Below are 72,089 nucleotides of genomic sequence, written 5' to 3'. Positions count from 1 at the left end.
ACTTGTAATGAGCTCAAAAATTTTTCTGTTCAATCTACATAAACAACATATTTCCACATTTTTTTATTTTCAAATCCCTTTGAAATATAAAATATGTTTAACACAGCAACATTCAGAATTCTGAATGCAATTTCAAGAACGGTACTTATTTAATATTTTTCTTTATTTTTTTCTAAATGGCAATACATGATCAGTCTATTATTATGAGAATAGCATTAAGATATTGTTAAAAGTTTTAGGTAATGAATCAGCCAATGAAAATCATGCACCATCTACAATTTCCTTTTTAGAAAAAAGTCCTTATTAGAACATCTAATTACAGAAATTTTTTAAAAAATGATAAGGATAACTATTATTCAAAAATTTTCCAATTTGACCAACTTTTTCAAAAGTTTATCAATCTCTTTTGTAATGTGAAACACTAATTTTTATCTAATATGAAAAACGAAAAACAGAAATTCATGTATACGAGATTTTATTCCTAAAATTTTTCATAATATAAAGCAAAATTCTGAAAACAAAATATTTTGATCATTAGAACTCATATAATGAAAGTTTACGAAAGTTGTTTTCTTTGTTGAAAATAACAGACCATGCCTAGTCTTTTGTTATGTAAAAATACTTTTAAATATTGCTGAAACTTTTAGATTATTACACGATATTATTATAATAAATTTAAAGGTGAGCCTAGGAAATTCCATAAATATCTGTAGTTCTAATATTGTCTCTTTTCCTTGCAATCACGAATATTTCAGAACGAAATGGTATCATCAAATCAAAAGTTGGCTTATTTCATTGAGTTTAATATCACCATCATTGATAAACGTTGATTCAAAAACTCTTAACTGTCTTCAAAAAACTTCATCAACAAATCTAGGAACTGTACTAAAATTTTCGAAAGACGAAAGCGATTAAGAATAAAGAAAAATCAAAAGAAAATGGGAAAAACAACTGTAGTAGTTGTTGATTTGCCATACCATGTGTCCGTCAACATTTCTGAATATGGAACAGTGGATGTGGGAGAATTTGGCGGAACTTTCCTTAAGGTGGTTTTAGAAGCTTTAAAAATCGAATACGAAATAATACCTGAGAAAAATAACGACTTTGGTAAATTGCTGCCCAATGGATCTTGGACTGGTATGATAGGTATGATACAAAGAGGCGAGGCAGATTTGGCCTTCACACACATCATTGTAACAGAAGAACGGTATAAAGTGGTAGATTTCAGCACCCCTTACAACATGGACGCCTGCATCTTTGTTTCAGTTATGCCAGGAAAAATCAAATCAACATTCGGGTTTCTCCATCCTTTTGATCTTAACTCTTGGATTGCTATACTTTTGACCTTCTGTATAATGGCAATCTTGTTTGCCCTTTTTCAAAACAGATATTCATTATTTGAGATATACTTCAGACTACTCACAAACTTCTTACAACAAAATTCAATGCCACTGGTTGGTTCACTCAAATATAAAATTGTATATCTAGCTTGGTTGTTATTTGTCACTGTTATAACTTTCAGTTGGTCAGCTACCTTGCTGTCATTCTTAATTGAACCAAAAAGAGACAATATGGTGAGGACTTTTAAAGAACTTTCCAAAGCTGTTCAAAGAGATACACGCAAAGCGACTTTTATTGATGTGAGTATGCCAATTCTGCTCAATTCAGAGGACAAGGATCTTAAAATTCTCGGAGAGACAGCTGTACGTAACGATTGGATTGTACATGCATCCAAACATGGCAAAGGTGCATACATTAAATATCGAGCTGACGAAATAATGTTCAGAGTTAACGCAAAAGTGATGTTTGAGAATCGCCATGATTTATATATTGCCGAAGATGCTCTCTACGTTATACCTACGGCGTTTGCATACGGGAGAAATTTCTGCTGTCCTTCAAAACTGAATTCGATTATTCTAAGATTATCAGGCGCAGGAGTATATGAAAAGCTTATAAGAGACAACTCTTTGAAATATTTTTTAAGATCTTCTAAGAAATTGGAAGATGGAAGTACTGGTTTTTCTCTTTCTCTCACTGATTTATTTGGAATTTTCATTCTATTAGGTACTGGAATGATGCTTTCGTTTATAGTTTTCCTTGGAGAAATAATTTACGCAATAGCGTATGCGTTACAATAAGTTTACTGAAAGAAAAGAGGCTTTCAAAGTGATTTTTCTGGTCTTCTTACACGGAAAAAAATTATTCAGTGAAATTATTTGGATCGATGTCTCCTTCCCTAAACCCCAGATTTGTTGCACTTTTTTGAATGATTAAAACATCTATACATTAAAACCCCTATCATAAAGAACTCTGCTGTTAAACTAACGGCTCTCTACTGAATTATTTAAAAACGATAAGGGATATTATTAAAAATAATATGCTTGTATTTCATTAAATCACTTCTAACTTCTCTAGGAATACAGATCAAATTGTGTTGTTGTTGTTGTTATTTCTTATGGCGCTTCCCATGGACAAGCCCGCTGCTACGAAGACAGCGATTTAAGCCTGCGGGGGAGCGTCTCTTGTTTTTTTAGTAACGCCAACTAGGGCCAAGAGTACGACTTAGCTACTCAAGCATCACATTCGCTTGCACAACCCCTTTTTCCAGGGAGGCACATTCGCACATCTCACAGATAGAACACAGAAGGAGGAGAACAACCAGCCCCGAACCGGGACTCAAACCCAGGACGCCCAGATCACGGGGAAGACACGCTACCCCTATGCCAGGAAGCCGGCAGAACAAACTGTTCCTTTATGCACCTTTTAAACGTTATTGGAGTGGGAAAATAGAGTATTATTTCTAGGATTAAACCTAGGAAAATCTAAGATCTATGAAAAAGATTTATTAAACCAAAAGGAAAATAACAAACAAAAGTATAATAGACTGTAAGTAATTTTGCAGATAGCAAAGCAGACAGCTGTAGGATTAACGAAAGCATTGAATTAGAAGGATTTCATTAAAAACGAATGTATTTTGTTAGTAGAACCAATGTTTATTACTCTGTTGCTTGATGTTAATGGAGATAAAATGATTTCTCTATTACAGCTTTTAGATGTGACGTGGGAAAATATTATTGTTTAAATTAATTCTAATAAAAAAATTACTAAATCAAAAGACTGTCAATAATTTAGCTGGTAGCGAACTATTCTATTTCAGAACTAATGCCCAAGGAAAACAATTTTTTTATCTTAATTTAACCCTTTAAAGGGCCATTTTTTTCTATTCATATTATGTTAAAATATTTTAGGCTTGAAATTAGAATAAGAAAAGGGATTCATTTAGCTTATTAGATAAATTTAATTTGATTAATTAATTAATTTGGTTAATTAATAATTAAGTAACAAACCAAAACACATCATTTTGTCTGAGATAAAGAACTGAAGCATCTAAGTTTCTGTCTTTCTAAAAAAATTTGTCAGAAATTATGACAACCTACATCATTTCATACAAAGATTGATAAATTTGGTGAGAAGCACACTTCCTACGGCCTTAGAAAGGGTTAAAATAAGGAAACACACGCGATTACATGGCATAAGCCAATAAAATCTACTAATCAATTCATCATAGTTACAGATTTTGATGCATTTAAAAGTTTTATTAAATATAAATTATGTATTACACAGAGAGGAAATTAATATCGTTAAAAAGGTAATTTTTTCAGTTTAAAGCCCATATTAGTATGATGCAAAGCCCATATTTGTGAAATAATAACTTTTGACGATATGGCCATCTATTTCCTTGGGTAAGTCTTAGGATTGCCTGATGACGGTTAAACTTATTTTTGTGCTGGATTAAACTTTTTGTTTGACGCTTATTTATTTTACTCCATTCATTAGAAACATGGTCAGATGGATAATCCTATGACTAGATGCAAAAATTTTCAATGAAGCAATCTGAAATGCTCGGATGTCATTCGACAATCTGTATCTCTACTAATAATAAAGATGTGCGTGCGTGCGTGCGTGCATGTGCGTTTTGGTCCGTTCTCTTTAGCGATTTTGTAATGTCCTCATGAAAACTGTACAAATAATAGTAAAATCGTCTTTTTCAGCTTTTAATAATGGAAGTATATTACGTTATTAAATATTTGAAGAACTAGGGAAAATGTATTATATATATCTCTAATTTTCTGAAGGATTCCCTAAAATTTGAACTTTATATTGAAGCAGAAGTGATTAATCTTCAGTTGGAAAAAAAAACATTTTTTTACTGAAACCAAACTTTTTTTTAAAAGAAAATATTAGTACAGAAAACGAACTTACTCGGCATTGACGTCTTGTGTGCAATGAAAATATTTTTTTATATATAATTTATGCAATATCTCAAAGAATTATTCAATAAAAATTTCTCTGATTCGCCATAATGCTCAGTTTTAATTTTACTTTCAAAAGAACTAAATGATGTGAGTAATGATAGTTTATTTTGTTTCAGTTAGTAATTGTATTCCTGAAAAAAATATATATAAAGTCTAATTTTACTTTAATTTACCTTTGATCATAAAGAATTATATTCAGTGAAATATTCTTAACACTCATCTATTAAATTAAAAGAAAATGTTTCTAACTTCTGTGACCAAATATGAGTGAGTTGTTAATTTTTGAATATCACTGTTTTAGGACCATCAACAATTTCATAATTTTGATCTAATAAGCCTTGAAGTCATATCACTAGCTCTCCGACCCGCCCGAAGGCACACGGATAAAGAAAATTGAATGACCCGACCGCCGCAATAGTAACACTGGCGGGAACTGTGGTTGAGTCCTAAGGACCATCACCGGCCATGGTACAACCCTTCCCGAAGGAAGTACGTCCCGTTATCGATGGGAGGAACCAGATCACCCAACTTTTTTGTGTACCCTCCAGGGTGGCAAGATCCAACCACCATACGGAAACATCTTATCTTCTTTTCAAGATGCCCCCCCCCGGGTGCCTAATAAGCCTTCGAGAAAAGTCGAGCTCTTATTGGCGTATTTTCTTTGAAACAGTTATTATGGGATAATAATAATCAAATACACTCGTTGAGTTTTAGTCGCAATAAAGCGGACCTTTCCTTATTTAAAATTTTAATGTTTCAAAAGTGTTTTGGCAAATATGACTCTTAGGACCGAGGGTCGGTATAAAATTATAAAATTCGTAATTCTTCAGAATATTCATTGACTGAAACTGCATAAACTGGAATACTTTTATTTTTATTTTCAGAGTCCCGAACTTGTGAATTTCGTGATAAATTAGAGAAAAAGCAAATTTGCGTTTTGGGAAGGAACCTTTATTCCGGTGATTGAAACCAAATTTCGTTTGCAGAACTACAGAACAGAACTACAATTTTAATAACAAAATAACATACCAAATTTCGTCTGTTTAAGTCATCGTATCATCAGGCTCTAGTGCAAGCGAAAGTAAAGACCAACTGACCACCACCCGTCGGGAAGGTTTGACTAAATTTCAAGAGAATCTACATTTTAAGTATTAAATTGTGTACCAAATTTTGTTTTTCTCAATCATTGCGTGTTTGGTTGCCGGCACACAGAGCAACAGACGACCCATTCTTTATTTACATTCTAGATACAGATGTAATTTAGATGCTAAGTTTGTGAAACAAATTTTTTTCCATCCAGTTTTTTAGATTTTGAAACTAACAAATTTTCTAACATTTAGTTATCCATATAAACAGATTTTCCCTAAATGTATTCTCTTAAAATTTGATAGATATCTACAAATTTGATATAAAGGTTATATTCAAAATTTCATCTGTCTAGATGTCAGTTTTGAGTTACCGTTTTCACATAAAGATATAATTTCAAAAATGTGTTTAACAATTTCAGGAAGGTGTGAAAAATGAAGTTTCGTCAAAATCTCGAAGCCTTTATGTCCTAATGCTTTTGGCTTTAACAATACTTTCTTTTTGTAAACTTCGTATGGGAGAAAGCGAAAGGGGATAGAAGTAGGCATATTCTAATAACTGTTGATTCTAATAAGTTTATTGAATGCTGTTGAAGACCCTATTTTCCTAACATAAAAAAAAAACAGATCGAAAAAATTTATTTTTTGAAATTTTTTAAAAATTATTTTAATTAATTGTGATCTTTTGATAATTTATATTTTATTGTTATATAATTCTTTAAAAAAATTAACATGCATGTTTTATAATTTAAAAATAACCTATCTAGTAATTATGGATTATTTAGGTGCCACCGTCACTCAACAGGTTAGACCGAGTGACCTTGGGATATTTAATTTTGCACAAATGTACTTTGAAAGATGAAATTTCATCTTAACACTTAAGTGTCCAACTTGGAAAATTTTTTTAATTCGAATTAAAATCTTTATTATTAAAAATAAGCGGTATTTTGGAGTTTTCCCACTATAATTTCTGGAGATAGCATTGCGAAAATATCAGTTTGGCACTATTTAAAAAAAATTAATAAAATGTCTCTTTTAATTGTATTAATTTAATGTAGTGCAATTTTCTTGTATTTTGAAAATTCTTTGAATTTTTAGAAATTTTTTTGCATAATTTCCAACAATACCATTTATATTTTCAATGAAATTTAAACCATTATTAAGATGGCTTTACACTCAGCCAGCTATAATTCATCCAGTATGCGCAAAAATTGTTCAGCTGCTTGTCCGTCGAGACAAAAACTTGGCGATTGTCCGTTCTTTCAGCGCATGCGCAATCTTTCATATGCGCATGTGTGACTTACTGGAATCTTATAACTGGCTAAATGTAAACCCACCTTTATTCTTTCTGATATATTTAATAGCATGACTTACATGGTCTTACAGGCTCTGTTTATTTCTAAGTAATATGCATAAGGAACAAGGAAAATTTTACAAAAAAAACTAGTGTGAAGACAGCGTGCAAATAGAAAAATAGATTATCCGGACATTTACATTTTAATGAGACTCTAATCTCAGTGAACGCTACTCCATTAGGAAAGGTCATGCACTTAACAGACAAAACAATTATAAATCTATTAAAACAACACGACTCTAACATCTTCTACAATTTGAAGCGTAAAGACACGTACTTCGAGGTACCATAAACAAATTACGCATAAGAAATGTAATTGAAACTAAGCACTATCTATATTCCCAAACACTAACAATATTAAGCACTATCTATATTCTCAAACACTCACTATATTAAGCACTATCTATATTCTCAAACACTAACTATATTAAGCACTATCTATATTCCCAAACACTAACTATATTAAGCACTATTTATATTCCCAAACACTAACTATATTAAGCACTATCTATATTCCCAAACACTAACTATATTAAGCACTATCTATATTCTCAAACACTAACTATATTAAGCACTATCTATATTCTCAAACACTAACTATATTAAGCACTATCTATATTCTCAAACACTAACTATATTAAGCACTATCTATATTCCCAAACACTAACTATATTAAGCACTATCTATATTCCCAAACACTAACTATATTAAGCACTATCTATATTCCCAAACACTAACTATATTAAGCACTATCTATATTCTCAAACACTCACTATATTAAGCACTATCTATATTCCCAAACACTAACTATATTAAGCACTATTTATATTCTCAAACACTAACTATATTAAGCACTATCTATATTCCCAAACACTAACAATATTAAGCACTATCTATATTCTCAAACACTCACTATATTAAGCACTATCTATATTCTCAAACACTAACTATATTAAGCACTATCTATATTCCCAAACACTAACTATATTAAGCACTATTTATATTCTCAAACACTAACTATATTAAGCACTATCTATATTCCCAAACACTAACTATATTAAGCACTATCTATATTCTCAAACACTCACTATATTAAGCACTATCTATATTCTCAAACACTAACTATATTAAGCACTATCTATATTGTATATAGAGTTACCAAATTTGGCACAAATATACTTTGGAGGGTGTGAATGTTCATCTTACAGCAATTATTTGGCATTCTAATTAGAATTTTAATTAATTAAAATTAAAGCTAGATTTTGATGTTTAATACGCGGTAACATTTTAAAATATTCCCGCGCAATAGATGATTGCTACACCGTTTTAAAGCCCCAAAACTTTAAATTCATTTATTGGAAATTCATTATTGGAAAACTGTCACTTTGGTTGTCCGAGTTTAAATAAGCACGCTAGGTGCAAAACTTAAAGACTTAGAAGAATAAAAGTTTATGTACAGATTTAGTATCTAAAATATAGACTAATGTCAAATTTAGAATCAAATTGTCAAGGATTGGCTATCCGTCTTCCTGTACTTTTACATGCATGTAAACGCTATAATTAAAAAAAAAAAGAACGAATTTAGATAAATAAAATTTGGTATACAGATTTATCATCTAAAGCGTAGTGAGTTACTAAATTTTCTACGGAATCTGCCTCGAAGTTAATTATCTATTGCTCTGTGTTTTTACATGCTTGTAAACGCGCTATCTCAGAAACGTAGCGACTTAAACAAATGAAATTAGGTGCATGATCATATTATTAAATTTTTGCTCAATCGGTTGAAGAAAAAGTTCAAAATGCATAATCCGTTTTCTTCACTATACTATTCTAATGTACTGGACTCTATACATAAAAATTTGAGTACTCGCTACATTCACGGCTTTGTCCATAAAGTAGGATTTTACATGTGGAGTGAGAAGATATGGGAGAAATGTTCTTGCAGACCACTTGCATTGTTTTTTTATTACATTCTTGCTTTTTTTCAAAGACAGGATTTTTTTGGCATCAAATATTTTTATTAAGTACCTAGTCCAAAGTAACGATTCCACTATCTAAAAATTGTGTTGAGTTTTGACATTAAGCATCAAAATCACTGGAAATATTCCTGGATTTCATCCAAATAAATGCCAAATGTATTTGTACCAATATATATATCAAAAACATTCTGATAAGCATATACATATTTGTTTTCGCAGTTTCGAGTTCAATGAAGAATTCTATAAAAAAAATTATCGTCAGTTTTTATAACATTAAAATATGCTGGAAAAGTTCGTTAAGAACATCCATCTCGAATTCATTTTTATGAAAAGCTAAAATGCTTTGTTCCGAGAGCGTTAAATGACTTAGACAATGTCTGACCTTGGGTTAAAAACGACGAAAAAGCATCATTTTAAGCCTTGTTGAATTGGCAACATCCCAAACTGCAAACGATAAGAAAAAAGATGGAGAATAAAGGAGAGAGTGAGGGGAAAAAACTTTTCTTATCATCAAATACCAACTTGAGCTGAAAGGAAAGTTCCACTTTTGTTCTTGATGTGCCCAGAGTGCACTTTTTCTTCCTTTCTTTCTTTTTTTTTTTTTTTTTTTTTGATATCGTTTGAGTTATTTCCGCGTAATTCACGTGACGCGAGAGATTAGATCGTTACATCGTGTTTTGATTTAGATTTCCATGCCTCTTTTCTTTATTTTCTTTTTTGCTTTTTTTTTTTTTCATCTTTTTGACATTCACTTTCTCCGTCATTGTACTTCTTTTCTTTACTGACTGAGACTTTTTTTTTAAGTTCTGCAATGATTAGTAAATTATTTTACTTTTTTCTTTTTACTTTTTTGGTTTACTTGTAGATAAAATAAATAGTTGCGTCACAAGGGTTGAATGCCGGAGAAAAAAATCTATCGCAATATTTTGTATGAATACAAATTTGAAATCTAGACTGTTTAGACATAATATTCAAATTTCCAAAATTCTTCCTTGTAATTACGAAAGTCAATCATAATATGTTGAATACCAGCAATGACAGATTATCCTTACATCAGCATATTACTTATTTAATTCGGATCTCTCTTTCATATCTCTCATTAATTTTTTGATATTCATTGTTCCTATCTTTATACTTCTTCTTCTATACTGACAAAAGCTTTTCTAAAAAACTTTGCAGTGACTAGCAAATTATTTTTCTTCTTTTGTATTCACTTTATTGGTTGACTTGAAAATACAACAACCAGTTCCCTTAAAATGTTGAATGCTGTAAGGAAAAAAAAATCCATCAGAATATTCTTGCATCAATACAAATTTCAAATCTATATTGATTAGATCTAAGATTCAAAACTTCAATTTTCTATCCGGTAATTGTGTAAAACAATCACAATATGTTAAATACCAGCGATGATGTATTATCCTTACGTCAGCAATTATTTGCCTTTGATTTGTAAATACAATAACCAGTTGCGATATAAGTCTTGAATGCTCTAAGGGGAAAAATCCAATAGCATATTTCTGCATGAATTAGAATTTAAAATCTAGATTGATTAGACGCAAGTTTCATAACTTAAATTTTCTTCCTTGTAATTGTGTAAAACAGTCACAAAATGTTGAATACCAGCAATGACGTATTATCCTTACATCTGCATTTATATGCCTTTGATTTGTAAATACAATAACCAGTTGCAACATAAGTGTTGAATGCTTTAAAGGGGGAAAAATCCATTAGAATATTTTTGCTTGAATGCAAACTTGAAATCTAGATTGATTCGACACAAGGTTCATAGCAAATTTTCTTCCCGGTAACTGTTGAAGACAATCACAATATACTGAATACCAGCAATGACGTATTATCCTTACGTCATCATTTTATTCACTTAGCTTGCATTGAATAGTGAGTGATATTACATGGTAAATCATCGCTGTAAACAAAATAAATTTCCACTATTCATCTGTATATTTTTGGTAAGATTGTGCTGAATGCTGCACAAATTTTCTTATTTTGCTCCACATTTACTGATGTTGCTAAACAAATTTTATTACTTTCTAGTCAATGGCGGATATAGAGTAATTCTATAGGGAAGTCAAACTCAAAAATATTGAAATTTGTACATAAATTTTCTGGAGGCGTTTGAGTGTGAATGAAAAACTACAAATCGGCAGGGAATAAGGCATTTGATACTAAGCTGTATTGTTGTACGCCGTATGACTTTATTTTAAATCAAAAATTAGACTGATATTTTTAAACTTTAACTAATTTCGTAGAAAATAAAATTAAATACCAGTGCAAATCGTTACTTCAAGCTCCCAATATTGCCAAACGTCTACATCAAAAATTTTACCCCAAACTTCGTCCATATAATACTCGATATGCCACATATAGAGTACATGTACGTATGTATATGATATATAGAATATATTACAATTTCTTTGATAATACAGAAGAATATTATATACCATATAGTATTCTTCTATAGACACGCCATTTTGATTCTACTAGACATTTGACTAGAATATATTATACAGGGTGTTTATAAAGTCCCGGACCCATTTTGATGTTTAATAACTCATAAAATAATGAAGATATAAACAAACTTATGACATTTATTGATGGAATAACTCATATATTTTCCTTTTCAGGTTTGAATATTTTTACTTTTGTAAATATCGTCTGCGCGTGTGGTTAATTTCAGATAATTTCCTTTTCCAGTCTAAATATCGTCTGCTTATTAATTGCATTTTTCTCTCTTTTGTTTTTGGCAACTATTGCAATGTTATGTTTACTTTTGATGTGTTTGTTCTATGTAGTACTTTTGTATGTGATGTTTTATTCGAGCGGATATTAAGGAGAATGCATACACCACAAGAGAAAGCACAGATTTTATGGTGGTTCATAGAAACGAAATCGATAGTGCAAGCACAGAGAAATTTCAGAAGAATTTACCAAAAAGATCCTCCATCCAAAAACTGCATCTTGCGGTGGAAAAATAATTTTCTAGAAATTGGAAGTATCGCAGATAAGAAACGTTCCGGACGTCCTTGCACAAGTGATTTTGATGTTGAGCGTGTCAGAGAGACATTTTTACACAATCCTAGAATATCTGTGAGATCAGCGGCAACAGAATTGGATATGCCAATTTCGACGGTGTACAAGGTTATTAAGAAAAAATTAAGACTGCATGCATACAAAGTTCAAATTGTTCAAGTTTTGGAACCGAACGATAGGCCTAGGAGGATGGCCTTTGCAACAGATATGCTAAGGAGGATAGAAGATGATGCTGATTTTCTGAAGCACATAATGCTCTCCGTTTAAATATCCTTTCATGTTTCTGGTATTGTTAATCGCCATAATGTGCGCATATGGGGATCTGAAACCCCCCATGAATACCGTGAGGCACAAAGGGATTCCCCAAAGGTTAATGTGTGGTGCGGACTAATGCACGACCGAGTCACTGGGCCTTTCTTTTTTACAGAAAAGACGGTCTCATCAGTCGTATACTTAGACATGTTGGAAAACTTCGTATTTCCACAACTAGAAGAGCTTCAGCCACATGTCTTTTTGCAACAAGATGGTGCGCCACCTCATTGGGGTACCATCGTTCGTACTTTTTTGAATGACCATTTTCCAGGAAGATGGATTGGGCGAGGAGGTCCAATTCCTTGACCACCCAGGTCACTTGACATAACGCCGCTGGACTTTTTCCTTTGGGGGTTTGTAAAAGACAACGTTTTCAGGAGGAGAGTGTCGAACATTGATGACCTAAAAGCCAGAATTACAACCGCAATAAGCTCTGTGGATGACGACATGCTTGCCGCTACCTGGCGTGAAATTGACTATCGACTTGATATTCTCCGTGCGACGAAGGGGACACACGTGGAAGTTCATTGACACAGGTCATGAAACTTTTTGAGTCTATTTAACCATTTATGTTATTAATTTTAATTTTATCTTTATTATTTTATGAGTTATTAAACATCAAAATGGGTCTGGGACTAAATAAACACCCTGTATATTCTTACTAGTATTCATGTCAATGAGTTCCTGAAGGCGAATTGACTGTTCATCAATGAAAAAAAAAGAATGGATATTTAAAAAGATCGTATATTTAAAAGCGCGAAAAGAAGGATTATTAAAATAAATCAATTTATTTAATTCTTTTATCTAACTGATAGAATTCTTTTCGATCAAAGGTTTTTTTTTCTTAAACAAACAATTAATGTAATTTAATTTCATGTTCTGTTATCTATTTTCTACCAATTTTGATAATTTGCACAAACATTATGTTTAATATGAATATATATATATATATATATATATATATATATATATATATATATATATATATATATATATATATATATATATATATATATATATATATATATATATATATATATATATAACTTAAAGTAAAACATCTTTTAGAAGTTGCGTGCCAGAATAGAAGAAATTTTAGAAATTTTAAAACCTAGATTTCTTTCACTATGGGAGGCATAATTTGCACCCAAAATATATGTGGTATGAAATATGTTATTCTCTGTCGCGACTCAAGAGCAAAAGAGCAAAAAGAGACCGAAATTTTCCCGTCAGTGGTTTTTCACCAAGAGATTTTGATAGGGATCCCTTTGACACGTGCCGATTTAGACAAGGGAATTTCAAGTATCTTTAAAAGAATGTGGTAAGCATTAGGGAATTTTATCTCTTCGCTCAGAGCATGAGAACTTGCTAAATTGTATCAGGAATAAAGTTAATATTGGCTTAATATATATATATATATGCATGTAACATAATTTTTTAAGCAGAGACCGAAGAGAGTGAAAGCGCTATGAATTTTTAAATTTCGCTTTATGCCATCCCTGGAGGCATAATTTATGTACAAGAAGCGATGACGGACCGACGTCCGTTCACCAGCGATACAAGAGAAGAAGAGCGTAAAAGAGACAGAAAATATTTTTCTCGAGTTATTTATACTGAGATTTTGATAGGGATTTCTCTACACGTGTCGATTTAAGTAAGAGAATTATAGGAGTGTATGTGTTAGAGCAACAAATTTTTATCCCTTCACTCGGAGTGTGGAACCTGTCGATGTCAAAAATTTTACTAAGCTTCTGTTGCATTAATTAAATAAAAAAAAAAGGTAGAATTGGATCAGGAAATAAGACAATATTTTAGAATGAAGTTAATATGGGCTGAATTAAAATAAAACTTTGGAAATTAATTAGGAATAAATTAAATTTTTATAATAACATTACACACACACACACATATATATATATAACATAATGCTTAAGCAAATGTCATTGGAATAACAAATTTTTGCAGTTAAAATGGTGCAGAAAGGAATTTTGTGGAATAATGGCCGAAAATGCCATTATTCCACTGGATCAGGTGCTAAAACTGGCAAGTTAATAATTAATTTGCCTTTTATCATCCGGAACATAAGGAGAAAAATTTGAAAACCAGCTGTCGACTGTTCGATTTCATTATGGTTTCAATCAATTCGCGAAAAAAAAAAAATGCATTGTCTTGAAGACTGTTTTACCTTTTCTTGTGGTTCAATCTGATTCATGTCTGAAATCTGTGTGACTCAATGTGTTTAAAAGTCTCCCTGCTGAACCGTTGATGGCAAACCTTAATAAAGGTCAATGCCGGAATCTTTACCGTTCAAGGTCAATAATTAACTTATCTGCAAAACAAAAGGTTATCACTTTGACTGCAGCGACGGATCTCATTAATTTGCCTTTTATCATCCGGAACATAAGGAGAAAAATTTGAAAACCAGCTGTCGACTGTTCGATTTCATTATGGTTTCAATCAATTCGCGAAAAAAAAAAATGCATTGTCTTGAAAACTGTTTTACCTTTTCTTGTGGTTCAATCTGATTCATGCCTGAAATCTGTGTGACTCAATGTGTTTAAAAGTCTCCCTGCTGAACCGTTGATGGCAAACCTTAATAAAGGTCAATGCCGGAATCTTTACCGTTCAAGGTCAATAATTAACTTATCTGCAAAACAAAAGGTTATCACTTTGACTGCAGCGACGGATCTCATTAATTTGCCTTTTATCATCCGGAACATAAGGAGAAAAATTTGAAAACCAGCTGTCGACTGTTCGATTTCATTATGGTATCAATCAATTCGCGAAAAAAAAAATGCATTGTCTTGAAAACTGTTTTACCTTTTCTTGTGGTTCAATCTGATTCATGCCTGAAATCTGTGTGACTCAATGTGTTTAAAAGTCTCCCTGCTGAACCGTTGATGGCAAACCTTAATAAAGGTCAATGCCGGAATCTTTACCGTTCAAGGTCAATAATTAACTTATCTGCAAAACAAAAGGTTATCACTTTGACTGCAGCGACGGATCTCATTAATTTGCCTTTTATCATCCGGAACATAAGGAGAAAAATTTGAAAACCAGCTGTCGACTGTTCGATTTCATTATGGTTTCAATCAATTCGCGAAAAAAAAAAAATGCATTGTCTTGAAAACTGTTTTACCTTTTCTTGTGGTTCAATCTGATTCATGCCTGAAATCTGTGTGACTCAATGTGTTTAAAAGTCTCCCTGCTGAACCGTTGATGGCAAACCTTAATAAAGGTCAATGCCGGAATCTTTACCGTTCAAGGTCAATAATTAACTTATCTGCAAAACAAAAGGTTATCACTTTGACTGCAGCGACGGATCTCATTAATTTGCCTTTTATCATCCGGAACATAAGGAGAAAAATTTGAAAACCAGCTGTCGACTGTTCGATTTCATTATGGTATCAATCAATTCGCGAAAAAAAAAATGCATTGTCTTGAAAACTGTTTTACCTTTTCTTGTGGTTCAATCTGATTCATGCCTGAAATCTGTGTGACTCAATGTGTTTAAAAGTCTCCCTGCTGAACCGTTGATGGCAAACCTTAATAAAGGTCAATGCCGGAATCTTTACCGTTCAAGGTCAATAATTAACTTATCTGCAAAACAAAAGGTTATCACTTTGACTGCAGCGACGGATCTCATTAATTTGCCTTTTATCATCCGGAACATAAGGAGAAAAATTTGAAAACCAGCTGTCGACTGTTCGATTTCATTATGGTTTCAATCAATTCGCGAAAAAAAAAATGCATTGTCTTGAAAACTGTTTTACCTTTTCTTGTGGTTCAATCTGATTCATGCCTGAAATCTGTGTGACTCAATGTGTTTAAAAGTCTCCCTGCTGAACCGTTGATGGCAAACCTTAATAAAGGTCAATGCCGGAATCTTTACCGTTCAAGGTCAATAATTAACTTATCTGCAAAACAAAAGGTTATCACTTTGACTGCAGCGACGGATCTCATTAATTTGCCTTTTATCATCCGGAACATAAGGAGAAAAATTTGAAAACCAGCTGTCGACTGTTCGATTTCATTATGGTATCAATCAATTCGCGAAAAAAAAAATGCATTGTCTTGAAAACTGTTTTACCTTTTCTTGTGGTTCAATCTGATTCATGCCTGAAATCTGTGTGACTCAATGTGTTTAAAAGTCTCCCTGCTGAACCGTTGATGGCAAACCTTAATAAAGGTCAATGCCGGAATCTTTACCGTTCAAGGTCAATAATTAACTTATCTGCAAAACAAAAGGTTATCACTTTGACTGCAGCGACGGATCTCATTAAGAATGAAAGCAGGTGGTCACAATGAGTATATTTGCATTTTACGATGTAAGCTGCTATACAAAATGTTCACAATAATTAATTTACAATTAGCGGTTGAATGCGTTTAGAAGATGATATTTTAGAAAGTAAAGCTAAACAGAATAAAAACAAGGAAGTAATGATGCGCATTTACGATTATTTTAACCAAACACGAGTATTAAAATGACGAATAGAATTGTTAAGTGAAGAGAATAAAACAATCATCGTCGTCATTCTTTCTATTCAAGGAGAAAACAGTTTTATTTTGATGACTTTCAGAGCAATCTAAAAGAGGGAAAAGATGTTTAATCAGCCATTAATTTCTTAATAAAAAAAGATTTCCTATCTTCTTATAACGATGTTTTTATTAAAAACAGGAAACATAATCAAATAATACGTATTCATATTTAGATTTTTTTCCAGAAATGTTTTTGTTAAATCATGAACGAAAGGCTGGATTACAACTTCTTGAGAAACATATGAAGGTCGTAAGGGACGAATTATTCTAATTCTTAAGTTGCTTTTCCGATTAAGGAACTTCCGAATCTGCCTTTTATTTGAGAAATTGCAGCTGTTATGAATACCGTTATGTTCCCAATGGAAAATCTGGAAAAATTTAAACAACTACTTAGATGAATTGGAAAAGCGGCTTAGAAAATTGTGTTTAATTTCAAAGAAAGTCAGACTTGGTATTTCACAGGAAAACAAATCAGGTCCTCCCCCCCCCAAAAAAAAAAAATTATGTAGGAAACTCAAATACTTAGAATCATAAAACAATTTATCAAAGAGTTCCGATCGACAAACCGCCATCACCTTTCGGACCATATCAATAAAATCCGTATTAATAATAAAAAACGTACAGCTACCACATTTGGTACATATATACATTAGGAGACAAAATGTGCAATTCAGTGTGAGTTTTTTAGAAATTCTAATTAATTAAAAATTAAGTCGAATTTCGGTGTTTTCTAGCGATAATTTCCAAAAATATTAACGCAAAATAATTAGTTTTACATCGTTTCAAAAAATTTTTAATTGTTCTTTTTAATGATACCAATTTAAAATTTATACTAATTTAACCTGAATATTGACAATTACTTTTTTTAATCTAATTTCAACAATTTATTACATTTTGCCTTGAAATTCAAAAAGTTTTCATTGTTTCATCAATATTTGATCGCGTGCTTTTCTTCAAATTTTAAAAGAATTTTTTTTTAAAGAAGAAGAATTCTGCTTAATGTGTTCGTAGTTTAAAAGACTAATAAAAAAGACCATTTACAACACCGCAAAATTCCGAACATAGATAAACAATACATATATGTTTTTTAATATCAATGTGATGTCATAGAAATAATTTCTAATATATCTCTAATGAACCGAGTTATGTAAGAAAATTAAAGTAACATAACTTTAATGTCAGGCAATTTCATTGTATCATGGATATGAAATTATATCTGAATGATTTAATTGAATTTAAATCCAAACAATACCCGAGAAGAACTAACTGGTCTCTTAATAAGGCAAGTACAAAATAAATTTCCGTTGCTCAGAAGGAAATCGAAACTTTCACTTAAAAACAAATTTCTTTTCTACAAGTTCTTATTAAGAACCAACAATTAGTCTAAACAAAACATACCTTATTAAATATCACTGTTAGACTAATAATTAACATCTCATAATACCTCATATACATATAACAAAATTTGGTCACCATACACATTAAAGAATGCGATTTCGATTTATCGAGGGAAAAAAAATTAGTACCAAAAAACGCCGATAGAAGAAATCCTGGCTCTGCGATCGAAAACTTTAACATATAATTTACTTATACGGGTACTTAGTGACATGGCATTAAAGATAAAAGGAAGGTTGCGGGAATTTATGTCATTCTGCAAGAATTCGCCCGTCGATTGCGTTGTCACTACGTGAACGCGCCTTATTAGTCAAGCTGTTTTATCAGCAGGATGAAAATGCCAGTGCTGCTCTTCGTGAATACCGGCAGTTAAAACAGTTACGTAGAGGACCGATGACCACAACTAACTTACGAAGAATGGTTGAAAGATTCGAAACAACCGGAATTATTGGTGTGTAACCAGGTCGAGGATGTAAAGTTATCAAGCAGGAACAAGTTGAAGAAGTTGCAATTGCCATTATGTATCAGGCGATAGCTAATAAGCAGGTTATCAGCAGTGCACGTTCAATATCACGACAAACAGATACCCCATTCTCGAACCTCCCCCCCCCCGGGAAGGCTTCGAAATGAGGATGAGATGCTTCCGGTATGGTGGTTGGATCTCGCCACTCTGGAGGGTACACAAATAGGTGGGACGGTTTGGCTCTTCCCATCGATGACGGGACGTACTTCCCACGAGAGAGGTTGTACCGTGGCCGGTGATGTCTCTTAGGACTCAACCACAGTTCCTGCCAGTGTTGCTGTTACGGTGGTCCGGTCATTCAGTATTTTTATCTGTGTGCCTTCAGGCGGGTCGGAGAGTCAGTGATATGACTTGCCCCGTCCTCGACTATGCAGAAGATATTGCGTAAGATTCTGAAATTTTATTCGTGTAAGATAACACCCATTAACTCGTGACACTGATTCGAATTTTGGCAATTTTTGGTTATGAGGCTGCTCTGGTTCACTTGAAAGGCGTTGTGCATCAAGGAGATGTTCCTGACATTCCTTCTTTAAAAGATCAAATAACGTTACATGTCAGACGAATAAATGCCGATATGCTGCGAGCCACCGTCGAAAACCTCAAGTACCGCATGCAATTATTGAAACATCATGTTGGTGGTCACCTTGAGCCAAATTTGTAAGTTGCTATAATAAACGTTTTTCATTGGTATTTGGTGTGTTGCTATTTACTATTTCCATTGGCAGTTATGTGTTCTTTTTCCACATATTATACGCTTTCAGCGCCATATTATCGGCATTTTTTGGAACTAATTTTTTTTTCTTGCGAAATCAAACTCGCATGTGTATGGTGGCCAAATTTTGTTATATTCCGTCCAGTACATAACACGCTACAGGGTTCCGAACACCTCCTGTTATTTCTAGAACACCCTGTATTTCAAAAAATAGATAATAGCTAAAACGTTTAGTTTAATTATATTAACGTCCCATTTTTAAAGCGACATTAGGGTATTTTGGGACGGACCTCGTAATTTTGAACCATGGTCAGATGACGAGGACGACACCTGAGCTGGCACTTCCTCTCCAAACTTCCACACCACATCATCGCGAGGGCGTTTAGCCCCGAAGAATTTAACGTGCACTAGACCCGCTTAGACGACAGTTCTTACGTGGATTTGGGTCTCGAACCTGAAACCCTCCGATTCCGAAGCAGAGATCTAGCTAAAACGAAATAATAAAAAAATTCTAGAACGATTCTATCAACCCCAGGAATCAACGAAGAACTAGGAGGAAGCTTTTTAGATAAAAAATAACTTGCAAAAACTAGGCACTCTCCCTCCCTCCACCCCTTTAGCAGTTTCTGTAGATTGAGAAAAAATATGGAACATTCCGAACAGGAACCGGCTTGACCTAAAACACGGCAAATCTACAAGGTAAATAAAGGGTATCTATAAACCAAGAGTTTCTAATCATAACATGCGTTTTTTTTTTTTTCAGATTTTTGTTCCCTCCTCTATCTAAATTTAATAATAAATTATCAACAAAATTCCGAATCCTCAATTACTTCACGAATTGAGGATTCGGAATCTAATCTAATTGATAAGTTAAAAAAATTTATCTGGCAGATTTAAAATCTTATTAATGCAGGGGGTTCCGCTCTGAGAGTCCATACACTCCTTAAAAATTCCAGCCTCGTCGGCATTATTTAATTGCTCTAAGTAACACAAAGATGTTACTCAATAGTTTTATAGTATCTTTACTAATAATAACCTTGAAAAGAAAAAAAAATAATTGTGAAAGGTAAGTGACTAGTACACATTAAGAGATAGTAAAAATAAAAAGAAATTTAAAAAATTCGGAAAAAGTTTTTAATAAAATAAAAGAGAATGTATAATGTATACTTCTCTACATGTATTTTTGGTGCACTAACGACAGATTGTTAAATTAGAGCTACCAAATTTGGAGTAAATATACATTAATGGATGGAAACAAGTACTTTTGAGCGATTTTTTAAAATTTTAATTAGAACTTTGATTTATAAAATAATTTAAAAAATGGGGGGTTATCGTCGATAACTTCCGAAATTATTATCACACAAAAATTATTTTGGTACCATCTTAAATTCAAAAATTTTTCTTCTGAGTGCTTTCAGTTTAGTTACGTTTTATTTATTTCAGCAATTTCTTTTATAAATTTACAAAAAAAAAAAAAATGCATGATTTATTTTGCCGACGATTTACTGTTATCGGACTAATGGCAAAGTACGAGAAAATATTAATAAGCAGCGCGCTTGTTTTTAAACACAATATTAAACGACGCAATGAATAACATTATGAAAACAGAAATGAAAGTATTACCTCTTTATTATTTTTCGACATAGCTGCCATTCATGCTGAGGCATTTGTCCCGGCACTGGATCCATTTGAAGGTCTTCGTCAGAGCTAAAGTTCTGACCTGCAAGGAACCTCTTCATTGGTCCAAACAGATGATGATCTCATGGTACCAAATACCGGCTACATGATGAAAGCTTCAAAATTTCTTCGCCAATCTATCAGTCTATTTTCAAGAATTGATTCATTCACTACTTTATAAAAAGTAACCAAAACCAACAGGGGTTGGTTTTCTTCCTTTCAACAACTCTTCGACTTTCTAGAATACTTCCACAATATGCAGCATGCTGTTTTTAAACCACTTCGTCGTCCGCAACGAGTCTAGCGCATTCAAGTGAAATTTCTGCAGGGTGGCCGTAACGCGCTTCAAGCGTTCTTCTACGTTTTAAAACTTTTAACCGTTTAAAACGCTTTGTAAATGTTTGAGTTTTTATTTTTGTTTGTTCTAATCTGTACAGAGATATCTGCACTAATATATTATAGTACATAGAGTAAATATACTAATATAATATAATTAATATACAAAGATAAATATACTAATATAATATAATTAATATACAAAGATAAATATACTAATATAATATAATTAATATACATTAATATACATATAGTATATACATTAATATATACTAATCTGTACAGAGAAAACAGCACTACATGCGGCGAAAAACAGGGAACAGGGAGAAATTTTCGCGGACGGGAGAGGATGGTGAATGGGTTAACTTCAAAGTATAGTGAGGCATAAAATTTGCATTTTGGGCCTCTTTCCAATGACTGATCTGAACAAAAATTTGTGACAAGAACCTCTTCAAGCTTTCATTCATCAATCATGTTACATCTTTGGACTTGTTGCGCTCATATACATTCAGATAGAAAATCCAACAGAGAGTCAACACTTTGAAGGTTAAATTTACAAACTGACTAATCCCCTTTGCTGACCAGTTGGTCCACCGGGAATATTTGTTATTTTACATTTCGATTAAATCATTTAGATGTAACTTCCATAAATATAAATCTTTCAAATTGTCCAACTCTTAAGCTGTATTATTTTTATTACCTTACATACGTTCTTCTCATTGTGTGCATGAACCTTCCTAGTGGAGACGAGTTTCTTGATATCAAAGACTATTAAAAGCGTAAATGTGTCTTTCATCTATTTTCTAAATTTCGGGATATTGTAACTCCATTTTTTTTAAAAAATTTTTTTATTCATCGTGTGTTTACATGATGAATAAAAAAAATGGACTGACTACACAGATATTAAACCTTCTTCTTTAGCTTTCAACAATGGAAGAAAATTACGCCATCAAATATTTGGTGAAACAGGGAAAATGGGTTGAATTTCTGGGCAATAACATAATTAAATAATTTAATGTAAAAACATAATTTAAATTTTAAAAAAAAAAAACTTTTTTTATTTGTCAAAATTTAGGAAACTTTTGCGGAATTATTAACTTGGTATAATTAAAACGAGATTTTTTTAAAAAAATTTTGAAACTCATATTTGTGCAATTATATTTTTTGGAAATTATCTCGGAAGATTCTAAAATTCTGCTTAATGTTTAAATAATTAAAATTCTAATAAAAATTTCGAAAAAACCGCTCCGAAGTTCACAGTTCAACCCTCCAAGGAATATATGCACCAAATTTGGTTACTGTAGGTTAAACGGTCTCTCCTGTAAGGCGCTAACACACGCACACACTTATAGATACATATATTCATCTTTATTATTATTAGAGATATGTTGCGTAGTGTTGAAAACAATAATTCCGTTTTAAAATTAAAGATTTAAATATAAAAGTGAGAAAATAATAACATTATTATTGCACATCTGATTTATTTTATACAATTTATGTACAAGTAGATACGCATTTAAATAAAAAAAAAAGTCTTTAATCATTTTCTAGTGTGATAACTATTTTTGAATATTAAATATAGCATAATGAATCAAATTAAACTCAATGATTGTCTTTTCTATTATATTTTGACAAACAAATTTTGTCCAAATTGTATTTGGCAGCGTCTTTAAAGAAAAATGAGATAACTTTATCATCGGTTAAATTAGCACCAGAAAATGTAATATGCCTGAATTAATTTTAACTGAAGACATATTATTTTATTTGTCTTATACTAATTCATCTTTTGTGAATAATTAAGAAGTTACACAATCGTTATCACAGCGCATGTACACCTTACTCATTTTATAAGATCATAGCTTGCATGAAATTGCTTAATGGGCCTTACTTCCTTTCAGTCGTATAAACAGAGTATTTTTAAGTACAATGTGTTAAGAAGGATTCGAAATTGTTGTAAAATAACGTATAAATGAGGTAAGTAGAAACGAAGTTTTACTGCATAATAAACTAAAACTAACATTTGCAGTATTTTATATGAAAGCTTTGAATCGGGAGAATGCATTTTGTACATATTGTATATAAACGCAAGTTATTATTACTTTGATAGGTATTGTCAGTCGTCACGCAGAAAATCATTTTATGATCTTCTGAAAAGTAAAGGTATGAGAGACAGTGGAGAATATTACACATTTCATAACAATGTCTGTTTTAAAAATATTAAAATTTCTCTTTGGCTTAGAGTCGCAGCTAAATCACTGAAATGGATGATACAACGCAAATCTTTTCAGAATATTTGCATGGAATCAGAGCAAACTATAATGAATTTGTGCGAAAAGTTTTCGAAAATTGTTAAAAATATGTAAATTTGATCCCCTCCCCCCAGAAAAAAAGAATATATGAATTTTCCAAATTTTTATTATGAAGCTTAATTATTGTCAGATATTTATTTGGCCATGCATGACAGAATAAAAATTAATTCAAAGAGCTGAAAAACTGATTTTATTTAAAGAGAATTATAGTGTCCCAGTTAAAAAAAAAAAACTCTTGTTTCCACGATCTACAATATATATATATATATATTGGCAATGGAATAATTAATTTATTCTGAGCTGAATAACACGAGAATAAATGGAATTTTGTTCTTTTCAGAAAAGATTATGACCTGCAGTGATAAAAGATTATCTGTTAGTTTCCGTAAATTATTTCATGAATGCCAAAAAATACACCTGTAGCAACACATTTCATATTTTTAAAGCTATTATTGGTAAATGAACTAGAAAATATACATTTATTTTTGAAATCTTCATTCACTTGCAAATTAAGTATGTTACGGTTTTTATAGATAGCAACGTCAGGATTATAGATATTTTAATTTTCTTAAATTAGAAAATCAAGTTTTAAAAACTCATTCATATTACTGTTTAAAATAGTTCAACACTGTTTAAACAATTCTGATTAAAGTACATTCAATTTTACTGTTTAAAATCAATAAGGATCATTCATATATAAATAAAATTATGAGGAAAAATTTTTAATAAAACTTGCAATAGAACCGTTTTATTTATTTTTTTTTTTTTCGAAGAATAGCTACATCAAAATGTTATTTCATATAGTGTAATTTTATTTTATGAAAAGAATTTTTAAAATACAAACTAGAATGTAACAAATATATTTTAAATATCACTTTACAAAGAGTTATGGTAGTAATTGTAGCTATTTACGAATTTTCCCAGATTAATTAATTTTAAATATTTAAAAACATTCTATATAAGGAAAATTAGAATTTTCATTTTTTAAAGTTTTGTTTGCATTAAATTATCTATTTCTGTCGATAGTTTTCTTCATTTTAAATAATGATATCTCTTTCTTCAAAAATCGCTTGCATTTGTTCCTATTCATGCAAACGATTAAAACAAAATTGTTTAAACGATATGGAAGCATTACTAAATGAATATAATGAAAGCAAACTTTTCAATTCAAACTGCAGAAAAATTTGTTTAAAAAACATTTTAAAAGAAGATGTAATGAAATTTTGTTCTAAAATAGCACGCATGTTTATTAGTAGCATGAATTAAATCTAATTTTATTTTGTAATTTGATGCTTTTTATTATTGTTAACGTAATTATATTAACATGTATGCTATGATGCTATATAACATCTGTAAATTACATGAAACATCATGTGTGATGTGAAAATTGCTCCAAATAAAGGGTGGGGTGGGTAAGGCTGCAGGAAAGACCGTTAAACTTTGCGCTACTAAATTTGGTATGTAGTTACTTTTTATATGTGCAAACTAAGAAAATATTTTTCAGATCTTCAATTAAATCCCTATTTAATTGAATTTTGGTGCACTTTATCAACAAAATACAATTTTACATCCCTTCTAATTTTAACAAAATGATATTTCAGTGATTCTGATTTTATTCCGACTTGGTTTTGTTTTTTAATTTTAATTTTTTTTTCAAAATTAATATTATGCTCAATTCTTTTGTTTTATATAACCAGATACAACAAAATAACAAGATTATCAATAATTATCATCTAAGTAAAAATAAATAGTAGATTTTTTGATTTGTTACAAACTAATGCTTTTACATATTTCAAAACATTAGATTTCTTCTAAGATGACAATATTTTTAGATTGACTTTCGTCCTGTAAACCACATGACATAAAAATCAATATTCATCAGAAAGTAGCGACAGATACCATCAAGCCAGACGAAAACAAAATAAATGAGAGTAACCCAAAACAAATGCTAGAATGTTTCAGTTTAAAATTCTTAATTCTTTCTTTTTTTCAGCAATTAAATGTGGTGGTGCTATAAGGATCCAATTTCAAACCAATATTTTAACCCTTTAAAGAGCCATTTTTTTTCTAGTCATATTATGTTAAAATATTTTTAGGCTTGAAATTAGAATAAGAAAAGGGATTCATTTAGCTAATTAGATAAATTTAATTTGATTGATTAATTAATTTTGTTAATTAATAATTAAGTGACAAACCAAGACACATTATTTTGTGTGAGATAAAAAACTAAAGCATCTACGTTTCTGTCTTTCTAAAAAAATGTGTCAGAACTTATGCCAACCTACATCATTTCATACAAAGATTGATAAATTTGGTGGGAAGCATACTTCCCAAGGCCTTAGAAAGGGTTAAGACATAATTTTTTTTATAGTAGATACGAAATCCATAAAAAGAGAGATTGATATTAATTCCATAACAGAGTCTTGCTTTTTTTGTATAAATCATCTGATGTTTTAATGAATTCAGAAAATAGTCTGGATTTTTAATTTCTTCTGTACGAAGTATTAAAGAGACAATATTGTAATCATTAAAATCAACGGGGGTGGTCTCTCAAAACTTTCTCTCATACTCTCCAATAAACTTGTCGTGCCAGAGAAAGTCTTACATGTCATTGACATATAATAGTTACGAAATACTTTTTGGGTGAATATGGCATTTTTATTGAATCTATCATGTCATCCTTAGCGAGTTATTTGGCCTTTATTTCCTGGCATGCGTTAATAGAATTCAAAAATCCAATCTGTGTTTTAGACACGTTTTTTACAATCGATTGAAATACAAAATTTGACACAAAACTGCACTTGATTGTCACAAAATCCAATACCATTGAGTTTTTGAATTATCGCGTTTATTTGTTTCTGTAAGTGCAGACGGACAGATAATCAGTCCTCAGTTAGATTTGGCTCAAAATTTTACAAGTGTCTACTCTAAAGATATTAAATCCATATACCGAATTGTAACCCTCTATTTCTCCTCCTTTTGTAATTATCATGTTAACTTATATTCGAACAGCCAGAGAGACAGACTTCTGATGAGAGCTTGCTCAAAATTTGATATAAATCTGCAGATTTGTTGTAATGAATGTATACCATATTTCAACCGTCTATCTCAAAGCGTTTTTGAGTTAACTTTGTCACAGACAGACTGCGGGACGGACATTTTTTAAAATTGCGTTTTTTTTAACTCTTAATATAAATTCTTTCTCTCTTTATAAATTCTGAAAATAAAAGATTGAGCACTTGTGGCTTTCACAATAAAGTTTTAGAGAAACCTTTCCCGCAGACTATTTTTTCGTGAAATTCCTGTAGCAATATTAAAAAGACTTTTAAAAATTGAATCTGAAGAAACTTCGAATGGTGGAGGTAGCTCAAGCCCCGAAGAATAATTTATTATTTTATATTTAAGAAAATTTTCTTTATTAAATATTATTACTGCATTTTTATACTTGTTGTTGTTGTTGTTCATAATGGCACTTGCTATAGACAAGCTCGCTGACGAAGTCAAAGACTTTAAGCCAGGGGAGCGTTTCTTGTTTTCAGTAGCGCCAACTAGGGCCAAGAGCACGTCTTAGCTACTCACGCATCACATTCGTATGCACAACCCCTTTTTACAGGGGGGCACATTCACACGTCTCACAGATAGAACAACCATGCCCGAACCGCGACTCGAACCCAGGACGCCTGATCTCTGGGAAGACACGCTACCCCTATGCCAGGTCACCGGCCTTTTATACTTGTGAAGGGACCAAAAGAATAATGTTGTAAAGGCGAGAAACTGAAAACCGTGAGAAGTACATGGGCAAAAATAAATAGCGGGAAAGCACATTATTAATATCGCCGCCTTTGACGACCATCTGGTTTGCCGGAAATTATTGGTGTTATTACCAATTAAATTTCTTAAGCATAACTTTATATTCATGATTCTCTCAAGAAAATATATTTAAAATCAATATTTGTGATAACATCAAAACCGTGTCATCTTTAAAAAAAATCTTCTATTCAATCGGTTCTATTCATTGCATATATGAATCATTCTGATAGATTCAAGTCCCGCGATATTAATGTGCTATCAAAAACATAAGTAAACGGATATTTTATCTTCTAATTTATTGTCGAGATAAATTACATTGCCATAAAAAATTGATTCTGGTTACCTGTTTCAAATTGCATGTTGTCTTTTGTGGTGATGAAACTTCACTTTCTTATTTCTCATTTAAACTGCATAGATATTAAAGAGAAATTTTCTTTCTTGGCTTTCAAAATTGGGAAGAAAAAAAAACATTTAACATTTAAATATTTGACGGTACAATAAAAACAATTCGAACTGAAATCTATTGTTAGAAATTATGCAAAAAAAGTATTTTTTAAAATAATTTAACAAAATTCCAGAAAACTTTTTATAAGAAATAAATATATTTTTAAAAATGTTAAAAATATATTTTTAAAAATTTTACATGATATAAAAATCGATTTCGTGCAATAATATTTTGGGAAGTTATAACTAAAAACTCTAACTTCTCATTTAATTTTTAATTAATTAAAATTCTAATTGAAATTTCCGAAAAAAATTACTCTAAGATACACATTTTCACTCTTATGTATATATATCCATAATTTATTAACCCTTTGACAAATGGTCTGTCTTGTAGTGCAAAAATGCACACAAACACGTTTTTTTAATTATTATTTATAGACTAAATAGATCTTAAATTTTTTACCTGCTTCAGTTAAAACCACTGAATTACGGAAAAGCATCATTTTCTGTCTCGCTTTAAAATTATGAAAAATAGTTACTTAAAGTTTTGTAATTTTTTAGTTCGGCATAATAATAATAAATCTAAATGAAACGTTATTTAACTTTTGATATTTTTTTAACACAGATTAATAAAGCAAGTTTTCAGATAAAAATCTTACTAAGTCAGTTGAGAATAAGATGAATTGGAATTCCTTCCGGTTTCATATGCAATCGTAATTACTGCTTAGTAAAGATTCTGTAAAGATTATTTATTACTAATCGCATTCGGCAACCGGCTGATTCGGTGGAGATATTGGCTATATTTGATTATATTTTCATATCCAGAATTCCGCCAAATCGCCGGGCATTAAAGACCCCCATTCTCTTTATTGTCTTACAAGTATTCATATTGTTACCTAAATTACATTTTGTGTATATGATTTTTTTTTCTAATGGAGACCAGTTCCATGACATCATTGTGCTCTTATATCCAGCTGTCAACTAAATTTCGAAGTACAGTACACTCCCGATTATCCGCGGAATTGGGTGGCGCGGCCACCGCGGATAACAAAAATCGCGGATAATCCGAAAAAAAGCTAAAAACGGGAATAGCAAAAGAGAAAACAGTCATTCCAACTTTGAAAAATCGTTTTATGTATAATAAAACGTAAAATAAACAGCAGGAAATGTTTAACAAACGCTTACTATTTTAGTATATCACTCAAAACTAACCTAAATAAAAACAAAAGTGCTTTGTACTTACGAGAGGCGTCAAGGATACACAGAAAAATTAATACATATGTACGGTTTTAATACTGTAATGTATTATGTAATTGCAAAAGCATAACTGTAAAACTACACCTTTTTGAAGAAATCAGTCATTTGTGTTTGCTTCTTGCTTTGGAACCATTTTCTCTTTAAAAAAAAAAAAAAACTTTGTGTGCAAGGCGCGGATAACCCGCCCGCGGATAATCGGGAGTCTACTGTATTGCAATTCACTTTTTTATTCCTCAAGTAAATTATACAGATATTAAACAGAATCCTTCCTCTTTAGCTTTTAACACTGAAAGAAAATCACAAGATTATATATTTCATGAAACGATTAAAATTGTTTTGTATTTCAAGACAACACCATAATCTACTGTTGAAAATTAGATTAAAAAATATTTTTAAAAATTCTCAAAATTAAAAAAAAATTGCATGACTTTTAAATTAATATCATTAAAGCGAAATAATTTCAATTTTAAATGGTTCAAAATATATTTTTGTGCAAAAATTCAGCTTAATTTTTAACGAATTAGTTTTTTAAAAAATCGCCCCAAGCTGCATATTTCTATTCTTTTCATTTATATATTTTCCAAATTTCGTAGCTGTAGTTCAAATAACCTGACCTGTAATGCGTTCAACATACACATATTCATCTTTATTATTAGTTGAGATTTGATTTTAAAAAAGTAAATAGAATTAAGGAAAATATTGAAATAGTATGCAATTTCGTCCTCTCATTCTATAAATTCCATTCTTTTATTTTGAAATGTGTAGCATTAATCCCAAAAGATAATATTTCAAAATATGTTTGTAGATGAAAATTAGAATATTTTGCCGCGCTCTTGAAAGAAAGAAATCTTCTAGTACAAATAATTATTAAATTTTATCTTCATCAGTTATGAGCATTTTGTAACTGAAGCAATATTACAGATTTTAACAATATATTATTTTGTAAATTAATAAAAAAATTATTTAATCAGCTGTCTTGAAACCTTTTTTATGCTTATTAATATTTGTGATCAAAATTTGAATCCATTTTTTTAAATTCAGATTTAGAAGCCAGCTATACAAATTGCTAAAGCTTTTTTTTCCTAGAAGAAAACGTATTCTTCGGCGAATCATATCTTGGAGCATTGTGCTGACTGTCTTAGTGAGCAAACAAGAATACTTATCATTGCTGGGCATTAACTTTTTTTTTCTATACCAATTACGAATTCCCAGTAGCATTTGGATTTTGTTAACATATAAATCATTTCTGAGTTTTAATTTTACTGCGTCTTTTGCCACCTTTGGCCACCGGCTGTTTCGCGAAATCATTTGTTACTAAAGTTTTCAATTAAATGTTTTAAGTACCTTGGTCTTAATAGTTTACCGAATATTATATTTTTAAACATTAAATTCAGATATAGGACAAATCTTGTTATTTTTAAAAGCCTTAAACAGTTTTGTTCATCGGACAATGCATATCACTAATATTCTATAATCTCACATAAAATTTGAAGATTAAATTAAAGTTTAAGTAATTAAATTTCAAATTGATGGAATAATTTTCTTACTGAAACAAAATATAATTTTTAATCCTTAAAATTATAAGGATTAAAAATAAAAGCCATTCAATACTGAAATTTTGTGTTTACTACAAAACATGTAACGTAACTTTCATGGAACAGATAGAAATTTCTCTGGCTCAACAAAAATTCAATGTAATAAAATAAAAAAAAAGGTATTTTCAAACTAGTAAAACGATAATGGATTTTCATTTATTCAATTATACAGTGCGCGAAAAAAGTATAAGGACAACGTGTAATTGCGTGAAAATATGCTTTATTTCCATTTCACCTAAATGAACTTTTTATATTTCTTACTTCTGCAGCATAATTTTTTAATAACACTTATATAACATAAAAAACATAATTTAGCTTCAAAATATTGATTTTAAAAAATTTAACATTAAAGGAAATACGGAAAAAATTATAAGGACATGTTATAAAATACTTAAAAAATGTTTCAATAATGAAGAAAACTACCTTTTTTTTCAATCACTTGAATAAGCCGAGAGGTCATAGATCCTGAAAGATCTTTTAAAATGTCCACAGATATTTTTTCCCAAGCGTCTTTGATAGCGACGACAAGATCTTGTGTACATTGATACTGTGTGCCGTTTTTATAAACTTCTCGGGCTAGAAGTCCCCATAAGTTTTCGATTGGATTAAGATCGAGACTTCTCACCGGCCAATCAAGTAAATTTACAGAATTAGCTTCAAACCAGAGTTTTGCACTCGTAGAAACGTGTATCGAAGCATTATCCTGCTGAAAAATATAGTCCCCTGAAGTAATTAGTGGCGCTTCAGGTAACAAACTTTCTCCTAACATATCAACATACCTGTCCGAATTCATTTTACGGTTGATAAATACAATTGGAGTGGTTCCATTTGCCCCAAAAGCGCCCCATACCATAACCGAACCACCACAATATTGACGACTGGAAAACACTTCCTTGATCTTTCGCAGATCATACCAAAAATAACGAAAACTATCAGTTCCATCAAGAATGAACTTTTTTTTGCCCGAAAAAATTACATTAGCCCACTTTTGACCAAGAGAAATGTATTTTTTGGCAAAGAAACTCTTCTTTTCTTATGATGATTTGTAAGAGGGGGGCGTGACACTAATTTCCCATAAGAAACTTGAGGATATTTACTCAAAACATTTTGAACAGTCCTTGTTGAGCATGGTAAACTCAAATTTTGTCTAACTTCATTTGAGGTTTCTCTTTTCTCGCAAGCTCTCCTTACAATCATTCTTTTTTGTCGACGAGAGAGAATTTCTGGCCTCCCAGTTCGCTTTTCCATACCATACATCCCAGGATTTTTTAGAAAATTATAAACCACCGTTTTAGATCTCTTGATTCTTTTTGAAATTTCCTATCCATTTAATCCACATTCTCGAAAAGCAACAATTTTTCCTTTTTCAGAGTCAGAAAGTTGAGTTCCTTTGGGCATCGTTTAAAAATTCACACTGAAAGTCACCGAGTGGGAAATTCTTTTCGCAAATGAATCTTTTAACTCGGAATTGTCATTTTATGCTTTCAAATATGCAAATTTTTAAATAATTACTTGAGAAAAAGCAATGTCCTTATACTTTTTTCCGTTTTCATTTAGGTTTAAAAATCAAAATTTAAATTTTAGCAGATTTAAAATTGAAAATTTTAATTACTTTACGCATAAAATATTTTAGTTTTACTTCTATTTTTGCTGCAAAAATTTGCATACGATTCTGTAAACAAGGCTTCTAGATTTGGCAATTTTTCGCGTGTTCTTATAATTTTTTCGGGCACTGTATTACTGAAAAAAGTAGCAATTTTCGAAAATGAGCAAATTTTTTTAAAAAATTTTATTATTGCTTACAGCTGGAGTTAAATTTTATTAATAAATGCAAGAAAAGTTTGGAAAATTTATTAAAAGCATACTTTAAATTGAAATCTATTCAGTATATAAAAGCAATCCATATATTTGTCAACAACACTGGAAGAAAAATCCAGCATAAAATAATTATAAAAACAACGAAAACGATATGAATGTTAATGATAAACATTATTGTAAAATACACTTTTAAATGCTTTTTAAGTTATTAAAAATAGACCAAGAATTATGCGATGACTTAATAGGAATCATTAAAATAATAAATTTTTAAACTTTAAAATTATGTAAAATTAAGTTTTTTTTTTTTTTTTTTTTTTTTGCTATTATATTTTCAGGAATTATCACGGAAATATACCAAATTTTCACTTAATTTTTAATTGACAAAAGTTTTAATTAAAATTTTTAAAAGATCGACAATTGTTTGTTTGTTTCTTATGGCACATGCCACTGACAAGCCCGCTGTTACGAAGACAGCGATTTAAGCCTGAGGGGGAACGTCTCTTATTTTTTATAGCAGCGCCAACTAGGGCCAAGAGTACGACTTTGCCACTCACGCATCATTCATTCGCTTGCACAACCCCTTTTTACAGGAGGGCACATTCACACATCTCACAGATAGAACAACAGAAGAACAACCATGCCCAAACCGGGACTCGAACCCGGGACGCCCAGATCACGGGGAAGACGCGCTACCCCTATGCCAGGACGCCGGCAAATCGACAATTAAAATTAAAGGGCACATTTCCATCTTTCAACGCATATTTATATCAAATTTGCAAGCTCATGGTTATGTATTGAGCAATATACACATTCATTTTTATTACTTAAGTGATTTTTTAGCCTACATGAGACAATAAAAGAGCGTGAATTGCGTATAGCAGTGGAAATATAATTTTGATTAAAATATAATTAATTAATTAATTGCCTAGAAACATTAACAAAAAATGTGTTTTATGCTTCAAAACAATTATAAATAAGGTTTGAAGAAAATCTAATTATTAATTTTGATTTCTATAGCATAAAAAAGCAATACGAATGGTCTCCCAAAAACTTTCTCGCATAGACTTTAATAAAGATGTTATCCCAGAGAATGCCTTATTCAGCACTGGCATTACAATAATAACGAAATATTAACCTTTGGCTTGAATATACCATTTTCACTGAATCTCGCCATGTCATCCTTGGCGAGTTATTTGGTGATTAATCCCTGGTTTGCTGTTAATAGTATCCGAAAATCGAATTTGTGTTTTAGAAGCGTTTTTCCGAACCAATTGAAAGAGAAATTTGACATAATACTACATTTGTACCCACAAAACCCCATTCCAGATTTTATATATCGAGTTTAGCGAGTCAGTTTCTAAAAGTATAGATTAACAGAGAGTCAATACCTTGTTGGATTTGGTTCAAACCGTCAGAGTTGTCTAGACTATAGATGTTAATTCTGTGTATCGAATGCTATGTATCCGCCTCTCTTCGTTTTGTATGAATCGTGTTTTAATCGTATATCATAATTTTGCAAAATCACTCAAATTTCCTTTCCGCGGATTTTGCCCAAAATTTAATAGAAATCTACAAATTTGGTATAAAGACTGCATACCAAATTTCATTTGTATACATCAAAGCGTTTTGAAGTTATCTTTGTCACTGACAGACGGACAAACATTTCCCAAAAATGAGTTTTTCGAATTGAAGGAAATCTAAAATGTGGAGATTCGTCAAAATCTTAATTTCGAATTTTTTGACCATTACTATACTTTATACTACTTATATGAGAAGGTAAAATTCCTCATCTCAATTTAATTTACATAAGTTAATGGCTTTACCGGTTCATCCTCATGTTAAGAACATTATGACATTCATTAGAAAAAATATTCGTCTACGCCATACTATTTGCCAATCTTAAATATTCCAGCTATTTCAAAAACTCATATTTATAATAAATCTGTCTTAAATATTTACCTCTTAGAAACTTATTTTTATTATAAAGTCTTTTTATTCCATGCGTTTTTGTTAAATTTAAAGAATTTCTGTAAGAACGTTATATTTAAAACAATGCATTATGTTCAATTACAAATACAGTTTGGAAAAGAAAAAAAAAAAAAGAAAAAAAAAAAAACGCCGAACATATTTGCAAACGATAATAGACGATGAAATATGGATTGCTGTTTGATATCTTTCGCGGTTGCAGCAACTGAGGAAATTTTTTATTTACACTTCGTAAGAATAGTAATTTAATATTGATAAGACTAAGCTATTGCATAACTGATAATTCACAGAAATCTTGCATATTTGACTTAAATTTAAACTTCAGGATTACGTTGTCAATAAGTTAAAATGATTTGACATCGCAATCGTGGATAATACCTCAGCACAGTTGGTATTATACCTTTATTTTATCAGCTATACCATATTATTGCAAGCATAAAACATACAGCGCACTTGGCATTATACTTTGTTTTATCAGCTATAATGTATTATTACAAGCAAAGCATTTCGCAATACAATTTTGGTTCACCAGCTGTAACGTATTATTACAAACAGCGAATATAAGTAGCACAATGAATCCGAAAATTAAACACGTTCGCGCCGTGATTTACGGCTGAACTCGGGCTATCTAATTAACGAGATAATCTTTTCTTTACTACCTTTTAATTGGGATAGAAATGTCGTCTAATTAGATAATAGTTAGGAACGAATTAAATATTAGGTGTGAATCACAGGAGGATCATACGGCAGTCAGCTTATTAAATGGATCACTAGACGAGTATCATTAAATGGATCACTTGACTCCATTTCCAATTGAAACTCAATTGCTGAATAGGACGAGAATTTAAACAAAGAGAGAAAAATTATGTTAATGCTGCGTCTGTTAATGCTGCCCAATATATATAAAATCTAGTTATTTATTAAAAAGAGTTTTGTGAAACCTGTGAATTTCTACCTTTTTCCTAAATGCAAGAATATTTTTTTAAAGTTCATTTTGGTGATAACAGATGTGCGTAAAGATATCAATTAGAAATTAATGAGATATTAATTAATAATAAATAATTTCCAAAATGTAATTCGTTTATAATTTTCATAGTTCGTAAAGAATCGGCACATTGAAATATGGATTTAATGAAATCCTGAAAATAAATTTCATCCCAGATATTTTCTCTTTAAATAATAGAAATGACATATTTTTATGGTATTAAATGCTATTTATAACGAACGCAATGTTATATAACGTTTTTAGGATACTAGGATACATGTATAAATTCAAAATAAAAACGTCGACTTGTAAAAAAAATGATAACATTTTTGGCATCAAGCAGCTTCTTAAAAAAAAAAAAAAAAAATCGTGATGAACTATTAGAAGCAAGAATTGACAAAGTTCATACGATTCCAAAACTATTATGTAAGATCTTTCTTTTTAATTTTTTTTTAATTTCAAACAAAATGCAGTTTAGGAAAATCAAGCTTAAAAAATAATGCTATCATTTTATCAGTTAGGAAAACATAATCGAACTTTATGAAAAAGAAACTTTAGAATTCGAAATTCATCTTTCGTTCCAGTTCATTAATATTTGACCAATATACACAAGTAAATCCTTTGATTATAATTGAAAAGAATCTAAATTGCAAACCTTTTCTTTCCCTTTAATTTTCGCATCTGTTAATGCTGCTAAAAAAATAAACAGAACACGGAAAAAAATCGTTTGTTCTCGCTGGAAATATTGCGAGATCTAAATAGAAGGTGAAATTTCGAAAAACAAAACTCAGATCATTTTTAGAGTTCCCCACTTTCGGCACGCTTGAAATTTCATTCAAAGAGGCAGACATTTTAGAGGAATGTAAGTATTCGTTGCATCATACAAATATTTCTAGTATCACTTGCTTTGAGGCCCCCGGATTTCAACACGGTGTGGAATGGCCTTATTTCTCGCTTCTCTGAGGCCTCAAATAATATGACTTTCGCATGAGGTGAAGGCGCTTTATAACATGTTTTTTCTGATTATAGGACTTACGAAATAATGAATATTCTGGTTGGTGCCAAGGTGAACAGAGTTCGTTAATTTTTGAGAGAATCTGCGTTGAAGAACTATTGAAGTTTACTTTTTAAAAAATCTGAATTTTACTAGTACTGTCATGCAAGAATGTCAATTATAATGTACATTATTTTTCGTGCGAGATATGAAATCAAATATTCTAAAAGTATCTGAAATTACTTTTTTACAAACAGTTTGATGAAAACTTTTTTTCTTCTTTTTTTTTTTACACTTTTGTATAAGAAGTATATAGAAAGGAAGTACTGTAATAATAAATAAATAAATAAAAACGAGTGCGAGATTTTGACGAACTTCTACTCTTCAAATTATACTGAGTTCGAAACTAAATTTTATTAATTCGGTTTGTCTGTGAACATAATAAATCGAAAAAGCTTTGAGCCTTACGAATGAAATTTGGTATGAGATCTTTATTCCAAATTTGTATGTTTCTGCCAAATTTTGAATGGAATCTTTTCACAGGAATCTGTCTGGTTAGCTGTGTAAATGAATGTCATAGCTACAAAACGTAAAGAACTAGATGAATAAAATTTGGCACACAGATTACGCATTTAAAAATTAGATGTATATCAAGTTTTGAACCCAATCCTTCAAGCGGCTGACCGTCTGTCTGTTTATGATTTAAAATGTATGTGAACCCAATAACGAAAACACAATGATTTAGGTAAATGAAATTTGATATATAACTTCAGCATCTAAAATGTAGATTTTTATCAAATTATGAACTGGATCTGCCAAAAGTTCGACTTTCTGTCGGTCTAAACTTTCGTATCCATACAAAAGCTATAACTGAAAAACGCAATGACTTAAATAGTTAAATTGGCTTCAATTCATCAAAAAAAAAAAAAAAAAAAAAAAAAAACGATATTCAAATTGCATATTTGGTTGTTTTTTTTTAGCTTAATGATGTATATTTTTAATGCATATTTGGTTCTACAAAGCATTAAGTTTTCATACACGGAATCTTGAAAATAAAAATCTGAGATTACTTCACAGTCTTGTTCAAGTTCGACAATTTTATGCGGAAAGATGGATGGAATAACATCTTTATTGGCGAATATGTGAGAAAATTTCGTGAAGACTTCTTTAGTTTTGGTTTAGTATGCAAAAAGAAAGTATGGGGAACGATAAAAAAAAATGTTTCCGCGTTTTTCTCTGAATAAAAAATAACTGTAAAACAAATTGTATCTATCTGTGACACGTTAACTCAAACACAAAAAGAGCTAAATAAATAAAATTTTGGTATGTAATCTTAATACTAAAATCATACATCAGACCAAATTTTGGATGAAATAGGCCAAAGAGAAGACTATTACTTTTCACTCTATGAATACACGGCAACATGTATAGAAACTGAAACAGCTGGATGGGTGAAATTTGGTTGGTGATTTTATTTTCAGAAAAGTAAATATGTATTAAACTTTGAATCATATCTGTTTTTCTGTCTATATATATTCGTATGCATTTGAGCATGGTAACAACATTAGCTAGATTAATGAAAAGTGGAGGGTAGTTTTGATACCAAAATTGTAGGTAGTAATAAATTTTGCTACAATCTAGAATTTTTGTTGCCCTAAATATATAGCTGATTTTTTTCCCTCGTGCTTTACGAAACTAAACAAAACATCTAAATTTAATTATCTAGATGTAATTTATGAAATGAAATTTTTTTATATAATAATTGCATAAAAATTAGTTATGAAAGATTTGATAGATATACCGTATTAGTTTGATAAATTTACCGTTTAACATTTATTAAACGGTAAATCTATCAAAGGGTACTTTATCTACAAATTCATGCGCATGTGTACTGAAAGAAAAGAAAAGAAATAAAGCAAACTAAATGGGTGAAATCTGGCATTAAATCTTTTCACAGTGCTAAAATTAATTATTTTATTCTATTTAAAATTTAATACATAAATGAAAAACTATCAAAAAATAAATTCCTATTCAGTCATACGGCGATATACTATTTTGTTTTTCTCCTCATTTTTAGTCTCAATTTATTAAGTTAAAATAATACAAATTTCCGTTTAATTTGAAGTGTTTTGCCACCAGCTGAATATTAGAAGATATTTAATCTTGTAGTAGTATATAAAGTATTACAAGAGTTGCTTTTTTCTTTCTTTTTTAAGGAGATAATTGCATATTATATAAAAATTCCTGAAAACTAATAATATTATATATAAAATATATTACATATGTGGAATATAATAATATATCAAATATTATTGTATTCCGCAGTGATATTTTAATTGGATATTTCAATTAATATCTTTATATCATTAAAATTCTACTGACAGATAATAATTTAATCTGGTTAACTTTTAAAAAAATTGCATTTTCTTTACTGAAATTACATTTGGAATGAACGTATGTTATCAAATTTTAATGAGAAGATTTCATAATTCTCTATTATTTTTATTATTAGTCGCCTTTGTGAGCAGCTGGTTCTTTGTATATATTGGTTATATTTAATTTCAAATAATTCGTTTAGATAAACTTCCATGTCTGTAACTCCGTCAAATTGTCAGACGTTAAAGGTAATGTTAAAGTTATTAACATTTATGCAATAACTTATTATTAAATTATTAATAAATAATTTAATAATAAGTTATTGCATAAATGTTAAATAGAATTAACTGTGTAGAATAACAAATTATTATCTTTGTAATTACAAAGATATTAAATAGAATCCGTTAGCTTCCAACATCGAAGAAAATCAAACGATCAAATATTGAAACTATAAAAAGCATGAAACGGCTACCGAAATTAACGAAAAAGAATAGATAAATAAATGCAATTGTTTTTTTTTATTTTATTGACAATTAAAATAAAGCTTTTTTTTTCTAAATGAATGCAACCTATTAAAAAAAACTAATATTTAACATTTGCTGTTTAATTTACTGGATGTGTTCTAGCTATCATTTTCGTTGAATATAGTTACATAATGCTAGCAGTTCCCGATTTGATTGTATTTAATCGATAGCTCCTGAAGCAAAACATAAATCAATAAAAATAACTTTTTGATAAAATTTAATTGCTTACGATAGTATCCAAACAATTAATTATTAAAATTTTAATAATAATATCAGATTATTTATGTTGTTTTTCATTTGAATAATAATGTAAAATATAATTCTTGTCAAATAAAAATAGGTCTTCTTCGAAATATACTCTTTTTTTTCTTTTACTACTTCTTTAAACTGCTTATAAAATCGTTTTCATTACTTTTTTTAGAAAAAAAATCTAACTCGGATTATTTTTCATTACTTAATAATTTGCAGGATTCATATAAATAACAATAAAAATGAAAATAAAATAATATTATTCCAGAATTGTTCGAAATATATAAATATGTTTGTGTATGTCCAATATTAAATACTATGCCGGAGATTCGTAAAATTGATTTTTTTGTTTAAGCATATTCTTCATGCTTTTCAAGATGTGTGATAAAATTTTTAAAAAGTTTAATAAATAATTAACGTAAATATATAGGAAATAATATCTTTTTTCTCTTAAATTCTAAAAATTTCTCAATCTGAAGATATTAAGAACAATACGATCCATTTTCCAACTACTGTTAGCCTTATAGAAGATTGATTATTTACTCAGGCTCAACCCAGCAATCGTATTTTCAAAGAAGCATTAACAGATTTTAATTCTCAAACGGAGAGGAATACATATGATAAAATATTCATACCCTTATCACCCTGTTGCAGTTCTTTTTGTTTTATTTTCACAATTCATTTTTCTTTTTTACGTCACAGTTACTTTGATCCACCCCGTCTAGTGGTGGCGCTGTCTGCACTTTGCTTGCTTTTTTTATTTTTTTTATTTTTAATTTGAGATAAGGCGGTAGTCAGGTGTGGTGTGTGGCTGTTCGACTTGCTTTTTTTTTTCGGAGACAGGAAATCGCCAATTTTGGCTGATTTTTCCTGTATCCGAATTATTTTGGTACCTGACCGGCTCTGAATCTTTCACTTCGATCTTCGGCAGCCGTCAACATGGTTTGGAATGAAGCAGTCCAATTCTACAATCACACCTTTGAAAATGCTGGTAAGCCTTTTGATTAAGAATCCGTTGCTCATTAATAACCTTGAATATAATTTTTACTTTTAATTCTTAGCTATTTCATACGAAAATGCTATGGAGCGGGAAAGGCCGGGTTTTTTGAAATCTGTAGATACGCGAGTTAGAATTTTGCATGTAGTAAGCAAGGGCGTTTCGTTTATTTTGCTCGTAAATTGTTTGTTTTAAATTTTCATCCTTTTTATTGGATTCTTTAATTGAATATAACAGAAATGCATCTTCTGCTTTAACTAAATTTACTAAAATGCCAGTTGTTCATGCCCAGAGCAAAATAGTATTGAGTGTAGCCGACGAAGGTTAATTGTGGTGAAACTTGTAATATAGCCAAGTTTTACGCATGGAGAGAAAAAAGAAAAAATACTGCATTTATGTATTAATCATATTCCTATCTCTCATTTAAATACTTGAATTTAAAATTATTTCAAGAAGCATTTTATATCGTATATGGGATACGTTGGTTGCTAGCATAGCAACCAAAAAAATCTCTTAAAATTGATAACAGTATTTATAAATAGAATTTGCCTATCACTATTGAAATTCATTTTTGATTTTCAAGTACTAAAATTGAATTTGCTAACACTGAGATTTTATTTATCTTGAATAAAAATTGTTCTGTATATTTTTCTCCTCATAAATTAACATTCCAGAGAAGATCTTCATTTAAAATTTTTGCTTCATATTTATTCTGAGGATATTTCTATTTAAACTTGAAGGATATGCATACCATTATTGCTTATGAAATCTTCTTTTAAATTGTTTATAGACTTTAAATTTTCAGATTTTTCTATCTGAAATATCTTGCATGTGCTTCAAGTATTAAAAAATTCATTTTGACAAGCAGGATATTGCAGTTAATAAATATGTTTACAATATTGACATATGAAAGTGTAAATTAATAATTCAATAATATTAAAATTTTTATTTTATTAAGTTCTCTGGCATTTGATGTAACTATGTTCAACAATAATGTTAGTGTAAGGTTTCTTATTTTGTTTTAAAATTAAATAACAGTGGATCATGCTTACACCTTAATTTCGTTAAAATCTTATTCCTTTTCATCAGCTCTTACGGTACTTATCAATGATGATTTTCGGATTAGGTAGCTCCCTAAAGGTGGAGGAGGCTATATTCAAAACTGAAATATTTTGTGGAATATTATCTTTACTTCCACATGATCAGCTAGCTATATGTTATTTACAAAAATATTTTTCAACTGTTTGATTATTGGAAAGAATGAATGCATTTTTATTAAGCTGTCCTAGAATGATATGCTTTATTCAGTGGCATGTTAATAGATGCTAAATGGAGTGTATGGGGGGGGGGGTGCTGTGAAGATAAAAGTATATGTGTATTTTATTTTTCAAAGCCAGCATTGATGAAAAGATAAAAGTATATCTCCAAATGGTTATTCTCTCTTATTATTCCAATATTATTACAATTCATATAACATAAAATGCTTAAATATTTTGCATGCTTCTTGTGGTTATAAATTATCCATATATATGTTTTGATATCTTACTTTCATTTTTCTGAATATATCTGACAATATTAGTATGATTTTGAAGCGTTCCCCTCCTTTTAGTATCTCAATATCTGCTTTGCTATTCTTTTAGTGTGGGCATAGAAAAGATACATCATTCATTTTAGTTTGTCTTATTTGTAAAGTTAATTATTATGTCATATCTAACTCTAATATAATATATACTTTTCCTTTCATTAAAATTTTAATATCATATTTATAGGTTGGATATTTTCTACATAGTTGAAATGCAAAAAATGTACATTTTGTTCAAAATGTTCTGTAGGTAGTTCGTTGAACTTGAAGACGCCAAATTGGATGCTGTAAAAACTTGGAACAAAAAAAAGCATTAAAGCTTTATAAAATTTGAATAAAAAATAAATGAAAACTGTAATATATTTTCTCGGCGACTTTGGAACATACCACACAAAAACCATTTTAATGCTATTTTAAAATTCAGTAAAGTTATCTTTTCAATAATACATATTTTATTTCTATATAATTTTCTGATTTTAATAAGTTTTTAAAAATATTTTAATTACTTTGTTTATACCCGCATTCATTGTGTGCATTATTCAAAAAAAATTTTAATAACAGACAGAAAATAAGACATAAACATTCTATATCGGATTTTAGCTTCGAATCCCCTTTAAAGAATTTGTATTGTTTGCATGTGCTTGATATTTTTTACAATTTATATTAAAATATACATAAAAGAACTAATTTAAATATTTTTCCAGTTACAATTGCTCGTTAATGCTGCACTTAAATATTTAAGCCAATGAATTTTCACTATTAAAATTTAGGTTGCGGTAGTGGTAAAGCTGTTTGTTTACTTAAGGAAATGAGTTGAAATAATAGAATTGTGCAGTTTCATATTTTATAATGAATATCTTCAAAACTTGTAATATTAAACTGCTTATAATTTTTGTAAAATTTGCTGTATCACTGCTTTCAATAGTAGTATGAAATGCAATATTCTTAAATTCTTTGATGTCTTAGTTTGTTGTAAAGTTTCTGTGGAATCTGGGTTGCTAATGGATTTAGATCTTTTTTTTTTTAATACTCTCTTTGCATATATATATATATGTAATATTACCATTGAATTTTTTATTAATTTTTTTTCATTCATAGCTTTCTATTCATTGCTTCAATCCTCTGTACTTGTTAGCAGAAAATCTATTAAAATGTGCTAAAAGAAAATTTGAAATATTTTGTCCTTAGACATTCAATAGCTTAAAGACGTATTTATTAGCATATGAATATAAAGTAGTATTAGTGTGTATATATATATATATATATATATATATATATATATATATATATATATATATATATATATATATATATACAGTAGAAACAACTCTACTGTATCTAGTATTTATTACATGTATGTCAAAGAGCCATAAAACCATGACCATCCCACCAGACAAGTTCTAATTAATGCCGGAGAAAAATCCCATACAATATGCCCAGCTAAATGTTTGGAATCTGATCCATATTTTAATAAGATTCTCTGGAGCTATGTCATGTTGCCCATTATATTTACTAATTATTTTAATAAATTTTTGTTTTATATATGAATTTATACTTGATATCAACATAATGGATTGGGAACTTTTATTTATAAAACTAAATTATATTTTTTAAATATTTTTTTATCATAACAGGAGACAATATATGGAAGAAGTTGAAAAATTAATTTTGTATGATCTTCTCTTTAAGAATGTTATATTTGATACTTCTATGCATAGATTGATAATCAAATGTATAAAAAAAAGAATATCTAGCTCCAAAATAAATACTTTGTAACAATTATTATTGTGCTAACAGAAAATTACACAATTTTCAGGCTATCTTTGTCTAGCTTCATTATTTTTTGGGGTAGTACATGCGATATAACCTGTAACTCTAAGGTTGTGATGATCAATGCTGTAACACTTTATTAAAGCAATCATTGTAGTTAAAAGGCATTCTCAAGTTCACTGAAAGTTGCAAGTGTCACTATAATTGATGAATACATGTTTTTAAATCTTGAAAAAGTTTTCTAAAAAATGTCAAAGAAATTAAGCTACTTCAACATTTAATGACACAAAATAATTAAACATTCAGTCATATAATTATTGTTTAGTAATCTTAAGATCATATTTAAAATTATATAACTTTTTCTAATAATGCATTTTGTAGCTTTTCCTACCATGTTAATGAAATAGTCTCGAAATATAACTGAGCGTAATTTCTCATTATAGCATGTAATTATTCAAAAAGTATAAAGCAGACAATTTTAGTTTTTGAATACTCAACTAAAAATGATGCCATAATGTATCTTAGCATTAGAATTGAGGGTTATCAGTGTACTAATTGCATGCAATTAGTGAACTTCAGGTTTAATCTCGTGTCATTGTCAAATAGCCTAACGTAACATTTATGCTAATTTTCTTTGTCATTAATTGTTGATTGAATAAACATGACATCTTTTTTATGATTAATCACTGCATACAGCAAATATACAAGTACCAAATTGAGCATGATTATAGGGGGAAAAAATTTTTTTCCTATTTTCAGTATCAAAGTTTTGAACTGTTTTATTTCATTATATGATATGAAGAAAACTCTATAAATCAATTTTCTTTGCATGCTTTAGATATATTAGTTCCAAGATCTATTAATTTTATTATCTATGAATTTAAAAATGAAATTATATATTTTTTAAAAAAATGAATTAGATATATGTGCAATAAATCAATCTCTGTACTATTTATATTTATTTTAATTTTATAAAAAGTTCATGTATAAAAAAAAATTTATTACTAATTTCCAGTAATATTTTTATCACCTAAGTATTTAAAAATTGGTATCTATATGTTATACTTTTTTTTTAGATCCCAGAGTTGCAGATTGGCCCATGATGCACAGTCCTTTTCCTACACTCATCATTTGCCTTTCTTATGTATATGTAGTCAAGTACTTAGGACCTAGCTTAATGAAAAATCGAGAGCCATTAGATATCCGGTGGCTTATGACAATATACAATTTTTCTATGGTTATATTCAGCTTTTTAATTTTCTATTATGTAAGTATAATTATTTTTATTATTTCTTCAGTTACTTATGTTTCTGATATTACATGTTTTAATTTTCCTCCAACTAATAGACCTAATTTAATTCATTTTTAAACACTTTGAAATGTTATTACACATGTAGTAAAATAATCTCTACTATTAAGAAAGGAGAATATATATATGTGTGTGGTGGTGTTTTATAAGACATTCTTTGACTTAGAGCTATATAATTTAGCTTGCAAAAATATTGGAATAATAGCTTAGCAAAGATATATATTGGAGTGAAACTGAGAAATTTATTATTTTTTAAGTCAAAAGTTATGCAAAATTTTGACATTTCTAGCTGTAACTTTAAAAATTATTTATTGCAAAAAAAAGTGATTTTTTTTTTTTTTTTTTTTTTTTTTTTTTTTTTTTTTTTACCCTGCATTTCAAATCTGCTCTTTTTTCCATTTTGACCATTTTTAAAACTATTTATTTGCATATTTTTTGGCAGTTAATTTTGTTAGATTGAAATTAAAAGCATTTTTGTTGTTTTGTCAGATTAACATGAATAATAAGTTTTATATCTTCTGTAGAAAGGGATATGTTTTTGACACAATAAATTGCAGGCCCTGGTGAATGCGTAAACAAGTCCTTAGAAGTTAAAATGCTCGTTTAGTTTTTTACTATTCCCTTATTAAAAATTTTCTTGCATGACTGAAAACCTAAAAAAATAAAGATTAGAATTTGCGTGTGGAAGTTACATCAAAGAAGACATTGTAAGCCTCGAGAGGTTAATAAAATCATATTTATCATAAAAAGATTTAATAAAAATTGAGTATAACCAATATTGCCAGCAAACCAGCAGATTTCTAAAGGTGCCAAAACTTTGTCATGAATGCATGATTAATATTTTCGTTAATTATGATGTTTTAGCAATCATGTGAAATTTTATTGGATTGTAAATGGTCAGTAGATGATATATATATTGCAACGTGAATTTTTATGAATATTTTGTGAAATTTTCAATACTTTTCATTTATAAAATTCTTTTGCATGAATATTTTTATCTTCTAATTCAAAGTTGGGCGAAAAAACTCTTGGCTTCTGCCTACCATTTTGTGCCTGAAGTGATATTTCTTTAGCCTATCTGGGAACCTTGAAATTATATTGTATAATTTATATTATTGAAAACTTTTAATTAACTATGCTTTGAGTTCATGGTAATTCAAAAGTAAGTGAAAGCAAATTCATGCAAATTGAAACTGTTATTAAAATCTTTCTATTGTTGTGATAAAAGATGTTGCAAAACTGTTTTTATAACTTGCATCTGTAATTAAAGATTCATTGGACATTTTTTATCCCATTTAAAAAATTTTTTGCTTTAAAAAGATATTTTCTGATTTTGTGATTTTTTTATATTCATCGTATATAAATTTCTATATTCTTCTATATAGTATTCTTCAAAACTATTTTATCATTAATGAATCATTGCTTTTGCAACATTTTAATCTGATTTGGTGGATAAATATTAATGGCATTTCTCAAAACCTTTCTTTTGAAATTCTTGAACCATTTTAATTTTAGATATCTATGAAGAAATTTAAACTAATAGTTATCAAATTATTTTTAATTTATGTAATAATTTCTAATCACTCTGTTGTTCATAACTTTACTTCATGTGTCATATTTTTTTAGTCAAATTATAGGAATTTGGGTTAAAGAAAGCTTATAAGATCTTTAAATGATTTTAATTTTTTCATTGGGCTTCATTTTTAGATTCTCTTAAAAGTTTGTTTAAACTATGACCTGACAATGGCACTATCATTAAGATAGGAAAAAACAGATGTCATGAGAAAGCATTTAGAACTTATATAGCTTTAGGAAAAAAAAAAAAAAAAAAAAAAAAAAAAAAAATTAATAACACATATTTGGAAATTTTCTCTATATGGAAATAGACAGGGCAGGTTTAATGCATCTCCTATGAAAATGTTCTTAATATTGAAGTTATATTTTGATATTAAATTTTTAGAATTAATTGCTATTATTATTTTCCTGATATAAAATTATAAGTAATTTTTACAATCACTTATTTGAGATGGTATACGATGAAGAATCGGTTGCGAACCACTTCTTAACCTTTTTCTTTGGGGGGGGGAGGGTAGCACACTCTAAAGTATTGCACAGATTATGAATTTAAGTACTATAAACATGGAACAGGAAAAAAGATGTTATTCATCAGTTATGTTAAAATTTTAGATGAAATTTTAAAAAATACACATATTTATTATAATTGGGTAATTACAATGGGAAACCTGTTAATCCATTAATATCAAAACAAATTAGAAATTAATATCAGATTAATCGAATAAAGTATATTCTGTTGTCCATTGTCTAACAGTTCATAGGTTTACAAATTCTGTCTGCATGCATAGTATTTGTTTTCTTGTGGCAGCAAATAAAAAAGATGGGATTTTCTTAATGTCGAACTTTATATTATAATTAAAATAGAAATGATAAATCTGCACTAACAAAAAAGATTACTGAAATAAGTCGTAATATTTATTTTGAGATGTAGTTTAATTTTACGACTTTAAAAAAAAAATTTAATTGTAGTGTAAAGAAGCGATTTTGTTATTTTCTTTGTTGGAATGTGAATCAACAATATTTTTCATTTATTCTATCTTTATTATATATTTTTTAAGTAGAAAACCAGTTTAATCCTAATTTTTATTTAAAAGTATTAATTTCTTGAATTTGTTTTGAATTTTTCTATTCTATTTCAGTTTAAAAAAAAAACAAACTTTTTGTTGTGCAAAATTGAGAATTTCAAATTATTTAGTTACTTGGAATAATTCTATTAATATTATAGCAGAATATAAAAAGCAGTAATATTTTTGTACTCTATAATGGGCTTCCTCAGTTCCTTATTTTAAAACTAAAATGAGAAAATATTCAAAGATGAAAATCTTCATTTGATCAATATATTTTTTTTCATGTAATTAAATGTAAAATTACAGTTCAATAAATTTGTTTATATAAATTTTTCTGTTTTGTTGTATCTTGCATTCATACTTAGCTGTATAGTTTAAAAAGGAATTTCTTTTGCATGAGCAAAAATTTTATATTCTTTATTTTAATGTAACATTTTATTCTAAATTCATCTTTTTCTATTATTATAGTTTGGTGTTTATGGCTGGTTTGGATCATATAGCTGGAAGTGCCAACCTGTTGATTATTCAGATAGCCCTGAAGCCATTGGAGTAAGCATGAATTTTTTACATGTGGCATGAATTTATATTGTAATTTGTTTAATTATAATTTAGTGTTGTATGGTAAAAAAAAGTTTCCCGAAACGCTACCAAAATCTGAAATTTTTTTTTTCAAAAATGATTTAGCGTTTTTGACTATATAAAAATAAGTCACTGAAGCAATATAAATTTTTTTCTTTCTGTCTTGACTGAAATTCTTCTGTACTTTCTGCAATTCAGAATTACTTATAAATATTGTGATTTTTTTTTTTTTTTACTATAATATTAGAGGAGTATTAAAGTCATGGTTATTTTAACAAGACTATTTTCTTAATTAAGTATGTATTTAAATTGATATATATATTATCAATCATAATATATTTGGAAATATTTAGAAAATTTTCGGATTTTTACCAAAGTATTTTATTTTTGCATGATTTTAAAGTTTTTATACTTATTATGATAACATTGTTAATGGTATGATGTTTTATACAAATATTATAAAGTTAATTTGTTTTTTAAAAAGTTGGTTTGTAGAAACACCGGCAACTTTCTGGGTCATCTTCCAGTGGGGTATGGAACACTGTGACATTGTGTAGAAAGAGGATACAAACTCGTAAAGATTTGAATAAATGTTCTGTATATTTTGTTATTCAATGGAGATTTTTATAAAAAAAAAAAAGAGAAATGTTAAAAAAAAAAAAAAAAAAAAAAAAAAAAAAAAACTTGAGGCTAGGCATTTTTGAATATTTCTCATTTGCATATTGCTGGTGCAGAATTTATTAGTTATTTAAAAATTAATAATTGGAAAAACGTCTTTGTAAATGTTTTAGCACATTTATGTACTTCTCTGCTCTTTTCAAAAGTATTTTAATTTAATTATTAATTTAAAAATATTATTTGTTCTTTTATAGCTGATTGCATTATTTTTTTGTCTGGTTGCATTAAAAGCATTCTATACAATTCTATTACCTGCAATGTAAAGAGTAGTACCTGAATGCAATCTGATTTAATAAGTGTCTTGGGAAATATGATGCTAGATGATTTAGCTAGTGCACTATTATGGCAGCTTCAATTAATTATTAAATTTGCATTTTTACAATGGAGAATCAAAGTGTAAATAAAAATTAAATTAGGATTTCATTATTAGATTTTTACCTTTATTATTTAACTGTAATAATGCTCAAATGAAATTTTCCTAAATGCACGTATTTTCCTGTTAATCTAAAGAATCGTGTTGTTGTAATGACAGCCTCAGTTTGGATACTGCCATGCGATAGAGACCAAATTCCAATCAAAAAATCTATTTTGTTTTTATTTAAAAAATCTCTTGTACATTCCCCTGGCTCTTATTTTATATTCCAGGATGAGATTTCCTAGATTAAAAAATTTAAATTAAATTCAAAATTGATTTCTCTTGAAAGTAAAGAGAATGCCTAATCAGCTTAAAGTTACACTAAAGACATAAAGACACAAGGTTGCCAAAATAGCTTTATAAAAATGTATGATTTACATTCAAAACCATATATCAATCCAACTGAACTAAAAATATTATGTTTATGTAAAATCAAATAATACATCTGTGATGTGGTTTAAATAGGTAAATTTATTGGGGATTCAGTTTTAAACGAAATATGATTTCAGAGTAGTTGTATTTATTATTTTATGAAAAATTTCATGTAGAATTAAATGGCATGAAAATTTTAGAATATTTTTTTCTCATTTATTCAGGTGTAACTATATAGAGAAAAATAGTATTAATAATTTTGCATTACATGTCAATATAAGTTTAGAAAATCAGCAGTGTGTGCAACTTGTCTTCAAAATCAGATTAATAATGTTGAAATTTTTAAAAGATGAAAAAAATTATGTCTGGTTTATAATTATACTGCAAAATTTGTTTGTTGTATTTCTTTAAAAGATTAGAAGAAATTTACTTTAATTAAGACATCTCAAACGATTTTCAGTATGTTGATTAATATTTAAGTAACTGATATTTTTCTACAGAATTTGGTTGCAGACAGCAGTCATTGATATTCTGTCTGATGATGCTATACTTGCAATTGAAGCTGTTTAATTTCAACAATCTTTCTATTACTCAGATTACTTACAGAGATTCATATTACTTAATTCAATAGTATTTTGAGAATTTATAACTTTCTATTTGCTGTCGATTTGAATTGCAACCATTTCATTTATATACATTATCTTTTAAAGGCTGGATACTTTTAATGCTGAAAAAGAAATTTCAGGGCTGCAGCTATTTTGTAACAGATATATGTCTATAGTTAAATGACTTTTACTGGAGTTCATTCACAAATAAACTAGCACAGAAAACAAGAAATGCACAGTTACATCACAACATATATAAGTTAAAACTGTTGTCACTAGTCTTTAGTGTTTTACTTTATAGGGACTTGATTAGAATATATTTTACCCATTTTTCTTGCTTAGCAATATTTTATTAGATGGTATTTTACAAATGGTAACATGTGTGACAGTTGCAGGATTTGTTAAAAAGATTTTATTTCAGCTTATATATGGGTTTTGAATTTAGGATAAATAAATAAAAATATATATATAAAAAAGGAAAATATAAAGAAAATAATGCACTTGTGACTTATGCATGGGCCTGCTTATTTTGGAAAATATATAGTAATTTTTTTAACCCACAAATGAAATTTCAGAAAGCTTTAGTGGAATTAAAAGTAAGAAAAGCTATGCAGTTTACTGCTATGTCTTGCATATCATTTTACGAGTATTTGTATTTAAAATTTGAATGCTATGATATATTATTTCTAAAATTTGTGTGAAAATTGAAATATATATTCTCTTATTGAAAGTAATTAGTTTTGTTTCATAGTTTTTAAGTTAATGAAAAAAAGCTATTGGTGAAATCTTATCAAATTATTATGGAATACATTAATACCTTAAAATATCGATAAGCTAAATTAATTTTTAAAAATTAAAATTTGATATATTGCATAAACTGTCAAAAGACATGTGCTTAATGTTTATCTTTCTTTACAGATGGCAAGTGTATGTTGGTGGTTTTATATATCAAAATTTATTGAATTTACTGATACAGTAAGTACTAAATTTTTAACCCCAAGACTTTTATGTTAATATTTTTTTTATTATTATTATTATTTCAACATGTAATCCTTTATATGTAATCCTTTGTTTTAATATGTTAGGGAAATATGAAAAGTAACTTGCAAAACATGGTAAATTATTAAAAAAATATGATTTATTGTTCAGTGTTATGGCTTTATTATACAAGTACCATGTCTTGATCAATTAAAATTCTTGTAATATAGTAGAATTCCTGTGCATGAATATTTTTTTTTTAAATTTATTTTTTAGAGATTTTTTTTTAGTTAAAATATTTCTCTAAACATGGATGTCTGATTTTTAAACAGAGAAGGCTGTAAGAGTGTTTAGAGAAGGCTGTAAATTTTAAGAAGAATGTAATTATGTATTAAGAGTAAAAGGCTCTTTATTTGTTTTTTAATTGCTTTTTCATTTTTCCTGTAACATTATCTAATTTGTATTTTTTTAATTGTTTACCCTGCTTAAAATAAACCAAGTATTTGTACCCAAGGATTTTAATTCAGGTATATATTTAAAAAAAATGTAGATTTTAATAATTTTGTATTGGAATCATTATTTAGTCTCTTAGAAAATTCTTGCAAGTTATTATTTTTGAATTAATGTGCTATTAAAATTTCATCTTCCTGTGCAATAAAATTTTTTTAAAAAAATTTTCAGATATTTTTTGTAATGAGAAAAAAGTATAGTCAAGTTTCTACTCTTCATGTTATTCATCATGGGATTATGCCAATGAGTGTATGGTTAGGATTAAAATTTACCCCTGGTAAGAATGATAAACATTTCTATTGCCATGTATATAATAAGTCTATATGTTTCAATTCTAACTAGCTTGTAAATTTGGTATGATTGCAGTTACAATGCCTTTCAGCACCCATTCATTTTATCCGACAAATTTCTTTTGTGTTAATTATTTACATTTAGCCTATTTATTGTCTATCATTAGTACAATTTGTATGAAAATGTAAGGAGTTTGGTGTAAATGTATTTTAAACTTTCAAACAGTATGTGTCATTTTCAGTGATTAATGCTTCTGTATAAATCTAATCTAATTAAATTTTAGATTTAAAAGATAAAACACTACCCAAATTCTTATTCGTAAATCTATGTACATAGGTTTAATACATTTTCTTGGGTTGTTTGTGTAATTGACAATTAAATAAGTAAAAAGTTTTTCTCTGAAAAAATATTTCAATTTTTTTAAAAAATTGACGTGTCAATATTAATAATTAAAATTCCTTAATTACACAATATTTTCTAAATTAGATTATATAAATTATCGAAGATGCTTAAAAGTGGATAATTCGGGTTTGGATAATCTCTTACTGATTATAGTACTCTTTTTGGTGCTATTCCTTATTTACATTTTTAACACTGTGAAAAGGTTCATATAAAGAAGCAGATACACTTTTCTTGTGTGTGTAATTTTAGTTTATGTTTGATTTAAAATGTATGAATAGAAATTGTACATAGCATGTTTACATTCCTTACATTTGTAATATTCAGTTTTTTTCCTTAGAAGTAATGTCACATTCTTCATAAATTGGATGTAATTATACACTAATAAACTTTAGAAAAATTTTAAAATGCAATCTTCTTTCAAAATATTAGAAAAAGCTGCTGTGCTGCATTCTTTGAAAATTAATTACTGCAATCCAAGAAGTTTGATGTGTAGCAGATTGCTGTGTGTTTGATTTGTGAATGGAAACTATACACATGATATGAGTTTTTAAATAAATATACTATATGATTTTTTAAAATAAATCTAAAATTTATAAAATCCTTATCTATTGAAGACAGGAAAATGCAACAAAGTCTTTATATTATTGGACTGAATGTTTACCTATTTCCTTTGTTAGGAATTAAATTTTTACCTGAATTTTAAAACTCGGTAATGTTGGGTAATAATTCGTGACATGGTTATGTATAATCAATTCAACTGGGAACTGATCATAATCGTATGTACTTGGATAAATGCTATGAGATGAATAAATTTCTTGTGCATGTAATAAATTTATGTAATCTTTTTATATTATTTTGTAATCAAACTTTAATTTAGTTCTGTCTTGAATTGTAAAGAAATATATATATTTTTAAATAGGTGGACATAGCACATTCTTTGCTTTTGTTAATAGTTTTGTTCACGTTTTGATGTATACTTACTACGGTTTGGCGGCTTTTGGCCCACATATGAATAAATATCTGTGGTGGAAAAAATATATGACCACTATTCAAATGGTATGTTCATTTCTTTTTATATTCTAATTATTACATTTCTAGATTTTATTCTTACACAAATTTATGATGCTATATACATTAATGTTACTTTTTGTGATTATGGTTTAATATTATCATCTGCTTTATATTATCAAAATCCTCTGGTTCCGAACTAATGGACATAAATACAAGCAAAAATATTTGTTTGATGTGATCAATATATTGTTTAATATTATTAGTTTTGAAATAAAGAATAGAGCAATAATTCATTTTCAACCAGTCTCAATAATTAAAATGTGTGAAAACGCTCACTTGTAAAGTGACATTTAAATGATTTGTTTGTTTTTTTTCATATGAAGGAATTTATATATTTTTTTTTTTTTTTTTTTTTGTGCAAACTAAAGTGGTTTGATTTAAAAGTACAGATGCATTGCTAGCTTTGGATTAAAATTGAAACAACCATTAATCAATGATGCATGCAACTAAATTACTAATGATACATGCAAAAGAAAAATGGCCCTTTAAAAAAACTAATTTTAGTTTTAAAAACAAAATTGAAATTCTTAACAGCTATAAAAATTTACCTAAAATGAGTGAAAACAACACAAAGTGTAACTGAAAATTTCACAGCTTCTTTTGTAAAAATTTGACTAACAATACAACAATGATAAATTTTAACTAAACAATAAATATTAATGATTCGGATGGGAATGAGTTGGTTAACAAAAACCTCCAACAAACATTGAAATGAGTGAAGCTCTTGATATTTTGAAAAGCAAATTCCAAAACGAATTCAATTTTGCTTAAACTTTTAACTTCATCCCCTGTTTTCTTTCTTTTTTTTTTTTTTTTTTTTTTTTTTTGCTAACTCTGTGATTTTGTCTGATATTGTATGTGATGTTTGTCTCTTCTAGTTAGCAGGTTTTTAAACTCCAATGGCCATTCTTTCAATACTAGAAGCTTAATCCTTCCATGATGAGAACACTCATGAAATCAAAGCCACACAATTAAAACATTATTTGCTTTTATCTAAATATTGAATCAATTTTTCACATTTTGCCACCAACTTAGTAGCTTCTCGGTCAGCTTTCCTTTAAATTGTCAGATTTTCATTCGGTCTTCCTTCACATTTTTTCTTCATCTCATATTGCTTGATCCCCATTACTTAAAAAACAATGCAGTGACATATGTATTGCTTAGGTATTCAGTGAATTGCTAGCCGAAAGATGAAAAATTTCTGTTACTCTAAAAAGATTAACAAATCAGAAAGCTATTCATTAGTATTGTCATAAACAATGTGACTGAAAGTAGAATTAACAAATAATGTTATTTTTAAACTTATTACCTGTTAATTTGGTAATAATTAAAGCTTTACTTTTCCTTTTTTTTTTTTTTTTGTCATCATTTTACTATCAAGTGCAATATAAATGGTTTCTAATAATAATTCTCATTAAGTATTTCGAACAACACTGGCAAAACAAACCTGAAGTATCGTGGGTTAGGTGACTCACTATCTACCAATCATAAAGTGAATAAAGTGTAATGTTTACATTTTTTATATATAACAGATAGAACAGCAATTGTTAAATAATAATTATGGAACATAATAGTTATTTTTCAGTTTCTGATGAAACTGATCTTTTCAAAAAAATTTGCATTATATAATAATTAATAAAAAAATTATTAGATTGCATCATTAAACTGTTTGAAATTAATATATTTATTCATTTATAATATAGATTTTTTTAATTATTGAGTTTTTTGTGCATAATAAAAAAATTATTTCTGCTGATGTTTAATTTTTATTTTTGTTATGTGTGTACATAATCTGTAAGAATATCTTTTATAATTTTATCTCTAAATAAGAGTAAATAAATATTTCATTTTAAAATTTTGCTTTTTTTCTTATTTTTGTGTAACTAATAATAACTATTACATTAATAATCTGTATTGGAATTTATTATCTTTTAATTCATTCTTGTGGTAGGATTGAACAATTGTTTCATAACCCTTTTCCCCCTTTTTTTGTCGGGAAAAATCATTGACATTCAGTGAAACTTATTATACTAGCCAGTTTAATTTGGAAAGAAAGTGAAAAACAATTATATATTTTTCCAATACATTGGTAGATTTTCCTTCCATCTTTTTAGAATAATAGGATGCTAAGTGTCTGTTAGTACTTCAGTGAATTTAATATTTTATATCCATTATTTATATCACATTTAAAAATCTCTGAATTTCTTGTTTAAAAATAATTTCTTTGTTTATTAATTAATATTTTAATTTATTTTATTTTAATCTGCATACAATATAAAAATTTTAATTTCCATTTACTATTTGTTTTTCTTTATTTTAAGAACCTTGTTAGTTTAAACTTTATTAAAGTGATTTTTTTAAAAATTTCAATCTTTATGTGTTTACAATAAATCAGTTATCAGAAAATATTCATTACTGTATTCCTTGTTTCCTTCTTTTTTCCTTTCTTTTCTTATTGTTGAAATGCATTAGGTACTAAGCATGCTATATGTGACCAAAAACTGATAGTTATTTTTGTTTAAAATTGTTATTACAAACTTCCTTGTTCACGCTTCAAAGAGTCACACATGTTTTTGTTAAGAGTAAATTCTTGAATTTGGTGTCTGTTAAACGCAGTTATTAAGAAAAATTATACATCTCCCTTGCAAATTGCATACACTCGTAAAATCCTTCCCCATTTAAGGCAAATATTGTTTTCTTCTTTTAGTAAATCAAGTTATTGCTTTTATTTATAGGCTGATATAGGTTTGAATAAAGCAAAACTTCATTTTCTTTTTACTTTCCTAAGTCTAAAATTTTCATTTTTATAAAATGTATTTGGTATTTTTATTGAATTTTGTTTAAGGACAAATGTATAATTCGGGGATTTATTATATGAGTGATATTTTAATCAGATGTAGAATATTATATGCCTTCATTAACAACCAAGATGTTGTACTGATTGTTAAATATTATAAATACTCAGTTTTATTGAGGATGAAAATATTCTTGTACTTCTAATGATAAAAAGTTAAATATTTTAATTGTTCACAAAAACTTTTTTATGTTTAAATATTTGCGAGTAACATTTGAAATAATCATAATATAACCATTGTTTAAAGCAAAAGTAAAAGGGATATCATTACAACTATTGAAAACTTTTGTTAAGCTGCTTTTAATATAAGATTCTTTCATGTAAACTATTACAATATGCAAAATATTTCTGTAGTTTGCAATTGTTTTTTTAATTAAAATAAGAATCTGTTGCACCTCAAATTTTTATCGAGTTGCTTTTTTGAAAAATTAGTCTGTCGCAAAATATTTTTTAAGGCTGCAAAAAGCTAATTTTTTTCCCCATACATTAATAATTTTTAAAAAGTTATCCAGTTTAATAGATTTTGTGAGTGATATTTTGTATACGAGTTTACACCTTGAAATTTGAAATCAGCCATTTCAAAGCGAATTTCTATCTCTGTTAACTATTAAAAGCTGGTAATCAAATTTTGAATCAATTTTAAAGTATCAGGATAAAAAATGATATTAAGGTGAAAGGAAATCTTATTTAGATGCCTCTTCCTTCAGTTTTGGCAGTTTTAAACCGGTTTACTTTCAAATGTGGGGCAAAACCACATTATTTACATATGCAATAGAAACATAGTTTTTAATTAACAAAAAAATTTTTTAATTGTTATAAATCTTTAATACTTTCCTTATGCTTCAAAATATTTGTGTGCAAAGTTTAAAGAAACTCAATTCTTTATTTTATATTTAAAAATATAGTTGTTTCAGTTATGTTTAAAGGTTTCCATGAAGTAAATTATGAGAATTTATGAGGTTAGATTATTCTAAACATCTGTTAACACCATACACATAAAGATTTCAGACAATTTCTGTTGCTAAACAGCTTAGCACTTTTATTTTATTCCATTTTGTGAGATTTTTTTCTTTTATTTAAATATTTTTTTAAATTTTTCTTTAATCTTATATGCTTTAATTGTAAAAGAAATAGATTTATGGCTAATCATAAAGACTACATTTTTTAAAGAATTTTACTGTAATATATCATTTGACTTGTGTTATTTTTCAATTTCTTGCTGGTATTATTTCAAATTTATTTTTTGAGATAAATATAATTTTTTTAAATTAAAATTCCAAAAATATAAATCCATTTGATATATTATTATATTATATATTAGTTATTTAGTTATATTTTAGTTAGTTATTAGATATTTAGTTTAGTTATATATGAAATGGTTGATATCTTATACTAAATATTTATTATTTCCCTCCTCAGATTCAATTTCTCATGATATTTACTCATGCTTTTCAACTGTTGTTCATCAACTGTAATTATCCACGTGGTTTCATGTACTGGATTGGATTCCATGCAGTTCTTTTCTGGTTCCTATTTGCTGAATTTTATAAAAATGCATACCAAAAGAATAAAGCAGAAAAAGCAATACTAAAAGCAAAGGAAATCAGTGAAGAAGGATCACCTGTTAAAAATGGATATAAATTAACTAATGGTCATAGTTATTCAAATGGTTATGCAAATGGTTGTTCCACTAAAAATGCCTATACTAATGGTAATGGTTATATTCATTCAAATGAAAAAGAGCAATATTCAAATGGTGTACAAAACTGTGATTTATCTAATGATAGTATAAAAAAAGCAAATTAGTCCAATTTCTTTTATATAAAATATTGTGATTTTGCATTTGCACTGGGTACTTGTATATTGTTGCCATTTCAATACATAATATAATGTGGATATTTTTTCTTCACAAATTTGTTAAATCTAAGTCAAAAAACAAAAAAGTGTTTATTTTGCTTTTGCACTGAAGAATAAGTATTGTATATACCGGTGATATTTTGTTGGAATTTATTGTCAGAAAAAAGACATAAACAGTATTGTTCATTTCGTTGAGCCTTTAAGCCAAACTTTTGTATTGCATTTTGTAAATTTTAACTATCCATTTATTTCTATTGGGCATTTATAAAATTCATTTTGAATCTCAAACATTTGTGGACGGAAATATTAATGCTTTGTTTCAAAATCTTTTGAAAGGCATGTTATTACCACGATTGAAAATATCAAACTTGATCTTACATTTGTACAGTATTGAGTCTCCAGCTATGCAAAACTTAGTTTTAGTAGCTTGTAAAATGTATTATGTACTATTAATAAATAATTGTCCTAACCTATTTTTTGTACTTGCACAATTTATAGAATAAAAGCCTATTTAAAAGAAATTAAAAGTTAGCTTTATATGAATCTCTTCATTACACAAATCTTTAATGTAAATAATGCTCGATATATTTAGCATTGTCATTTCACTCAGAATTTAGCATAAATGAAATAATATATTTCTTGCCTTTACAAATCTGAGTTGCTTTACAGCAAAAACATCTGTATTTCTTTACTTAAATAATATTGTATTCATCCATTGTAAACAAACAAAATTGCATCTTATTTTACAAGATTTGAGCTAAATTTCTAATACTTTTTTGTAAATGAAAAGTGTATTTTTCAAACCTTTAAGCAGTTGATGTTCTCAATTTTAAGGATAAAAATGAATTCATTGTATTAATATGTAATAAATTTGATAAGACCACTTTTATTGGAAAAAAAATTAAATACTGATAATACTTCTTGACTTATATGTGATATTAATTTGCTTATGTATTATATCTGAAAACTGGATAAAGAATATGTAAATAAAGAAATTTATATTTCATAAAATTCTCGTTCACGGAGAACATTTTAATATGCAATTTGCATAATATTGAAGTTTCCAATAGTGGTAATCTGAATTATAGTTATAGGGTTTGAAGCTATGTTATCTTGGCATTTAATGTTTAGTGCAAACCGGCCATACTTTAAACATGCAAGAAGTATTGATTCTTTAGAGAAGCCGTGGATTTATCTTCTCTGTGTGGGAATTCAGTACTTGGTTGGTGAAAATATATGTAAACAATTTGGTAAATATGTGTGAAAACATAATCAAAGAATGACTGCCAACTTATATATAAGTGCTTTGTACCAGTGAGCATCTCCTGTTCAATGTGAGATATCTAACTGCCAATTTTAGGTGTTTGCCTTTTTTTAATTACATAGTTAGAAAAATTTCAGTGATGTGTTATGCTATATTTTTAGGTTATACTTTTGTTGTTGTAGTAGTAGTTTTGTATTGGGGTCCAGTGCCTGAATGTGTTCAATTGTTATACCGGTGAACAGCATTATTATCATTGTAAAGAATGCATTACAGAGTTGTTGATATATAATGAGCCCATTATAAGCTTAAAATACATGACAGCAAAATAAATCACCTTATTAAGTTATATTGTTCAAAATGGATAAGATCTAAGTTTCTAACTTTTCAGGACAGTAAGCACAATGATTGAATTTCAAATACGGCACACTGTATTAAATGCATGCCTTTTTTTTATATATTTTATGTGAATATCTGAATTATATTGTTGTCAGTATTGTTTTTTTTTATCGTTGTATATTAAATGCAATCTCTGGCTTTTTAAGGGTTTTTTTTTTTTTGTCATTATCTGATTTGTTTTATTTAAGACATTTTATTTTGAGAAGTCACTGATGTAACCTGTTGTGTTTTTAGATTTTTAAATTGTTTTATCCTACTGATACATGCAGAATGAAACAATGTATACCTTGATGCACTGCAACTCGGAAGTTTTACACTTCATATACCTCACTTATTTTTTACTTTCATGATAATGCAATCCTATTTCATTATATAACTACAGTTTAATTTACAGTAACTAATTGTAATTTGTCAAAATTAAATGCATTTTTGATTAAGAAATATTTAGGAAGCATGAACGTTTTATTATTATTATTTCTGTTAATGATTAATTAAATTTTCTTAGTCTTTTTTTGAAAGATGGCTGCTGAAGAAATCAAAATTTTACATTTTCAGACGTTTTGTTTGTGGAGGAGATGTCATGTTGAATTAATATTTTCTTAGTTTTGAAACCTTCTAAATATCAAGCTCTGCTAACAATGAAATTAAAAAAAAAAGAATCTTGCATTTCTTAATTTTTAACTGAAGTTTGTCTTTTATTTTTATAGTTACCATTTCTTAGCAGTTATAGAAAAAAAAGTTGCAAGAATTATTTGAATTTTACTAATTCTAATACACTTGTTTAAAAATTATGTTTGAATAAAACTTATTTTCTGAAATTTGTTTTGCATTCTTCTGGAAAATATAGGTGAAAAATTCCTTATATTTTAACAATGTGTTTGTTTTTAAGAAACTCTGGTTGAACTCCTTTATAGAAAATCTTTTTAAAAACAATAGATTTGAGGACATTTGAATTTTAGTTTTAAAAAATCTAATATTTTAATCCTTTTGACCAATAAGCTATCCAATATCTGAAAAACGATCTCTCTAGAACATAGAAAATATTTTTCATGTTCTAGTTGTTTAAAAGGTTTAAATCTTTTTTAATGAATGTGGAGAAACAATTTTGATTAAGTGCTTAAAATTGCTTGAGATTATGGTGAATTTGACTTAATGAAGTCAGACGTTCAGATGTTAGTCAATTTTGGCAAGTTTAATTTCATTTTTCACTTTAAAAAATAACCAAATTTTGTTCAATTTTAAATTTTGGTATATTTTAATTTAAGACATTGATTGCGACAAATTATATCGATTTTTGGAATCAAAATTCATTGCTAATGAGTACTATCATTAGACTTTCAACTGTTTAGGCTCACAAAAAATTAATGACAATATTTAAATGTGGTTGCAAATCTCAGCAATTTGATTGCAGAATTTTGCTTTTAAAAATTATTTGTCTGTTCATTTTGTTTAAAAGAATTTCGTTTGTGCACTTAAGAATTTTTGGTCTATAAATTTTATTGGAATTAGTATCATTGCTCCAATTATTATCAATGCAATTTATTATTCAAACTAATAAATTGCATTTGAATTTGTATGAAAATAAAATTATGTTCAATATTCGCTATATAGAAACTTTGACTGAAGTAGTTTAAACTTGAAATTCTTTTTTGACCTCTAATACATATTTTGTATAATGAGTTAAAAATCATAGAGGCTCTTAACCCGTTAATGCTTAAAATTTTTTAAAGTATTAATTTCAGTACATTTCTTTTTAAATTATCTTAATATCAAGATTAAAATAAAGTTAAATTTTAGGGGGAAAATATTTTAATTTTTTTATGACATTATGAAAAAAAATTGTAAAAACCATTCAAAGCCTTTTTAGAGATCTATTAAAAAAAGATAGTGAAATATCGAAAAATAAAGATTGCTTTTGAATTCCCTTAAAAAAATGTTCTTTTTTCTTAATTTCAAATGCCTTTTAAAAAAATTTAAAGATGTCAAATTTTGACTTTAAAATCTAACAGCAAGTGATATAAACCAATTGAAAATCATTTAAGAAATGCAACTAAATTTCTTAGAGAAAGAAAAGTGCCCAAATAGAAATTTTATTTAGATACGAAGGTGAATTTAACTGTCCTATATAAGGTAAGCTGGGCATTAACGGGTTAAATTTTATAATAGTGATTTCATTTTCTGAAAAATAGAGATAATATAATTACTGCTTTAAGTATTAATATTATAATGGTTGAAAAGATTACAGAATAAATACTTCAGTTATTAATTACTATTTACTATGTTATATAATTCATGTTACATATTGTAAGATGTTTTACTTGAATATGCATGTGCGGGCACTAATGTTGACTGACAAATTTTTATACTAAATTTGATAAGTGGTCAATCAGCAGAGCTTTCAAGTTTAGCCTTGCAACTATGAAATATATGGCCTTACACAAACCAGTTTAAATAGTTTTCTATTGTTGTTGAACTAGTAGTTAGTTTGATTGAAATTACTTTGGATAAGCTTTTGAATGTGTTTTCTGTTGTAATTGAATTTCTTAGGTATTTAAGTAGATGTTTCTTTGATTATTGATTCATTTAGATGAAATTAATTTTATAAAAGTAATACTCATAACAACTATACTTTTAATAATTCATAATATTTGTTGATTACCAGTCAACTCATTTAGACAACACATTGTCAATATGCTTATTAAGAAATTGTTGTGCTAGATTATTCTAAATAAATAGTTGAACTTTATTCAGTATTTTCTGATTATTTTAATTCTTATATAGCACCACTTTAAAAAAAAATTACGAGATTTGAACTTTGATTCTGAAGCATAAAAACATGATAATGTTTTAGGTTTGATTCATCCGTCTGTGTTTTTAAAATGTGCTCTTAACTGTATATCAGCAATAACTTGTGCACAAAAAAGTGTGTTTAATACATTTTTATAAAATTTAAATCCTGCAATTGAAACAATAAAAAAAATATATAGATTTTTTTTTTTTTTTTGAAAAATTGATTGGAAATAAAATTCTTACCATTGAAAGCTAATTCTTTTAAAGTGGTGTAATACCTCCAAACGTTTTTCCCAACAGCATACTCTGAAGCTATAGAATTAATAAAATTTTGGATTGATCTTTAGTTTGTGATCTAATTAAAATATTGAGAAATCCTCTTTCAGTGAGCACCAAATTTGGTAATTCTGGCTTTAATGGTCTGCCCAAAAGAGTATTTTGAACAATCTTTTCATCCTGCATATCGTAATTTGCAAATACTATGTCAAACTATAAGCATTATCATGTTAAAATTTATAATTTGATCCACTATTGTACCCGCTCACATTTCTAATAAATAAAATGTATAAAGTGTTGATATTTTCGCAAGGAATAAACAGTCGATTTACTCTTTCTTCATCGAGCTAATTTATCCTTGCATCTTTAATACTTGTAGATAAATAACCTTTGTGTTGAAATTGAGCGAGTTTTTATTTTGTCTATCTTTTCATATTCCTTTATGTTATGTTTTGAACCAGAGAATAATACTACTTTCATATGATAGCTGTTAAAAGTTAGGGTGGATGAAGAACAGATTGTAGAAGGCCCCTTATGTAAATATAGTTTACATATTTTTAAAGAGCAAAGTGTTATTTCCAAATTCAATTGCATATATTTTTAAATTTAACTTTTATATATTTACAAGCAATGAAAAGTACATAGCTACTTTTCTTTTTTTTTGGGGGGGGGGGGTACAGATTACATCAGAGAATGCATCTAATTAATGTTTCTTTATGAATTACTAGAGCATTCATGGACTTCTAATGCAGTTATATACATAAAATAATTACTCACAATTTTTCAAAATAATACCCCCCCCCCCTTTCCTCATATTATCTGTGTGATTTTCAAAAATAAGGAATTTTGTATCTGATTCAGAGAACACTTACTTAAAAGTAGAAAACAAAAATCTATAATTTACTTTAAATAAAATTTTAACAAATCACAAGTAAATATGTTTTATTTAATAATCTGTCCTTTACCAACAACTTTCTATTCGTTTCATATGAAGGCAGTATAAAAGCAGGCTATTACTATTATAATGAATGAGCATATGTAGAAGAGATATAACTTCATTAAAATTAAAAATATTTCTAGTTGCTAATGTCAGATGTCTTTAAATAATAATTGAAAGTTATACCCACACATATGCAATGTACAAAATATTTTCTAAGCATGCAAAACAAAATTTTTCACTATAAAACTACATTACTTTTTAATAAAAATGTTTGCATTCAGATATCAAGTTAGGATATAAATTAAGATATTAATTAAATTATGTTGAACTACTTGAAAATATGAATAATTACTTTTACTAAAAAAAACAATCGTAAAAGTTTTATAAAAATTATTTCTGAAACAAAGCAATCTTCAAGAGTTACCTTTTGTATGATACATTGTGACTTAGTAATGTAAATTAACATTATAAAGAACATTGCAGAGTAGAATAAATCATTATATAAGAAATCAAATGTCATGAAATAGGATCGAGAGAATTCATAAAATCCATGTATGTCTCAGTCAAACACAAAGACATTGAGGCGTAATAACAAACAAGGTAAAAAAAAAAAAATCATTCACAAATTCTTTTTCCATTAATTAATTTATTCATTAATCAGATATTCATCATCTTAATCATTCAATGAGAACATGCTTCAGAAAAAAAAAATATTTAAGGAACTGTTAATAAGAAAGCTATAATTAAATATTTTTTCAAACATGAATAAGTTAGATTTTATTATCTATGTCTCATCATTGAAACTTTTCTTAATAATTTTTTATTTTGAAGCAATTATTTATAAAATAAGATTATTTAAAATACAATTAATAATGTCAAGAAAGGAAATTTCCAATAATACATTTTTAGAACATCAAAAATACATTATTGGAATTTTTTTTTTTAACTATTGTTTTCTACAACATAAGAATCAAGTTTCGATGGAATAATTTTCTGACAAATGGTCATTTAAAATATAAATAAATTTGCTATAGTTTTTGCTATTTATATGCAAGTTTTAATGAGAATACTAAAGGCAATAGCCAGGAATTATGAATTATCTAAAATGAATCCTTTGATTGTGTAACAATAAAAATTTAGAGCTGGAAAATCAGTGTAACTCATGACAGACGGCTAATAGCAAGTCAGCCTGTCTGCACAAGCAGAGCCAGATAAGGCCATTCATAGTGCAATGAGAAAGAAATTTTTGGGACACCTAATATTTTATTGCATATCTGATGTGCAATTATTCGTTTTCGAATGAATCCGCATATGAGTTCTCAATCGACTTTTGCTTCCGTAAGATTTTTCACATAAGTTGCATTTAAAAGGCTTTTTATCAATATGAGAAAGACAATGTTCTCGCCATTCATATTTTCCTATAAAGTCTTTTCCACAAGTCTCGCAGACATGTGGTTTCTCTTTTGTATGAGTACGCACGTGCCTATCCAAACTAGATTTGCGACTAAATGCTTTGTTGCATGTCACACAAACAAAAGGTTGCTCATTTGTATGAATCACAAAATGCCTCCTTAATTCACTAGGTAGGCAGAATCCTTTTCCACATATATCACAGGCATGAGGTCTCTCTTTCGTATGAGTAAGGAAATGTCTTTTTAGATTGCTTCTAACAGCAAACGTTCTCTTACATATAACACAAACATGGGATTTCGTGTTTCCGTGGGTAACCAAATGTCTCTTTAATCCCTTCTTCATGGAAAATCTTTTCATACAGATTTCACACGCGTGAGCTTTCTCTTTTGTATGTATAAGTAAATGATTTATCAATGATTTCTTCACAGTGAAGGATTTGTTGCATATATCACAAGAATGAGGTCTTTCATTTTTATGAGTACGCAAGTGTTGATATAAGTAACTTTTGGTCTTAAATGTTTTTCCACATACATCACAAGAATGAGGTCTTTCAGTTTTATGAACATGCGAGTGTTGATATAAGTAACTTCTTTTCAGAAATATTTTTCCACATACATCACATACATGATGCTCTTTAGCTGTAGGAACATGCTGCATCTCGCTGTCATGTAATGCACCTGGTACAGCATTTTGTTGTTTTGAATGATTCGATATTACCATATCACTTTGCCAAGATGATTCTCTGTACATCCTATTGAGATCATGTGCTGTTTGCATACCATTCATGTTTAAACTTTGTCCAAATCTGCAGTAGTCAATTAATCAATGTAGCATATTTGGTTCTATCAATACAAATAAAAATTTTCAATCAATGCAAAAGAAAAATTTTCTAAATCAACTTGAATGAAATATCTCCATTCATTTTTAAGCGAGATAAAGGCAAAGTCAAAGAATTCTGTTGCTAAATATAAGCTTCAAATTTTTCTTTTTTAATTTTTTAAACCCGCAAATTTGTAATGAAATACAAAACATAATTGTAACAAATGTAATTTCAATATCTTGCAAAAGTTAATGTCGTCAATACTTATTTTCTTGAAAATGATCTAACTTTGCTTAACAAAACAGAAAAATAACAATACAGCAATCATTTAAACAAACGTTTTTATCTTATAATCAACAAGACAGAAAAATCTGATGAAATGAAACAATTCTTTTTATCACTGCATCTGTTGTTCGAAAATGATGAATACATCTGTGCTGAAAATGTTGTATATTTCAATCTTCTGAGATGTAATTTATCATAAATAAAAAAATTTATGATAAATTACATTCACTTTACATATTTTCCGTATCAAATGATTAGCTTGATGGCATGTTTTCAGATTTTATTTAGAAGTGAAACTATATAGAACAGTCTATTTATAAGATAATTCTAATAAATAGACTGATAGATTAGAACATTTCTTAAACGTACAACCTATGCACTGTTTTGAATTCTCTGTCAAGCCTATTAGATTCACATCATATACAGAATAATTCAAAATTTTGATCATATGAAGAAGTTACTTGAAGAGCACTACACTCTTTGAATGCCCACATTAAATGATTATGAAGATACTCGATCCAAATTAAGATTTATGAACAGCAGGGTCATGCATATGACAGGTCTTCTGTGGAATGGAAATTGCCGAATCTTCAGATCAAGAACGCTGCTGAGTCACAAAGAGTGCATACCTGTAAATGCGATATTATTATTAGAATAATACAGAAATGAAATGAAAAAAAAAAATGCATTATGTAATTTTAATGACTAAGCAAATATAGTGGAACCTTTAAACATCAAACTTGAAGATACATGGAAGATTTAATATAAACAAAGTTTTCATCAGTTTTTGAAAAAAAATAAGTGTTAAAAAATATTGAAAGAAATAGTGTCAAAGAAATATATTTTAGAAAATACATAAAAATGTTAAAAAATATGCTTATTGCAATCAGCAATTAATTGCCAAAGATGTCATATTAGTCTATTGACTATCTTGACTAATGATATGCAGTTAAGCCTAAAGTTTGCAAATGGCATGAATTTAATAAATAAAGACCCATATCCATTTTCAAAATATTATAAACAGACAGCAACATTAAATTGAGACAAAGGCTTTGATGTGTCTGAAAATGGATACAAATACTTCCGTTAGATTCCTCCGTTACCTCAAATACCTCCGTTAGATTCATTTAGATTTCAATGAGATTCATTTAAATTTAGATTTTGTTCAATTTCTTCTTCAACTAATATTTAAATGAGTAATGTGCTTCAAAATAAATGTAGCATACTATTTGAGAAGTTAGTATAAAATTCAATCCACTGTTACCTTATTGATAGGCTTCGTACTTGTAGAGGAAGTGGAATGTTGGGCACAGAAACAGGATATACTGCCTACTGATTTAGTTAAATTTCAGTTTAATATTTTAAGTTGTAAAATTTCAAGGTGCTTACAATACAGAAAAATGAGACTAATAATAATACATCTTGAAAGAATTTATCATTCTGCAATCTTAATAATCAATTGATTATAAAAATATATTTTTCTAAAACCTTAAAATTAAAAAAATACTCAGAGATTAAATGATGCTTTTAAAAATCAATGTATTTTTTTAAAGATAGATGAATTTATTTTATCAATAATGACTTAATTTTTTTTTAAATAAATAAATGAAATGGTAGCATAACAGCTGCTAAAAACAATATTGCTTTCATATAAAACTTCAAGATGATATAAAATAGCTTAACTTGTGATGAATACCTAATTATTTAGCTGCACATATGTAAAAACAATTCAAATACATAGTTAATAAACTGTCCATCTTTGATAAACATGATGTTTGCTACACAATCATCAATTTACAATAGATTACCTAAAAGGCAATTACATAGTGAAAGTAAGTGTTGCCTTTAGTGTAAATAATTACCAGTGCATCACTTTTTAAGTTCCCTCTATATATTATACTATAAAAATTGGAATAAACACACAAGCACAAACTATATCCAACACAAATCTGCTTTAAAAATATTAAAAAAATTATACTTAAAAAAGAATTGATGAATTTTATTTTAGATGTAATTGATAAAATTTACAATAATAATAAAAAAAAAGAATATTAACAAGACATGATGAAGCAAAGTATTGAAAGTGAAATAATATGATTGTTAGAAGGAATGTTCTATGAATAAAATATCTGCAACAAACAAAATTTAATAATTTTCAGATTATATGAGAGAAATTTCTTGTTTATGAAAATAAGCACATTTTTATACCATTAGACATGAAGCAGGTTTGGAAAAGTCTGAATGTTATGAAATAATGGATTCTGCCAAGCATAAATGCAGAGAAATAAAATAAATATAACTAAATGAATAATAAAATAAATAAATTTACAAAAAAAAAAGTACTTGAGAAAATGTTTCAAAATTGTTGTAGAATTATTATTTAAAAAAAATTAATCAATCTCAATAATGATTAAATTCAATTTCAAAAACGCTACAATCCAGAAAATGTGGCATGCCTTTCCTACAGCTATTTGTTACTATTATTTTTATAACTAAGATGAATACCAGATTAAATACAATTACATTTTATATAATAGTTACTCTAAAAAAAGTAATGCCTACCGTATCAGTAGATAATTTCTATCACAAAATAATTATTCCTATCAAAAGTTTTACTGTAATAAAAAATTATATAATATATATATAATTATATAAATATTATATCAAATTTTGCCCACCCAATTTCAACTTTAAATATTAAAATTACAGAGAATTCATTAAACAATATATCTTCGCCTAATGTGAATTAGATACATAACGTTTTAAATATGTCATAAATGAAATGGTCTTTTTGAAAGTACAAGTTTGAAGTCATTTAACTACAAAATAAATTTTTATAAATCTTTAACACTAATTCAAACAGCTTAGGAATAAAGTAAATGGTTCCTTCAATTCAGATATATGAAATAATTAATCAATTAACACTTACTTGCAATTCTTTTGCAAGTAAGGGGGCTATTTACGAAGATCTGGGTGGTCGCCAAGGATTATCACCAAGTAGTAAACAAAGCGAGCGATAGCTCACCGACGTCGGTTACCCCACGGTCGTGGTTACCCATTCGTTTCTGACTGGGAGTGATATGAACCAACGATCTGCTAGGTGTGAAGCAGTTCTTGTGCATCCGCTTTAGCAAATAGTTCTTAATATATATATATATATATATATATATATATATATATATATATATATTTTGCCTTCGCTGTAAAGCGGTTTTGTGCCTCCGTTTTGGCATAAAGTTCTATTGAATAATGATGATATTATTAATGAAAATGAATAATGAAAGTTCCGTTATATGCTAATTAGTAAATTAATTACTTATATAACTAAACTCCTTTTTTAAAAAAAAATTACTCCCTATTGTAATAATACTTAATTTTTTTTTACTGTCTTTTAAATATTTAGTTGCGTTCTGTTCCTGAAGTTGAATTGAATAATTATTTCCTGTATTATTTTAAAACTTATTTTTTATAACAATTTATATTTTCTCTTCCTTTTCAATTCAATTTTCGGTATGTGTTTACATTATTCCTGTTCCAGTTATATATATGTAATCTTTAAGCTTCCTTTGTTCATTATAATGATATTTTTGTGTGTTTCTTTTTAGAAATTAGGCTGAAATACTCAGATACATGGGGGCAAATCGCCTGAAATTTTCATATAATCAGCAGAAACAAATTGCATTTTTTTTTTATCTTTTGATTATGTATTTTTATGATAATAAAAAAAAACATTAATCAGTATTATTAACATTTTCTGCATATTGCTGAAGTTTATATACCAATAAAAAGAAGTATTAAATATAGTCATGAAATATTTTTATTGTTATGCAATTATTATTGACAAGCACAAACACTGGATTTGAACGATTTCCGTCTCATGGTGTTATAAAAGTTCAATGAATCTCCAGAAACAAACTTCGTATTGTTAAATAGCATGGATATTTTAAAAGTTTTTTTTTTTAATTTAAGTTATCTTTTTTACAGTCTTTTAATCAATAAATGAAAACGTTGTCTTACAAAGAAAAAAAAAACTCTTAAATAGATCAAGGCCGCTTCAAAGCGGTACAGTTCATTTATAAATAATTTCGTGTAAGACTGAGACGCAAAAGTAAGTTGGAATATACAAAAACAAACCGATTAGTTTTAAGTTTTAAACTAACAACAACAACAAAAAAAAATCGTCTCGTGGAAGTAAAGGAACTTTTCTACAATTTTTAAAGTTTTTGAAATGCAGGGAGATTTCTGATTGAAAGAATTTTTCGAAATAAAATATGAAACTAACAAATAAGAAATAATAGTATATTCTTCTAAAAAGTTCCAGAAAATTAATTAAGTTAATTTCTATGATGAGGTGAGGAATGTAGCGAAAAAAGGTAAGTTATAACGCTAATTACTTTACTTATTTCGTAAATTTCTGGTTAACTTATTTTCGTTAATCGTCAACATATTTATAAAAATTTTACAGAACGAAAAAATTTCTCCTAATTTTAAAGAGATTTAGAGACGTTGCATTGATAATTTTTTTAAATCCTTTTTTCTAAGTTTTTTTTTTTTTTTTAAATAATCTTATATAAGAAAAAATTCAATCTCAATTCATAAGACATGTAAAGTATGAAATTGTGCTTTATTAGCTCAATTGATTCACAAGCTATTTCACTTGAAAATTCTTTCAAAAGAAATTTTTCATAAAATCCATAATTTCCAAATTAATAATAGTAAATGATAGAGAATTTTTATAATATAGAAAATAAATTCCTCTGATAAGAGGGAGAGAAATGATTATCTACGCAATTGTTAATTTCTGAAGTAAAGAAAGTTCTCTTGCACTTTTTAATACTTGTAAAACATTAATTAAACAATAAAACTCAAAGAAGCCTTTCTGCTTTATTTCTTTTCTCAAAAAAATACAATGAAAGTCTCTTAATGTGATCGCGGCTAATATTAATAATTGCTATATATTAACAAAATCTTCTGGCTCCGAACTGATGTATTATTATTTACACAAAAATTACCATTTTGTGCGATCACAACATCGCTTAATGCTATCAGTTTGGAAGTAAAGAATTTTACAATCTGTCATTTACAACAAGACATCCACATTCATGGAATTCTTTGCCCTCTTCTAAGAAAACACATTCTTTTGTCTGGACAAAAACGATTTGAATTGATAGATCCAAAATTATTATAGATACGAAAAACTAAACTTTGTCGAGATTGGTCCAACAAAAAACAATTTTCAAATGGACGAGGACATTGAAAAAAAAAAAAACATTATGAAAGAATTCATGATTATTGGAAATCTGTGGCCTCAAGTTAAAATCGCATCATATTCGGATTTTACGCAACGACTAACGCAGTGAGTAAGAATTC

At 28.3% G+C, this 72,089-nt stretch overlaps 2 protein-coding genes across 3 annotated transcripts; one reads left to right on the top strand and one right to left on the bottom strand.

Annotated features, from left to right (window-relative positions):
• Positions 1-40,400: 40,400 nt before the first annotated feature.
• On the top strand, positions 40,401-59,062 carry LOC129975140 (elongation of very long chain fatty acids protein AAEL008004-like). The gene is made up of 7 exons (XM_056088093.1): positions 40,401-40,614; positions 45,049-45,239; positions 48,392-48,472; positions 51,491-51,547; positions 52,232-52,337; positions 53,673-53,809; positions 58,098-59,062. The coding sequence occupies exons 1-7, from the start codon at positions 40,563-40,565 to the stop codon at positions 58,482-58,484; spliced, it is 1,011 nt and encodes a 336-aa protein (XP_055944068.1). The 5' UTR covers positions 40,401-40,562; the 3' UTR covers positions 58,485-59,062.
• Positions 59,063-65,056: 5,994 nt separating this feature from the next.
• On the bottom strand, positions 65,057-69,784 carry LOC129975757 (gastrula zinc finger protein XlCGF8.2DB-like). Of its 2 annotated transcripts, none has more exons than XM_056088952.1 (2): positions 69,649-69,784; positions 65,057-67,348 (listed from the first exon to the last, which is right to left on the bottom strand). In XM_056088952.1, the coding sequence occupies exon 2, from the start codon at positions 66,398-66,400 to the stop codon at positions 65,465-65,467; it is 936 nt and encodes a 311-aa protein (XP_055944927.1). In that variant the 5' UTR covers positions 66,401-67,348; positions 69,649-69,784; the 3' UTR covers positions 65,057-65,464. The 2 variants fall into 2 exon arrangements, with proteins under 2 accessions (XP_055944927.1, XP_055944928.1); XM_056088953.1 differs by having other exon boundaries at positions 69,683-69,759.
• Positions 69,785-72,089: the final 2,305 nt, after the last annotated feature.

This window comes from Argiope bruennichi, chromosome 7 (assembly GCF_947563725.1).
Source record: "Argiope bruennichi chromosome 7, qqArgBrue1.1, whole genome shotgun sequence".
Taxonomy (NCBI): Eukaryota; Metazoa; Arthropoda; class Arachnida; order Araneae; family Araneidae; genus Argiope; species Argiope bruennichi.
Note: the sequence above shows the minus strand (reverse complement) of the source record. Positions and strands in the feature narration are given on the sequence as shown.

Bases quoted from the DNA above. Each gene is read 5' to 3' on its own strand.
- LOC129975140 (XM_056088093.1), top strand. From the start codon at position 40,563: ATGGTTTGGAATGAAGCAGTCCAATTCTACAATCACACCTTTGAAAAT. The intron at 45,240-48,391 runs GTAAGTATAATT...CTATTATTATAG, and splicing joins GCTTTTTAATTTTCTATTAT to TTTGGTGTTTATGGCTGGTT. The intron at 48,473-51,490 runs GTAAGCATGAAT...CTTTCTTTACAG, and splicing joins ATAGCCCTGAAGCCATTGGA to ATGGCAAGTGTATGTTGGTG.
- LOC129975757 (XM_056088952.1), bottom strand. From the start codon at position 66,400: ATGAATGGTATGCAAACAGCACATGATCTCAATAGGATGTACAGAGAA.